This window comes from Schistocerca cancellata, chromosome 5 (genome assembly GCF_023864275.1).
Source record: "Schistocerca cancellata isolate TAMUIC-IGC-003103 chromosome 5, iqSchCanc2.1, whole genome shotgun sequence".
In the NCBI taxonomy this organism is placed as follows: domain Eukaryota; kingdom Metazoa; phylum Arthropoda; class Insecta; order Orthoptera; family Acrididae; genus Schistocerca; species Schistocerca cancellata.
The window spans coordinates 283,430,805-283,502,893 of record NC_064630.1 but is presented as its reverse complement, the minus strand read 5'-3'; positions in this window follow the sequence as shown (position 1 = coordinate 283,502,893).

The following is a 72,089-nucleotide window of genomic DNA, read 5'->3' as shown; positions in this document are numbered from 1 at the left end:
AACCGACTGGCGAGCTCATAGTGCCCGTTAAATGCACGTGAACTGGCAACCTTTCCATTTTCCCACCAGAGGGAGACACCAAAGCTGTGATTGCCACAGCGGTGCCACCGCCAGAAACAGAGGGCGACTGCTTCACACTACGCGCTGCGGCGCGCTGTTCAAAACAGTAATTTTTACCACGGCTCAGGTATATTGGAATCTTGAATAAAACCGACCTGCTTTCAGAAAAAAAAGGTGTTGCGTTAGTAACTGAACGCGCGTCGTAGATGTGTGCGAATACGAGAAAACGCCTGCCACAACTCCTTTACCGTGCTCATTAAATGTCTAACTAGGACTATACGTTTCATTCGTGGATGTATTTTAATGAAATCTGCATTTCTACGTTTGGCAGTCATAAGCTTCTCATGATCACCTCGGGAAAGTTAAGTGGGATGAGTAAGTTTTTGCTTTTGAGATGTGGCGGTGGTTGTGTGATCGCTCTTGCTGGCTAAGCTATCTCTGACGACTGCCGATTGGCGGACAGCTACTTTTTAAAGAGGAAGTTGACACTTACGCGCAGCTAATTTTCGGAGATAATCACGTGGCGAGCCGTCTACTTGTGCTATCCGCGAGAAGACTGTGTCACTGAGGCCTGGTTAGGAAGTCAGTGATGCGTAGAGCTGGGGAGGGGGACAGGCAGCTGCGACGCGATCGCAGCAGTATAGCCACGAGCTCCGCTGTATGGACGGCGGACGTAAGGGGCCTGCCTCTTATTGCGGAACTGGCTGTAACAGTGGCCGCGGTAAAAGCTGTGTTGTCCATGGGCCTTCGGTGCTGGTACGCACCGATACGTCGCCTACGATCGTACACCATGTCTGACGCCCTCTCAATAGCTGCGGCCATTGGGATTAATCGAACGGTGAGCATCTACTGACTGTAATATAACGCTAAGACTGCAAAATCGTGTTACGCGTCAGTTACTGCTTGTTGATGGCGTCAATATTTGCAACTTATGCGGCATTTGGGTCAAGTGTGTTCAAACCTGAACCGTCATACTAATGTCTCTCCGTGGGTCTGCGTGTATGTTCCTTTAGGATAATTCTGTTATCCGACAAAGAGTTTATTGAAAATGTTCAGAAACTTTATCAGTAACTTCACTACTGTATATTAAATGTTATTTTTTATGAAACTTAAAATTCACAGTGCCATATTACGAATCATAATATTTCACAGTCATCGACGCACTAACTTTCAGATAAATGTGTATACACTCCTGGAAATGGAAAAAAGAACACATTGACACTGGTGTGTCAGACCCACCATACTTGCTCCAGACACAGCGAGAGGGCTGTACAAGCAATGATAACACGCACGGCACAGCGGACACACCAGGAACCGCGGTGTTGGCCGTCGAATGGCGCTAGCTGCGCAGCATTTGTGCACCGCCGCCGTCAGTGTCAGCCAGTTTGCCGTGGCATACGGAGCTCCATCGCAGTCTTTAACACTGGTAGCATGCCGCGACAGCGTGGACGTGAACCGTATGTGCAGTTGACGGACTTTGAGCGAGGGCGTATAGTGGGTATGCGGGAGGCCGGGTGGACGTACCGCCGAATTGCTCAACACGTGGGGCGTGAGGTCTCCACAGTACATCGATGTTGTCGCCAGTGGTCGGCGGAAGGTGCACGTGCCCGTCGACCTGGGACCGGACCGCAGCGACGCACGGATGCACGCCAAGACCGTAGGATCCTACGCAGTGCCGTAGGGGACCGCACCGCCACTTCCCAGCAAATTAGGGACACTGTTGCTCCTGGGGTATCGGCGAGGACCATTCGCAACCGTTTCCATGAAGCTGGGCTACGGTCCCGCACACGGTTAAGCCGTCTTCCGCTCACGTCCCAACATCGTGCAGCCCGCCTCCAGTGGTGTCGCGACAGGCGTGAATGGAGGGACGAATGGGGACGTGTCGTCTTCAGCGATGAGACTCGCTTCTGCCTTGGTGCCAGTGATGGTCGTATGCGTGTTTTGCGCCGTGCAGCTGAGCGCCACAATCAGGACTGCATACGACCGAGGCACACAGGGCCAACACCCGGCATCATGGTGTGGGGAGCGATCTCCTACACTGGCCGTACACCACTGGTGATCGTCGAGGGGACACTGAATAGTGCACGGTACATCCAAACCGTCATCGAACCCATCGTTCTACCATTCCTAGACCGGCAAGGGAACTTGCTGTTCCAACAGGACAATGCACGTCCGCATGTATCCCGTGCCACCCAACGTGCTCTAGAAGGTGTAAGTCAACTACCCTGGCCAGCAAGATCTCCGGATCTGTCCACCATTGAGCATGTTTGGGACTGGATGAAGTGTCGTCTCACGCGGTCTGCACGTCCAGCACGAATGCTGGTCCAACTGAGGCGCCAGGTGGAAATGGCATGGCAAGCCGTTCCACAGGACTACATCCAGCATCTCTACGATCGTCTCCATGGGAGAATAGCAGCCTGCATTGCTGCGAAAGGTGGATATACACTGTACTAGTGCCGACATTGTGCATGCTCTGTTGCCTGTGTCTATGTGCCTGTGGTTCTGTCAGTGTGATCATGTGATGTATCTGACCCCAGGAATGTGTCAATAAAGTTTCCCCTTCCTGGGACAATGAATTCACGGTGTTCTTATTTCAATTTCCAGGAGTGTATGTGCTTAGATATGTAGAACCACTGGTTCCGTTTATGAATTTAGATATCCTTTTTTAATATCATGAGTAGTTACTGGTTTGCGATTCAGTGTAACCTCGCTTGCACAGTCTTGCTGTCAACTAAGGTAACAATCTCTGTTAAAGAGGTAAAGAAAGAGGTACAGTTGCATTCCACTTCAGTAATCCGGTATAATATTATTTCCTTTCCATTCGTAGCTCTAACGGCTTAACAGAGTAACCTTTTTTGGCTTGTAATTAATACCTATTCTTTATATTACAGAGTACAGCTAATTTGATTCGTGTGTATGATACTATGGCTGCTGTTGTTTTCACGAGAATAGTTGTGAGGGCCTCCTTGCTATCCGAAAGAGCATTGTAAGGCTTGTACCACCATAAAACTTTTTTTATTTTATTAGTGTTACTTTTTTCAGTTTTTTAAAATAATTCTTAAATGTTGGCTTCTCTTAGAAATAATTAAAGGTTTTTTATTCGCCCTTCAGGCCGAATTGGGTGCAATGGATAAAATTTTATAGGAAGTTGCAAACCCTTGACTTTCTTTAATGATAAATATACGTCTGTGTGACGCTGTTATTATTTTTACAGAAAGAAATGTATAACCTTCTCAAAAACCTTCAAATCGTGAGCTACGCCCTTAATTTTTACAGATGAATTAGTGAATTTACTCATGGTACCTTTACTATCCATGGCTGCGGTCACTTTCAGAACTCAAATTAATAATCTAATTAGTTAATTTAATAAGACTGAACCCCAAATTTCTGGTGTACCCATGTACCATCATAATAAAACAGAAACAGTGAACACTTGAGAGAGTAAGAATCAGGTCAGTGCCGTATTTAAGTTCACAAACCAATGACAAGTTTTATTAATCCTTTTGTAACTACATCCAGCTGATAAATCCTACAAAAAAATGAGAAACCACAAATGAGAAAAGGAATGGTGTTTGATTGGCAAAGCATACATTGGGGTGCAAGCTATACAAATTCACCACTGAATTAATCCCTTTTACAACGCAATCTGACTTAGCTTACATGAACTGACTGTTTGGCCCAATTCTGTTCAAATGGAATCAACTATGACCAAGTATACCGCAAAGTGTGGTTCACCTGAGAACATGGAGCTGTGAATATCATTTAACAACACTACCCTGCTACAGTAGTATTTTACCCTTTCACCTTCATTCAGTCAGTAGCAATAAGCGGTGTGCTGTGGGCGTGGGGTGGTGCGCTTCGGCAGCTGTAATGTTCTGCCGCATGCAGAAAAATTTGCAAAGTACGCGGTCTGGCGTACTGATTATCAGAACGTAGGAAGCTTCCCTACCAGAGCCCTGAAATTCCGGCAGATCTGAGTGTGAGGTGCTACCGTTCACTGAGCTGGCCAGACCAATTTGACTCACAGGCACGTTGGTGCGTGCTGGAAAGCCAGTCGTCAGACGGCCGACTCAGGACGAATAAGGTCATCCTCACCACACATGATAAGTCCGAGATGATATACTGTAGCACTGTCGGTACAGTTGGAAACTGCTACAAGTCCACCGCAAGGTACAGACCACAAATCTCACCCACTGCGGAAAGACCTAACGTTCACCATCAGGGGAGGACCAGAAGACGAAGAAGGCAAAGAAACACAACCACTTTCTACCAAGCCTCGGTAACGATGCCGAATTAGCAGGAACGAAACCGCTCGCACGTTGCACAAACCAATCGATCTACCCTCATTGAATCTCCCGTCTTGAATGTTGCCGGCCGGAGTGGCCGAGCGGTTCTAGGCGCTACAGTCTGGAACGCTACGGTCGCAGGTTAGAATCCTGCCTCGGGCATGGATGTGTGTGATGTCCTTAGGTTAGCTGGGTTTAAGTAGTTCTAAGTGCTAGGGGACTGATGACCGCAGCAGTTAAGTCCCATTGTGCTCAGAGCTATTTGAACCATTTTGAATTTGACTGTCCTGTTGGCTTGTTAGCCTATCCAGACACCGCACCACGATTCCCATACTGCGGTGAAGGGAGAGGGGAGGAGGGACAAGCTCCCACTTTGCATATCCTGAGAGGAGGTAATCAGCGACTCAAAATCTTTGTTGTCTGAAATAAAGAAGAGTTTAGACTAGGGAAGCGTCGTTTTCACGATAAGCACGGCCATGTTTTGCCAAAAAAATCTACCTAGATGGAACCACAGTCCCTCATTTATGGAGAAATGTAATCTTTCTGGGACAATCATTTCCAATTACAGAAAGAAGGCTGTTAAGCTTCCCAGACAGTCGTGCTTGTTAAATATATGCTTCTGCCGCTCGCTAAAATATCTGGTGACTTCCTGGTGTCAGGGAGGTAACAGTCTTGCCTCCAATAAACACGTACACCAGCTGTCTGTATCGTTCCAGCTTCTAACATGAGAATGAACGTAGTTTCATGACCTTCCTACTGTCTGCACAAAAGCTCAGTTTACAGCAGTCTCTCTTAAATGGCTTCCACCACTCGGTTTCAACCGACTGGCAGCCTTTGAGAAGGACTGAAGCATGGGTCACATAAAATGTTTTGTGAATCGGCGGCCTTCTTTCCGATTGTAACCGGGAGGAGGAGAGGGCTTTAGCCAGAAGTACTTCTGCTGGTATGATCCACTGGGCGCTGCTTCCCAGAATCGCTCACACAGTCTGGTCGCTGCACTTAGAATTTGTGGCCCCCAGATCATCTCTCATCTTTTCCCCATCACCTCCACTATGGCCCCTTAAGTAGAAGTTCAAAAAATGTTCAGGGGTGTGTGAAACCTTATGGGACTTAACTGCTAAGGTCATCAGGCCCTAAGCTTACACACTACTTAAACTAAATGATCCTAAGGACAAACACGCACACCCATGCCCGAGGGAGGACTCGAACCTCCACCGGGACCAACCGCACAATCCATGACCGCTCGGATAATCCCGCGCGGCTAAGTTCCCTATAGGTTACACATGCAGTTATAAGAACATTCTGCCCACGATTACCCCATGTAAAAAAGTCGTAAACCAGATGTACCAAATGTAGCACTGGGGACACCGATCATGACCTAAAATATGAACGTGAATGTGACTAACCATGTCGTTAAAGTGACAGAGTGGCGTGCCACTTGTCAAAGGGTTCTCGCAATTAAATTAAACCTGGTGACTTATTAAGCTGATCTAAATTCTTGCGATAAATCTCTCTCGTTTGTTTATATATTTGAAGCATATTAGTGAGTGGCGGCCTTTACGACAGGCTCTTGTAATTAAATCAGCGATTTGCTTATTGATTACTTTGCTGCAATTAATTTGAGTCTATGCTTCATTTGTAAAGGATTTTGGTGCAGCAACTTACTGTCAGTTTTGGTGACATACTTAGAACAATTATGCAACATTTTGCCATATTGTACATTTTCGGTATATTTATCTTAATGTTAAATGTGTTGAGGGCACAATCGTTGAATAAGTGCGGGTTATAATAAATTTATCGTAATGAAATTAATGCATGTTGTCACTAGTGTATGTGTTCAGGGCTGTGATTTTAAAAATAAAGTTTTAAATAGATTTTTTATCCTAAATTGTGCTTACTCCTACCACTCCATTAGCCTGCGTGCCCTACAGTCACCTTTCAGTTCGATTGTAGTTAGGTGTCTGCATTCAAGGTACACATAGGAGCTCTTGGGTGACAGCAGCGTAGGGTCGGCGCTAGATGATCCAAAACAAAATGACACAGCCGTCTGATTGGCTGTAGGTTGTTTTGGATCATCTAGCAGCAAACATACGCTAATGTAACGCAAGAATTTCTGTATGGACCTGGTGTGCAGATACGTACATATAATGAATGATAATGAAAACATTGACTGCCCCTCGTTTTTATACAGCGGGAAACGAATATTTACAGAGCATCTAATAAGGTTCACTTCCCTTTCATCCTGCTCCTTGTATTACGAGAGCAACGCTAATATTACAGCATTCTTGAAACAAGAATTCTTGTGGTAACCACTTCTTGGGGCAAAAACTCGTTGAAGCACCTGTTAACGAGGCGCGAGGCCATGGTGCGGGGGTGATTTAGGGAGCCGCAAACGACCTGCGTCGGCTCGTCGCTGGCCGACCGGCGCGTCGCGGTCGTTACGCGGCCGGCGAGGGTGTCATTACGCATTCACGCTCCCCCATAAACACCTATAACTACTTCATCTGCAGGCGCCGCCGTGTATCGGCAGGCGGCTGCCCTCCCCTCTCCAACAGTGACGTACTGCCGAACGCTCGCTACGTCAGCAGTGCCGCGGCGATGACGCTAGGGCTGCAGTAATGTGAGCCACGGCGAGAAAAACGATGCAGCGCCGCTCCACTGGGCTTTGGCCTTTAAACCAAGTTCCCATGAGGGGATAACGCAGGCGGTCATTGCCCTTCTTTGGAATTAGTCCAGTCCTTACGATGTACCAGTTCCACCTGCAACGCTCAAACTTTCGCACTAACATTTTCATCACGATTCCCCTATGCGACATCATTTCGTAATTAATTATCGGTTACTGAAGTCGGTCGAACCACCTAGAAACACACATTTTGATATTAACTTATGCCGCGTGGGAGTAGCCGAGCGGTCTAAGGGGCTGCAGTCATGGACTTTGCGGCTGGTCCTGGAGGAGGTTCGAATCCCCCCTCAGGCATGGTGTGTGCGTTTGTTATTAGGATGATTTAGGTTAAGTAGTGTGTAAGCTTAGGGACTGATGACCTTAGCAGTTAAGTCCCATAAGATTTCACACACATACATTTGATATTTACTTAAGTCGATACTGCGTAAGGAAGAGTGTGAAGAATGTTGTATCTTGGGACGTTTTTCACATATCCGCCCCAAATTAGCTCTGTAATAGAAAAGTTTAATATAATTGTTGGATCTAAGCTCCGACAGTTATGCAAAACCATGTTTTTCCAAGTTCCCAAACATGTTTCAGCACCTCTGTGACATCATCAATGGGTTTCTGTTTTATTTAATCCTTATAACCGGTTTGCATGGTTTTTCAGGAACACTTGTGTAATTTTTATTACGGTTAGCTTGTCATGTTTTTGTGTGGCAGGCCGTTTTTTCTCAGCATCCTGATGAGGTGTTGTGAAGCACATGTAAATATAACACATATTTTCACAAGTAAGGTCGTAAACAAACTTTTCTTTTCACCAAACACCCAATAATTGTTTAATATATTTTCTAATTCCATTTTTAAATGATGGTATTCACTACTTGCGTGCTCCTGCCTTTTTCTGAAATTACAAAAAATTCTCCAGCAAAATAAAATTTTCTAAATGTAATAACATACTGCTAGATCCAGCACGGTCATGTAACAAGGAACCATTATTCTATTGAACTTTAAAAGTGTTGCAATCGAGAAAATGATGTGAATACTGTATTTAGTCTTCTGCTGTTGCATCATCACTACATTACTGTGCTGCATACCAGTAATCAGTGAGTAAAATGAAGTGAGGAAAAAGTATTATCATATCAAACACCAATTACACTTTAAATAAATTCAGAAACTGAAGCTACAGAAGTGTAAACGTAGGCTTCTGCGGCCGTTGTCATAGTCCATAAAATTTCTTTTGGGTTTGGAACCGCATTGTCAACTATAAACTGAGGAAGGTATCTTGCAATAGTCGAAGAAAAGTCCGAATTTTATTGTTGACAATGCGCTCCCAAACCCACAACAATTTTATTGGCTGAAGCTACCGAAAACTAACATAAATTTCCTTTTTGAAGACAAGTAACATTGTTAAGACCTTAACGAAACATATAATTCACAAAAAAAACATGTTCCATTATAAAATATCTTCTTTTATCTCTAAATACAAGATGTTGCACGAGCGACTAAGTATTGCTACACCGTGCCCACGTTATATTATAACTAGTTATAAAAGTATGTAGCGTTTGACTCGTCGCAAAATTCTGTAACTCGAGACTTAGCAACGTATTACAGATAGCTTTAATATGTTATACAGCACTTAGTTGTGTACGACTCGAAATATTTACAAATGCTGCGTAAAACATAGCCTCATGTCTAGCAAAAACAGTACAAAATGGCGAAAACTGCTTATAGCGGTCTCTAGTGCACATTGCTTCATGTGGCACAAAAATTACGACTAGACTGAAGTACAGACCAAATTACATCGTGTGGGTGAAGGTACATTACCTTCTAGTTACAATACCCTCCTTTCAGTTAATAAAAAAGTCACATTTATAACAGCAGTGCTATATTGCTTGGTGATCCCAAAGCCAGTTTGAAATATGTTAAATTCCTTCAACAAATCCATATTTGCAATGTTGAAACTTGTTAAAATCTTTAAAAATTAAAGATCGTAATAGTTTTCACGGGGACGTACTGTTGTTGTTGTTATTGTTGTTGTGGTCTTCAGTCCTGAGACTGGTTTGATGCAGCTCTCCATGCTACTCTATCCCGTGCAAGCTTCTTCATCTCCCAGTACCTACTGCAACCTACATCCCTTTGAATCTGCTTAGTGTATTCATCTCTTCGTCTCCCCCTACGATTTTTACCCTCCACGTTGCCCTCCAATACTAAATTGGTGATCCCTTGATGCCTCAGAACATGTCCTACCAACCAATCCCTTCTTCTGGTCAAGTTGTGCCACAAACTTCTCTTCTCCCCAATCCTATTCAATACTTCCTCATTAGTTATGTGATCTACCCATCTAATCTTCAGCATTCTTCTGTAGCACCACATTTCAAAAGCTTCTATTCTCTTCTTGTCCAAACTATTCACCGTCCATTTTTCACTTCCATACATGGATAACACTCCATACAAATACTTTCAGAAATGACTTCCTGACACTTAAATCTATACTCGATGTTAACAAATTTCTCTTCTTGAGAAACGCTTTCCTTGCCATTGCCAGTCTACATTAGATATCCTCTCTACTTCGACCATCATCAGTTATTTTGCTCCCCAAATAGCAAAACTCCTTTAATACTTTAAGTGTCTCATTTCCTAATCTAATTCCCTCAGCATCACCCGACTTAATTCGACTACATTCCATTATCCTCGTTTTGCTTTTGTTGATGTTCATCTTATACCCTCCCTTCAAGACACCATCCATTCCGTTCAACTGCTCTTCCAAGTCCTTTGCTGTCTCTGACAGAATTACAATATCATCGGCGAACCTCAAAGTTTTTATTTCTTCTCCATGGATTTTAATACCTACTCCAAATTTTTCTTTTGTTTCCTTTACTGCTTGCTCAATATACAGATTGAATAACATCGGGGAGAGGCTACAACCCTGTCTTACTCCCTTCCCAACCACTGCTTCCCTTTCATGTCCCTCGACTCTTATAACTGCCATCTGGTTTCTGTACAAATTGTAAATAGCCTTTCGCTCCTTGTATTTTACCCCTGCCACCTTTAGAATATGAAAGAGAGTATTCCAGTCAACATTGTCAAAAGCTTTCTCTAAGTCTACAAATGCTAGAAACGTAGGTTTGCCTTTCCTTAATCTTTCTTCTAAGATAAGTCGTAAGGTCAGTATTGCCTCACGTGTTCCAGTATTTCTACGGAATCCAAACTGATCTTCCCCGAGGTCGGCTTCTACTAGTTTTTCCATTCGTCTGTAAAGAATTCGTGTTAGTACTTTGCAGCTGTGGCTTATTAAAACTGATTGTTCGGTAATTTTCACATCTGTCAACACCTGCTTTCTTTGGGATTGGAATTATTATATTCTTCTTGAAGTCTGAGGGTATTTCGCCTGTTTCATACATCTTGCTCACCAGATGGTAGAGTTTTGTCAGGACTGGCTCTCCCAAGGCCGTCAGTAGTTCCAATGGAATGTTGTCTACTCCGGGGGCTTTGTTTCGACTCAGGTCTTTCAGTGCTCTGTCAAACTCTTCACGCAGTATCGTATCTCCCATTTCATCTTCATCTACGTCCTCTTCCATTTCCATAATATTGTCCTCAAGTGCATCGCCCTTGTATAGACCCTCTATATACTACTTCCACCTTTCTGCTTTCCCTTCTTTGCTTAGAACTGGGTTTCTATCTGAGCTCTCGATTTTCATACAAGTGGTTCTCTTTTCTCCAAAGCTCTCTTTAATTTTCCTGTAGGCAGTATCTATCTTCCCCCTAGTGAGATAAGCCTCTACATCCTTACATTTATCCTCTAGCCATCCCTGCTTAGCCATTTTGCACTTCCTGTCGATCTCATTTTTGAGACGTTTGTTTTCCTTTTTGCCTCCTTCATTTACTGCATTTTTATATTTTCTCCTTTCATCAATTAAATTCAATATTTCTTCTGTTACCCAAGGATTTCTACTAGCCCTCTTCTTTTTACCTACTTGATCCTCTGCTGCCTTCACTACTTCATCCCTCAAAGCTACCCATTCTTCTTCTACTGTATTTCTTTCCCCAATTCCTGTCAATTGTTCCCTTACGCTCTCCCTGAAACTCTGTACAACCTCTGGTTCTTTCAGTTTATCCGGGTTCCATCTCCTTAAATTCCCACCTTTTTGCAGTTTCTTTAGTTTTAATCTACAGGACCACTAGATTGTGGTCAGAGTCCACATCTGCCCCTGGAAATGTCTTACAATTTAAAACCTGGTTCCTAAATCTCTGTCTTACCATTATATAATCTATCTGGTACCGTTTAGTATCTCCAGGGTTCTTGCATGTATACAGCCTTCTATCATGATTCTTAAACCAGGTGTTAGCTATGATTTAAGTTGTGCTCTGTGCAAAATTCTACCAGGCAGCTTCCTCTTTCATTTCTTAGCCCCAATCCATATTCACCTACTATGTTTCCTTCTCTCCCTTTTCCTACACTCGAATTCCAGTCACCCATGACTATTAAATTTTCGTCTCCCTCCACTATCTGAATAATTTCTTTTATTTCATCATACATTTCTTTAATTTCTTCGTCATCTGCAGAGCTAGTGGGCATATAAACTTGTACTACTGTAGTAGGTGTGGGCTTCGTATCTATCTTGGCCACAATAATGCGTTCACTATGCTGTTCGTAGTAGCTTACCCGCATTCCTATTTTCCTATTCATTATTAAACCTACTCCTGCATTACCCCTATTTGACTTTGTGTTTATAACCCTGTAGTCACCTGACCAGAAGTCTTGTTCCTCCTGCCACCGAACTTCCCTAATTCCCACTATATCTAACTTTAACCTATCCACTTCCCTTTTTAAATTTTCTAACCTACCTGCCCAATTCGGGATCTGACATTCCACGCTCCGTTCCGTAGAACGCGAGTTTTCTTTCTCCTGATAACGACATCCTCTTGAGCAGTCCCCGCCCGGAGATCCGAATGGGGGACTATTTTACCTCCGGAACATTTTACCCAAGAGGACGCCATCATCATTTAATCATACAGTAAAGCTGCATGCCCTCGGGAAAAATTACGGCCGTAGTTTCCCCTTGCTTTCAGCCGTTCGCAGTACCAGCACAGCAAGGCCGTTTCGGTTATTGTTACAAGGCCAGATTAGTCAATCATCCAGACTGTTGCCCTTGCAACTACTGAAAAGGCTGCTGCCCCTCTTTAGGAACCACACGTTTGTCTGGCCTCTCAACAGATACCCCTCCGTTGTGGTTGTACCTACGGTACGGCTATCTGTATCGCTGAGGCACGCAAGCCTCCCCACCAACGGCAAGGTCCATGGTTCATGGGAGGGACGTACTAAGTTCGCTAATTCCAGAAATGTATCACGTATTAACAAAAAAAGTTTATGACGCTTTATTGAAATTGAACTACATGAGTGTTTTGAACACTAATATAAATTCAATTAACGCTAGAAAACTAAGGATTGCGTTTCACAAATACAACTGCAACGAAAATACCTCAGATTAATTCATATTAATAAAATGTTTATCATAATATTAAAATCTCCATAAATTTGGAAATATTGCAGACTCACCAAATCAAGGACGAGTTTTGGAATCAGGACTGACGTCCCTTTAAGATGAAACGTTTTACACATCTTTTCACAGTTGTTTCAATTTTCGTAAACCTTACATTTATTTTATTTTGCTGTGGCCAGAACTGGATGCAGGAAGGAAAACTGATTCAAATACGTTTGCTACTACTGTAATATACATTATGATTAATTTAATATACAAAGGAACTATTCTTTTCAGTTACAACTAAGATGACGTAAAATAGCGCCCGCCATCAGGAAGCTTAATTCTACCATAAGGTACATGTTTATACTTTACTTCATTTGATCTATGGATCCCTTAAACTTGTGGGGATAGGTATGTTTCTACATAGATTTCTGGGATGTGTGAGAATGCAGTGGTGAGTGAGGATGTTGTAGTAGGTCCCTGAGGCCCTCCAATATTTTATTTTTGTGAACGTCTCTCAAAAGTAGGTTGGTAACAGTGATAGCACGTGGTCATAGGCTGTTGATCCTACTAACTGGTATTATGAACTGAATGTAATAAACATAATTCAACACAGACATATTTTGACTTGCTGGATGGTACATGGAACAAAATGCGTAACTCGGGTGGACCCTGAGACCAAACTCGTCGAATGGACAGCAGCCACCTCAGTTAATCGTAGGTAAAAAATGAAATATGTAACTTGGATTTGTGGCATCATTTGAACAGGAGCGCGGAATTAAATTTTTTTTGACTTCAAACATAGAAAATGTTACATGATGAAAAATGAAACGATATATCAATTACAACTTTAAAATTTGTTATGATTCGTTCAGGGTTACATTTTTAATATCCTAATCTGGTAGCCGAGGGGTTTCCCTAAAAGGAGCGCTTCTTTTCCTTATATGTGTTAACGACGTGCCTTCATAATGTAACAAATAACACTAAACTCCGACGCCATGGAAGGGAATCAATAATGGAGAAGAGAATGAGACACCCAGTATCACTCAGTTTGTCTACTGAGCTGGTAGTTTAGGAGAGTAAGGAGAAACTTGCAGAAATATTTAAAGTTCAGGCAGAATAAACAAAGATCTTGCGATTCCCCGATATTTTGTAAGCGGCTGTCGTAATTACTAGTGAACTGGTTACGTTCTTTTACGTTAATATTTGACTGCGTAAAATGCAAATGTACATGCACACTACGAAGTACATCGTCGGTGGCGAATCTGTATGTTCACCTTTTGAAGGTACATAGGCTACAAATGCTAGTTGTGCACACTGCTATAGACCGTACATGAAAGTGTCAACGGCGTAGGTAGCTGGACGATTTCCCAATGACGTACCACATACTCAAATTTATGCAAGCATATATCCTGAAAATCCTTCAATAAAGCTGCACTGTACATTTGACAATGGTTAACCACACTTCTGTGGTCAGAATTCATTCTTGATTGATCATTACTGTAAGAGTATACTTTGCGACCTGTTAACGCAGTAAAGAAGCACAGTTCGGGTTAGTAATGCTACCGATGTTTCTCACTGGTACAATCACAATCACAAATAACTCGATAACGACATTGATGGTTGCGTGCACAGGCGTCGACAGCACAAATATAATTGTGTGTGTGTGGGGGGGGGGGGGGGGAGGCACTCAATAGACAGGATCGCAAAGGTTATATACGGGAGATCCCCTTGAAAAAAGAAGAAAACAATTAGGACCCTAAAACATCTTTTGGAATATTCTGGATGCCTCAGACTATATATTTTCATGGCACTGAAGAATCCTAAAGCACAACAGGCTAAATGCTATATTAAGATCGGTTTAAAAAACAGTTCATTAATTTCTATATCTATATAACTATGTAAGTGTTCTACAAAATTGTAGTGTAAAACTGAGTAAATTGGAAACATTTTGAAAGCAAGATATACTTACCACATCCCTTCCCCTTTAAAATGAGTACTACACTACTGGCCATTAAAATTGCTACACCAAGAAGAAATGCAGATGATAAACGACTATTCATTGGACAAATATATTATACTAGAACTGATATGTAATAACATTTTCACGCAATTTGGATGCATAGATCCTGAGAAGTAAGTACCGACTTCTGGCCGTAATAACGGCCTTGATACGCCTGGGCATTGAGTCAAACAGGCGTGTACAGGAACAGCTGCCCATGCAGCTTTAACGCGATACCACAGTTCATCAAGAGTAGTGACTGGCGTATTGTGACGAGCCAGTTGCTCGACCACCATTGACCAGACGTTTTTAATTGGTGAGAGGTCTGGAGAATGTGCTGGCCAGGGCAGCAGTCGAACATTTTCTGTATCCAGAAAGGCCCGTACAGGACCTGCAACATGCGCTCGTGCATTATCCTGCTGAAATGTAGGGTTTTGGGTGCAGGAATCGAATGAAGGGTAGAGCCACAGGTCGTAACACGTCTGAAATGTAACGTCCACTGTTCAAAGTCCGTCAATGCGAACAAGAGGTGACCGAGATGTGTAACCAATGGCACCCCATACCATCACGCCGGGTGATACGCCAGTATGGCGATGAAGAATACACGCTTCCAATGTGCGTTCACCGCGATGTCGCCAAACACGAATGCGACCATCATGATACTGTAAACATAACCTGGATTCATCCGAAAAAATGACATTTTGCCATTCGTGCACCTAGGTTGGTCGTTGAGTACACCATCGCAGGCGCTTCTGTCTGTGATGCACGTCAAGGGTAACCGCAGCCATGGTCTCTGAGCTGATAGTCCATGCTGCTGTAAAAGCCGACGAACTGTCCGTGCAGATGGTTGTTGTCTTGCAAACGTTCCCATCTGTTGACTCAGGGATCGAGACGTGGCTCCACTATCCGTTACAACCATGCGGATAAGATGCCTGTCATCTCGACTGCCAGTCATACGAGGCCGTTGGGATCCAGCAAGATGTTCCGTATTACCCTCCTGAACCCACTGATTCAGTATTCTGCTGACAGTCATTGGATCTCGACCAAAGCGAGCAGCAATGTCGCGATACGATAAACCGCAATTGTGATAAGCTACAATCCGACCTTTGTCAAAGTCGGAAACGTGATGGTAAGCATTCCTCCTCCTTACACGAAGCATCACAACAATGTTTCACCAGGCAACGCCGGTCAACTACTGTTTGTGTATGAGAAATCGGTTGGAAACTTTCCCTATGTCAGCAAGTTGTAGATGTCGCCACCGGCGCCAATCTTGTGTGAATGCTCTGAAGAGCTAATTATTTGCGAATCACAGCATCTTTTTCCGGTCGATTAAATTTCGCGTCTGTAGCACGTCATCTTCTTTAATGGCCAGTAGTGTATATTGATGAATTGCCTCGAACTGACTACACAACAATTCATCTTCACACATATACTCACTAACTCACTACAACTTAATTCTTATACCAACACCGAACTGTAAGTGACCGTCGCGTGGCGTTCGGTTGTTAGCCGTCTGTCATCCCTGGCCCTACCAACTTACAGCAAAATCAAAGTAATCAAGGAGATTCGCCCTTATCTACATCACTCCTTCATCACTCGTAGTCTTACCAGCACAAAACATTACTACTTGGAAAACTTTCTTTTTAGTGAAAATATAAGTGCCCTCGATTTACTCTCACAAGACTTTTAGTGCGTGTTATTAGTTATGCATAGATATATTAGTTCTACGGTGTCATTTTTTGTCAAGTAAGACAAAAAATTGAATCTGCACGCCCATGGTGGCGCGTACGTAAACAATGCAAGCAACAGAACTTTTAATCTCTTAGTAAATTTGCTACATGCCTATAAAACTGCTTTCGTCTGATTCTTCACAATATTCAAACCACACTGAAACAAATCATTACTAAAAGCATTCCCTCGCGACCTATACTGGGAAGCTGTACTGTCTAGCTGCGTACGCGAGTGCCTACACGAGCCGACTCCATGTCTCTGCTGTAAGCAATGACCAATTCTGGCGACAATGACTCATATCAAATTTCTACAAGTACGGTGCGCTACTGATATGTTCCAATAATGCATAAGGTGTGTTAACTGTGCGCCCACATTCTAAAGCAAACAGGTGTTCACAACTTATATGAAATTATGAAAATACAACAAAATGTGTCGTAGGGTGTGACAGTGGGTCTCTAGGTTTGTGGAAAATCAGACGGCCACAGATTAGAGAAAAGAGCTGAAATATCGTTAAATGTACTGAAAAGAGATTAAAATTGTAACGGAGAAAAATTATTACAAGAAGCTTCAAGAGAAGCTTGTCGTAAAACAGATGCAACATTCTAGAAGCATTATTTTAGCTTATGTGCAGCTCGCCGCATGCTAACGCACGAAAGATTAAATGCATAAAAGTTTCAATAGAGCTGTGAAACATTCAGATAAATAACCTTGTCATACTGAAAATTATTGTACTGCGTGTTTTCTGTCTTTGAATACCACAAATCAATCTATACGAGCGAAAAGATGATATAAACAGAGAAAAATAAAGAAAGCACAAAAATCTGCCATTATCTCTTGCTGCTTGCTGCATGCTTAACATTTTAGGCATACTTACGCCTCAGAGGCATGAATTCACTGCTCTGTGGATAGTGTGTGGTCACTCTGCCGGCAGGTTAGTTGTCCGATCCCAGATGTATCTTTCCACATCGTCGGTTTAATTTTGGTTATCACGTACATGGTAAGTAAATGAAAGTACGAATGTATAATTCAATATTTTCTAACCAATGTTATGAACGAAGCATACGAACGGCCTTGGTAGTTGCTACAGAGCACACTTAAATACTTGACACAGAATGCAAGAATCAAAAAACACAAGGTTGTCCTCAGCAATCGCCATGCATCCTCATGAAGAAACATGAGGAGAAGAAATAAACATCTTGGGAGAAACGACATCTACATCTACATGTATGCTCTGCAAGTTATCTTATGTTGTCTGGGGGAGGGTTTTTGCTTATCACCGTCACTTCATCCTTTTTTTTGCTGTTGCAGTCGCGAATGCTTCCTGGGAAGAACAGTTGTTCGCTAGCCGACGTGTGATCCAGATTCGCCAGCGCCTATGTGATCTAGAATGTATCTCATTTTACCAGCATGACCTTTTCGAGCGATATTCGACGAAGGAAGCAATATAAAGGTTGACTCTTCATGGAATGTGCGCTTTCGGAACTGCAACAGTAAACTCCCAACCCGCCCTCCCCCTCCCCCCGGATTGCAGAACGCTTATGGAATTGGGTTAGAGTCTCCGTGACGCTTTCGCGTTTACGAAATAAGCCTGTAACGAAACACATTGCTCATTTTGAATACCCTGTCTGTATTCTCTATAAATTCTATCTGATACGTATCACAAAATCACGAGTAATATCCAAGTACTAGCTGAGAAAGACTCGCATCGTTTGGTCTTTATTTTCATTCCTTTTTCTGAAACCATTGTAGATCATTTGACAACTTTGCGGTTTATTGAAGGACAAGATTTCCAAAACCGGCTGTAACCTCATTGATTTCCCATTACTCATATGAGGATACCAAATCCTTATAAATCATTATTTCTCTTCTCCAGTGATCGAAAATCTAAGTAGTACCGTTTAATTCTGTACGGTGACGGATCGTTGTCGTACGTTTCTACAACTTGGGATTGCTAGCAAACTGTGGTTCAAAATGGTTCAAATGGCTCTGAGCACTATGGGACTCAACTGCTGAGCAAACTGTGAGAATGCTCAAGAGCTCCGAGGCAAGTACAGCATGCAGGCCATAAAAACATTTCCGGCGAGACCCAGGATTCCGTCGGTTACATGTGGGGAGTCAAGAGCTGTTTTACGTCAGATGTAAGCATCCAGGGTAGTCACCGTGGGAGTGACAGACCAAGAATGCATGCCTAGCACGTGAGCAACTTTTTGTGTGTGCAAGGAACTTAAAGAATGTCGAGGAGAGGAGAGGAGAGGAGAGGAGAGGAGAGGAGAGGAGAGGAGAAAAAGATACGATGCACTCAGCAAGGGACATAGCTGTTGGTGGCGAACGGAGACCGCAGGTGTAGCTTTCTAGTTCTTTGTTCAAAAGGCTCATGGTTGGCTCACGGCAATTTCGTAGCATTGATCACGAGTGCAGACGAAACGCGAAAAAAAATGGAACTGAGCGGTGTTAATCATGTCAGTTGCGTTAGAAGGAGGGAAATTGTAGATTTTGTTACAAGCGTATTACTGTTCGATTATCGAGATTGTGGTGCGGGCAGAAGCAGCTAGATATAGTGGAGGAGAGGAGAAAGCGACTTCGTCTCACTGTCAGAGCATGGAACAGGAGGCGAAAGACTTCCCAGCAAGCCGCATGTAAGGCTTCCCCTGTTAATCTGACAAACAGGTTCCAGGTTCTGTCTATAGCTGACACTGTCCCTCAGCCAATTGCAGTCACTTGTCCTCTTTCAGAGAAAACCTCTCAGCCTCCAAGATCCGGCCAGTCACAGGGGGTGGGATTACTGGTAGGTGGGAGTTCCAATGTTAAGCGCTTTATGGGTCCCCCTAGGGAAACGGTTCCTTCCGGATGCCATGAAGAGCACAGGCTGCAGCCAGTTGTAGATGGAGGCTCACGTTGGTACCAATAATGGTTTCGAGCGGCTAACAGAAGTAGTAAAGGCTGCCAGTCTCTCTTGTGAGATATAAGCAGAGCTCATCATTTGCAGCATAGTCGATTTCAGGCCTCTGATCCAGGGCCGAGTGGAGGGTCTTACTCAGAGGCTCAAAAACTTCTGCGACTATGTAGGCTGCCGATCCCTCGACTTGCGAGATGGGGTGGTTGGGTTTCGGTGTCCGTTGAATAGGTCAGGAGTCCACTACACGCTGGACTCTGCTATGTTGATAGCAGGGGCTGTGTGGCGTGGATTGCGAGTTTTTAATGCTAGAGGGTCTTGGCGTACCATAAAAAGGGCTTCAGTCTCAAAGCGTGCATGTCCAAAACGGGGGGGGGGGGGAGGTAGATCCAGGAACCATCGATATAACAGCTATAAATTGTCGCAGCTGTATTGGGAAAGTGAGAGAACTACAAGCGCTAATAGAAACCACTGATGGTCAAATAGATAAACACCGAAAGCTGGCTAAATATGGAGATCAATTCAGCCGAAATTTTTGCGAAGGACCTAACGGTCTTCAGAAAGGATAGGCTAAACACATTTGCGTTGGCGTCTTTGTTGCTTTTAGGTAGTAATTTATCTTGAAGCAAAATTGAAGTGGATAGTTCTTGCGAGACAGTATGAGCATAGGTCATATTTGGCAACCGGAATAAATTAGTAATTGAATCCGTTTACCGACATTCCAACGCATATGATACAACTGCTGAAAGATTCAAAGAAAATTCAGTTTAATTTGGAACCAGTACCAAACTCATACAATTGTAGTTTAATTTGCCCTCGATATGCTGGCGAAAATACATGTTTAAATCCGGAGGTACGCATAAAACATCATCAGAAATTGTACTACACGCGTTCTGCGAAAATGATTTCGAGAAGTTAGTTCACGAGCTTACAGGAATAGTAAACGGTTGCGAAAACACTCTTGACCTCTTGGCAGTAAATAATTATAAGCTAACAGCGAGCATCAAAACGGATACAGGGATTAGTGAACACGGGGTTTTCATAGCGAGATTGCATATTGTGACCGCTAAATCTCCAAAAATAAACGAAAAAACACCTAATCAAAAAAACAGATAAAAATTTATTTGACGCCTTCCTGAGAGGCAATCTCCACTTCTTCCAAATTAACAATGAAGTGTAGACCAGATATGGCTGGAATTCAAAGAAATAGTTTTGACAGAATTTGAGATATTTGTACCAAATAAATTAACAACCTACGGCGCTGATCCCCCTTGGCACACAAAACGGGTCAGAACACTGTTGCAGCAACAACGAAAAAAGTGTGCCAAGTTTAATAGAATGTAAAACCTCCAACATTGGCGATGTCTTACAGAAGCTCGAAATCTAGTGCGGACTTCAATGCGAGATGCTTATAATAGTTTCCCAACGAAACTTTGTCTCGAAACCTGGCAGAAAACCTAAAGAGATTCTGATCGTAAGTAAAGAATGCTAGTGGCAAGATACAATCTATGACTTCTTTGCGCGATAGCCGTGGAAATCCTTTCGACGACAGTGATGCTAAACCAGAGTTGCTTAAGACAGCCTCCCGAAATTCCTTCACCTAAGAGGACGAAGTAAATATTCCAGAATTCGATTCAAGAGCAGCTGCCAACATGAGTAATTTAGAAGCAGATATCCTCGGAGTAGTGAAGCAACTTAAATCTCGTAATAAAAGAAGTCTTCCGGTCCAGACTGTGTACCAATTAGGTTCCTTACAGAACGTACTGGCACAGTAGCTCTATGCTTTATAATTACATGCAACCGCTCGCTTGACAAAATATCCGTACCCGAAGACTGGAAAATTGCATAGGTCACACCAGAATTCAAGAAAAGTAGTAGTAGTAATCCGTTAAGCTACAGGCCCTTATCATTAACACCAGAATGCAGCAGGATTTTGGAACATATATTATGGTCAAACATTATGAATTACCTCGAGGAAAACGGTCTATTGACACACAGTGAACACGGATTTAGAAAACGACGTCCTTGTGCAGCACAAGTAGCTCTTTACTCACACGAAGTGTTGGGTGCTGCTGACAAGGGATTTCAAAATTGTTCCATATTTTTTTTCCAGAAGGCTTTTGACACTGTACCGCAGAAGCGGCTTGTAGCTAAATTGCTTTCTGATGGAATATCGTTTCAGTTATGTGACTGGATTCTTGATTTCCTGTCAAAGAGTTCACATCTCGTACTAACTGACGGAAAGTCATCGAGTGAAACAGAGTGATTTCTGGCGTTCCCCAATGTAGTGTTATAGGCTCTCTGCTGTTTCTTATCTATATAAACGATTTAGGAGACAATCTGAGCAGCCGCCGTAGGTTATTTGCACATGAAGTTGTCGTTTATCGTCCAGTAAGATCATCAGGAGATCAAAATAATTGCAAAACGAATTAGAAAAGCTATCTATATGGTGCGAAACTTGGCAGTTGACCCTAAATAATGAAAAGTGTAAGATCACCACATGAGTGCTAAAAGGAATCCATTAAACTTCGGTTATACGATAAATCAGTCAAGCCTAAGAGCCGTAAATTCAACTTAATACCTAAGAATTACAATTGAGAACAACTAAACTTGGAAAGAACACATAGAAAATGTTGTGGTGAAGGTAAAACGAAGACTGTTTTTTATTGGCAGAACACTTAGAGAATGCAACAGATCAACTAAAGAGACTGTCTACACTGGGCTTTTCCGTTCTGTTTTGGAGTACTGCTGCGCGGTCTAGGATTCTTACCAGGTAGGATTAACTGAGTACACCGGAAAAGTTCCAAGAAGAGCAGGACGTTTTGCGTTACCGAGAAATAGAGAAGAGAGGGTCACTGATATGATACAGGATTTGGAGTGAACATCAGTAACAAAATATTTTGTTAACGCCCACCTACATAGGGAGAAACGATCATCATAATAAAATAAGGGAAATCATGTACATGCTTTTTCCGCACGCTGTCGGAGACAGGAATAATAGACAATTATTGTGCAGGTGGTTCGATGAACTCTTTGCCAGGCGGTTAATTTTGACTTACAGAGTGTCCACCTAGATGTATATGTACAATACGTGTTAAAACAAGTTACTCGTTCTGTTACGGTAGACACATGTTTCGACATATCAGATGAAGGCAGAGGGAGGAACAATCTGCAGTCTTGGTGTTTTGTCTTCTATAAATAGAAAGAAAAGGTGATAGTTCTTTAATGTATGGTAATGACGCAGAGTAGAGAAAGGAAAAGCATCCGCTACTGTGAAAGAAGTTGTAACATTTCAGTGAATTTACTCGCATTCTCGTTTTAGCTAGGTCGTACACGTGTGCGACAACGTAAATTATATCCACGTGCTAGACGCATAAATACAGTCGGCTTTTGACGATAAAAAACATATTTACTGCATGAAATAATGGACGGGATTGACACTTATAGAGAGGAGGAACGTTACTGACTCCTGTGGCATTCATTAAAATGCTCTGTAGAAGTGTATATTCGATTGCACTATCACTGGTAATGAAAGCGTGACGGATATTTCTCTTCTCGAGAAAAATTTTTTAAGTGTGTCTTCATAGCAAATAAGTGTCGTCTAGTGAACTTTTTTACCTTTACATATGTTGGTAATGCTGTCAAGTGGTCATACTCTGCATGATTTATCTTCTTTGACATACGAACACTAGTCACTGCGAGCGAATTCTGCGGTCTCCAGTGGTACAGAAAGTGTTTTCCCCTTACATTTTGCCGCAGGCATTTATAACGGCCTCTTTCAAAGCAGTCGGGTAACCTGTGGACGGTTCACTTGAGTTCCACTGTCAAAAAACTTAAAAGCGAGTGCTCTATTACGTACTGCGAAAAGCAAAAACTGTGGATGGAGCTAACGGAGAGAATGAGGACCGGCGAACAAAAGACAAAGGCACACGAGGGTGTTACGTGGGGGCGAAAACACAACCACGCCAACTTCTGCCGGGAGCTGTTTGTACGCCTCTGCGCCGTCCGCCGTAATCTGTGGGTTGTGACGTCACGTCGGCGGCGTGACGTGTGCGCGCTATCTCGACGTAATCTGTCGGGCCACGGACTGCAACAACGACCCGCAAGTTTACCCAAGTTAAACTTCTTCCACGAGCCACATCTTACGTACGGGAGATGAATTCGTAATTTTCCCTTAAGCCCTGTGTGCACAGCTCCCGGGCGGGCGCCACAGCGCTTTTCTTAAACACTACGACGCAAGAGAGACTCAGATAAGGTTCGGCGGAGAGCTCTTTCTCTAAACTTTTCCGGGACGGTAATTCTCTTATGATATACTGTCGTCTTAAGGCGTATAGGATATTGTTAGTTCCAAATATATTGACATTTTTCATTGCTGGTTAGGATCTAAGAATCCAACAGATACCTTTAGGTACATTTCTTGTCCTCGATTAGTGAATAGCTAGAGCGCAGCGTACCGAACATACGAAATTACGTCAGATATAAATGTAGAAGGCAGTCTGCCATAAGGCTGATAATGATACGGTAAAATTTCTTTTAGTCTTATTGGAACATCTTTACCCAAAAAGAGAGACTTTTGGAGAAGAAATTGTATAGGTGTTGGTCGTTGCTGATGTTATGGAGTAGTAAATGGCAAGATACCCTGTGTTTATTTTAATTAATATAAATTATTTTGGCCATGAAGTGCGACACAGTGCCAATAGTGCCTTACGGTCGCTGATGTATATGAAACTTGTTTAAATACGAAAAATGTTTGCTATCTCTGGAAACATGTCTCGAGTGGGCTGAATTATCTGTCTCAGATGTTTCGCTGAAACTTTTGCTGAATAAATAGTAGTATGAACCTAACCAAACCATGGTTTGCTTTTCTGTTACGAAATATTTTCAGCTATGCTGGACCTACTTTGAAAGAATCTGTTTCGTGCACAAAAATGTTGCTGTCGAGAGAAATGTGTGTCCATCACTCCATGTTAGATACAATAATAGCAACAAAGCAGTAAGTAAGATTATGTAAGCATACACCAAAAACTGCAAGGTCTATTTCTTCTGAAACTTTAATTTCTGGTAGTCTCTGGCAAGCAAAAGGGTACTGTCAACTGATCACCTATAAATAATGAAATTGTCGCTGGCGAATAACATAAAAGGCCGTACGACAACGAGTTTGAAAAAACTGGTGCCACTAATGCTGGATCTAAATAAAAGTTAATCGCCAAACGAAACTCATCTTGAAAAATAAATATGACGAATGAGTTCCTTCGTTATGAAAAATTATGATAGGCGCAGCTGATTTCAGTGCGACCGTACTTTCTTCGAGATGAACTTTGCGAAGCATGTTCGACAACGCAGTCAGTGGTGAGGACATAGACTTTTGCAACAAGGACAGCTGTGTTGAAATATCAGTATTCTTAAAGTTGCTCAGCGACACTTTCTCCTTTGAGTTTGCCCACTCACGTTTCAGTTTTCACTACATTATAACGAAGCGTTTTTTCAACAAATATCTCATCAATTGACATTTGACATTAATAGTCTTATCACAGATATGTATGTACTTCTTGGTATACACAATTTACTGCCTCAAAAGTTATTGCTGTAATAAAACGCTACATCTATGATTACTGGAAAGAAGTTGCTGCTGCTCCCCTTTCTTTGTATTCAATTACTATCCACGTTTTCTCAAATTGCAAGTGTGAAGATAAGCCTTTTAGCGTGAGGTACAGATGTTTGTGTGTTTCGTTATTCACTTTATATAAATCAAAAATTGGTTTTTCACGTAAAAAACCATTATTTTCGTGTTGTTACATCAACAGTATCCGAGAATTATTTTTAATTTCTTCCTGGCAGTTTAAAACCGTGTGCCACACTGAACCTGAAACCCTACCGCTGCAGACAATTCTCCTACCAGCAGAGCTACCCAGACTTGACTCAACTGGAGGGTGAATAATTTGACATGGAAAAATCATCTACATTGCTGCTAAGCCTGTCTTTCGTCCGGATGTCCTAGTCCAGCTTCTGTGAGGTTTAGAATGTAGGAGACAGGTACCGCAAAATTGAAGCTGTGAGGACGCGTCGTGAGCGGTGTCTGGATAGCTCAGTGTGTAAGAGCACCGAATGCAAAGGAAATGTGCGGGATTCGAGTCGCAGTCAGACGCACTGATTTGAAATCTCAGAAAATTTGGAAAAGCGCACCGTCCGTTGCAGAGTGGAATACTTACTCTGGACGTTTTACTGAATTTAATAATGGCAGTGCAGTTTTACCTTTTAAGTTATTCAACTTTCTAAATTCCAGAGACATCAGTGCAAGCTCAAATTTAGTAAAGCAGAATAGTATGTAATATGGATTTATTCAAGCTATTCTGAATAGAACCATATTACACTATACCAAAATATGTTCTACCAATATCTCAGCAATGTTTTACAAATTTTAAGGACTATCTATTGTTGGTGCGCCTGAATGCTACTTATGCCAGAAAAAAATAGCAACGAAGTAACAACTGGAGGACTGTGACCTCGGGCAGACAAAGTGATTGATATCCAGTGTTTTCTGAGAAAATATTCTTCCTACTGGTAATTACTGTTAGCTTACAGGACATAAAAGCATAACTGGCAGATAATCCTCGAGTCCTTTGGAGACGTAGGGCGAGCATTAGCGGCAGGAGGGAATAACACAATGGATTCATACTATCCTGAATGTTCCCGTCTTACCATTTTGATTGTGATTTTCGGTAAGTCCTCTAAATTATTCCAAACCAATTACAGCTTATCTCCTCTGCTTGAGGTGAGTACGATTCTTCGCTGAACCCCACTTTGACTCAGATACAGCCCATTAAATAAGCTCCCCCTGACAACGATAAGCTCTATTATGGTCCGCATTTCTCTTTCAGTCAGCCATCAGTAAATGTTTTCTACAGTCCATCCTCTGCAGCTTGTATGAAACTTAATTCTTTATGTCGAAAAGCTCAGTGTCGAATATCGATTGCATGAGATTTACTTTTAAGACTTTATTACACCTGACAGATATTAGTATCATTATGTGTCGTTATGTCGTATGAACGGTGTTTAAGACACTAAGTTCCTCAGTCATCATTAATTTTATTACAGTGAGCCATTTCTCCTTTCTCGCTGAAACATCATCTTCCTCTTATACCAAAGTTCATACCGACTTCACCTTCTGTTTCTTCCCATCTATCATTTGCTTTACGTCGAAGTGTGTAAGTAATGGGACACTTTATTCTAGTCCGTTCCCTTCTGCTGACAGGATTTCCGCATCCTAATTCGAGGAAATTTCAAAGATTTTATTGAAATTAATTTTCTGGCTCTACACTCATTTCAGTAACATTATTTCCTGTTAAAAATATAGACTATACGTCGACGAACATTCTGTTTGACACAGTGCCATGTGTCTATAAATTATATGGTTTGTGCCTTTCGTACGTTAATGATAACACTTTCATATCTCAGCAAATACAACTGCGCTATATGGTCGCCTTTTTCGGATACAAGTCTCAGTCCGCGTTTCTCAAATCGTTTTGAGATGAGTGTCTAGGAGCAAATAACAAATCACGACATTGTTCTTCCCTGTTGAGTGAAAACTGATTCTACTGATAGAAAAATTAGAAACGATCTAACTATATTCGCATGCCTTAGTCTACGCCAGCCGCACTGTAGGACCACATGGTATTCAAGAAATGAAGGGCCCTGTAACAATCGTAGTTCTGTTATAAAACGCAGAGTTCTTTCGGTAGTCTTAATTATCTCGCTCTGTTTACTATACAGCCTACACATGGCAATATCACGTTTCTTATGTTTATGATAACTGAGCAACATTTATTCTTTGATGGATATCATAACTCCAGTATTTATGGAAATGTATGCTACCACCAACTATATTCTGTATCTAAATGAATAGTCTGTCCCTAAGTAAATTATCTAAAAATTTGACACTATTATGAAAAGAATGGTTGCTACCGTACATCGATAGTGGAGAAGCTGAGTCGTATATAGGCATAACGAAAAGACTGTCAACAAGTAAGCTTTCTGCCAAAAGGAGTTATCAGCAATAAACAAAACACAAACACGCACACACACACACACACACACACACACACACACACACACACACACACACATACACCAAAATCTCCAACGACTGTGGTTATGTGTGTGTCAGTAGCGTTTGCGTGAGTGTGTGTGTGTTGATGTCTCTGAAGAAGACCTTTTTCTCCGAAAGATTGCTTGCTGACAGTCTCTTTGTTGTGCCTATCTGCACATCAGCATCGCCGCCATATGATGAATTTTAAACTTAAAGTTTCATTTGCGCAGAAGGTCGTGCTATTACAAAAAGGGGAAGCAATTTAATGATCGAAGCCTTATCCTTCCATATACGAAGACCACATTCAGAGAGTGGCAGAGCAGATTAATTTGGAAGATATGTCACTGAATTCTGTAGACTCATCGACTGATTGTCGACTGGAGCACGGACGTAAAACTTAACTTCTTGTTTTAGTTTTTCGTCTTATCCTTCCTAATCATGTGCCACTGAACTACTACATATCAAAACACGAATTGGCTCTACTGGACAAATGTACGTGCTGGACTTACTCAGAACTGTAGACAGTAGTTATAGTAACAACAATAACAGATTTCGGTAAGTACTGTACCCAGAACAATAACAGATGAATGTGTTCTCAGTGTGCACTGCATTATTTCAGTCCATTCGTAATAGCAAAATGCTTACAGCAGAGGAAATGTGTTTACTGGTAGCGAAGGTGAACAAGTGCCCATAGCTCTTAAGGTATACGTTTTAGAGCCCATTTTAATGAACATTTTAGTCTTCTTTCGGTTCAGTCTACCACCATTCGTAATATGGAATAAATTATTTAATACCCTGTACGAGCGAAGCAGAGGCGATTGGGGAAACATTCTATCGACTATACAGGCTCGAAAGGGGAATTCCACTGACATGAGCGACACTGAAAAATGGAAAATTGTTATGGCCCGGAGCCAGGGTACAAGTACATCAGGAACAAACGAAGTGTCCCAGTGGTTAGCGCACTGGACTCGTATTCGGAAGGACGACAGATCAAACCCGCGTCCGGCCATCCTGATTTAAGTTTTCTCTGATTCCCTAAATCATTTAAGGCAAATGCTAGGATCGTTCCTTTGAAAGGGCACAGCCGACTTTCTTCCCCGTCCTTCCCTAATCCGGTGGGACCGATGACCGCGTTGTTTCGTTCCGTCCCACATATCAACCAACCGAGCATATTGGAAACAGAATATTGTCACTTGATAAATGCAAATATTTTCACCCCACATGTTGCCACTCTCCAATTACTCAGCAAAAGATTGAAATTTAATGGCCTACCCTTACATTTGGAGTTACTATTTTAGCGATAAAAGAAAAGGATGTAGCTGAAACGTTACAAACAGTATGCAGTATTTGACTTCTCAAGGTTGCAGGAATGTTATATTCTAAAATTGGTTTTAGTCATTGCGTCAGAAGTTTTTATCTTGCGGAACGAATCAGTAGTATGACATGTTTTTTCTTTATTTATTTAGAATGGGGCCCCTCCATATCCACACCAACGTGGTCACCACACCAAAAGTTCTATTGTCACCTGTGTATAACGTGTTAGTTTTTGAATCCGAAGTCACAGGATGCGGGCTGTGATGTTATCCATACGTCTGGGTAAGATTATTCATTTACATGGTCCGTGAGGAGATATAGAGAGGACGAAAGTGATCGAAGGGTAGCGGTTGTAAGGGCAGAGGAAAAAAAAGTGCCAAGGCAAGCGCCAAGGGAAAAAAAACCTCTGCGACAGTAGGTCGGGTAGTAATGGCAGTAGCGGCTTGCAATCTACGACAGTGCATGCAAGGTGAGGTAAAGTTAGTGCGAGGTATCGTGAATCGTTACCTATGTCACTGAGTGTTCGTTATAGCTGGGTCAGTCTGGGTACTGCAGCTGGGCTCGTGCGGATACCCCTGGCCTGCTGCAGTGGCTTCATCCCTGTAACAAAGGAATCCAGTGCGGCAACGCATGTGTTGCCATTACGCCCTCTACTGCGCCGTGTCGTCAGTGACTTGGCACAGCTTCATCAGGCTGGGGCTGAACAGCGGCAGCCCGCCACCGTTCGGCGTCCTCCTCTACTGCATGTCGCAGCTCTTCGGCATCTGAGCCTCGAGCAGCTCCACTTGATCGGTGAACTGCGCCGCTTCAGGGTCGGAGAAATGCAGGTAGTTTGCTCGCGCCTGCGCGAAAAAGGCTGCTTCTGTAATCATCCTTACTAATTAGGAGTAACGACCACGACAGAATATCGGGCTTAGCGTCCTACAGCACAGCATTATTTTATAACATTAACAATAAGAATGCATTCATACACTATTCACAAAATTTACACTGTAATTAAAGCAATATTAAAATTTTTGTGCAGTTAGTAAGACCCTTGACGTGATCGTAACTGCTTTTAAAACCAAAATTAGTTTATAATGTGATTACTGAAGCATGTCGATCCACGTTAAGCCGTAGTGGAACGGTGTCACTGATTTAACTCATGCCGCATAGCCGTTGTTGATGCCTATCGAGAAGTCCTGATTTTGCACCTTGCGAATTCCATCTTTTCGGAAAGCGGAATGGCCCTCTGGCGTCCGCAACTCGTGGTCGTGCGGTAGCGTTCTCGCTTCCCTCGCCCGGGTTCCCAGGTTCGATTCCCGGCGAGGTCAGGGATTTTCTCTGCCTCGTGATGACTGGGTGTTGTGTGATGTCCTTCGGTTGGTTAGGTTTAAGTAGTTACAAGTTCTAGGGGACTGATGACCATAGATGTTAAGTCCCATAGTGCTCAGAGCCATATGAACCATTTTTTGACCCTCTGGCAAAGAGGGGCGAGGAAGATTTTCCAGTCGTTTTCGAATGGCTCCATGACCAAGGAGAAGGTATCTATCGTAGAGGGATGGAACGATAGGTACAATGCTCCGACCGTAGCTTAGAGATACTTGGTGAATACGTACAAACGTAGTGCCATGTATCTGTGACGCCTTGGAGAGTGCTGCGACATTGAAACTCAATTTTTGAGGTTCTCTCGCACGTTTTCGTCACTTTCCAAATATTTGTGGATACATTTTGCAATGATGGGTTAAACAAAAATGATTAAGAAAATGTAGTTTTGCCGAAATCACATTTAACTGAAGAAACTCAGAAAATACAAAAAGTTTGTGGCAGCAGCATTTTACAAAATTAATTCAAAAAATGGTTCAAATGGCTCTGAGCACTATGGGACTCAACATCTTAGGTCATAAGTCCCCTAGAACTTAGAACTACTTAAACCTAACTAACCTAAGGACACCACACACACCCATGCCCGAGGCAGGATTCGAACCTGCGACCGTAGCAGTCCCGCGGTCCCGGACTGCAGCGCCAGAACCGCTAGACCACCGCGGACGGCACACAATTAATTGGTTGACTTATCTGTGGATGCATGTCGTGACTTGGTTCAAATGGCTCTGAGCACTATGGGACTTAAAATCTCAGGTCATCAGTCCCCTAGAACTTAGGACTACTTAAATCTAACTAACCTAAGGACATCACACACATCCCTGCCCGAGGCAGGATTCGAACCTGCGACCGTAGCGGTCGCGCGGTTCCGGACTAAAGCGCCTAGAACCGCTTGGCCACTCCGGCCGGCTATCGTGACTTCCATGGCCGGCTCTGTCTGTCTCCTTCACTCTCGTTCTGTAAATGTCTCTGTGGCGATTGTACAATCAACAATCTATGGCGATGAATATCGATCTCCGTCATCTAAATAAACAGCCACCACCCACATGCCCACCTACACGTCTTCCTCCGGACAGCACAAACGCACACAGCCATATACAAAGCGCATTGACCCACTCTACCAGCAAGAGACTGCATAATTTTTGACGATTTCAACAACAAATATTGTCCTTGGCCTATCCAGTGCAATTTTCTTTCAAACGTTAGCAAAACAGTCACGTGTACATTTTGTTTTGTACTACACATTCTACAGTTTCCGCATTTCATACGCCTTAAGGAAATCGTGTAATTAAAATACAAATGCATAAAGTTACGGCGTTGCATAGAGAAAATGAAAGCATTTACATAAATAGTATCCCACGCTACTGACAGGTGGCATTACTTGTTACGTTTACAGTATTTTCGTTTATATATTGGGAGACTTCAGAATGAATTATTGAAGAAAAGAAAATTCTGTTCTGTAACTATATCGAATTTACTGTATCGTTACGCAGGCTATGTTGTATTAAAATGTGGTTACGACTGGCGTCTACTTCTTTAGTGAGTGAAATGTAAATAATGAGGTCCGATAATAGAAGACGGAAATTTATATCAGAGGCAGGCCTACCTACTGTCGTTTTCTTCATTTACATTAGTATACAGTCTACAGGGCCTTTAGTAGTCACAGGACACGCACCATCTGTCACCTATTCCCAAAGACCGAGAGCGGACTCACTTGACCTTATGAGATGACGTGGGCAGAAGTATGTGCACACGTCGCTTTAGTCGAAAGTGCAAGGTGTTATGAATTAAAATATTAGGCCCAACGAAAACTGGAATACCCAGCCGGAGGTGAGTAAGATGTTTCTCAGAGTTAGTTCCTTTTTTGGGTGTAATTTGGCGAGGAGCGAGCGGTAACATTTCCCAGCGACAACTGTGCGGTCTGTGCGCTGCCGGAGGGAGACGTCGCCATGTGTTGCGGGCAGCAGCGCGGAGTGCGGGCAGGGGCGACACCTGCGACGGACCGCAACAGGGCGGGCTGGCGCGCCAGTTGCCACCGAGTCCAGCTGCGTCCTGGCCAGTGGGACGCCAGCTCGCTCCTGCGTCTACATCTGTGTTCCGCAGGGCACCTCGTGGCTTGTGGTGTAGAGTACTTTGTGAACCACTGTCGCTTCCCTGCTCTCCTGGTCTGATCGCGAATGGTGTGCTGCAAGGTCGACTGTCGATAAACCTCCAAAACCTCTCGAATGTCACTTCCAAGATCTTTTCACGACATATTTTTCAGATGAAACAGTATGTCGGCTGACTACGGCTATAGAAGCTCGATGAGCAACTCCGTGACATTATCGCACTTTTAGAACGAACATAGGACGAAACGCGCACCTCTTCTGTTTATCTTCCTTTGTTTCTCTATCAGTCCTGGAATGATGAGCTTTACACAAGTTTGGTCGAACAAGGATTTTACAACCTATATATTTCGTGGTTGGAAAAAGTTCCGTAGATCAGTCTAAGTCGCAGTTACTTAGCTTATCTCCAGTATACATAATTCCTCTGCTTTGTTTTTGGCTTAATTTCAGTCACTTGCAAAATGTACAACTTTGGTTGTGAGAACTTATGCTGTTTTGTCAAAACTATGGATCGGCTCTGACCAGCTTTCTTTTCGCTGCTAGATCTTAATGCATTTCTTGATAAGTTCATGTCCATCTCGAAAACGTTTGTTTTCGTTTAAATTCTTGGCAATAGTTGTCGAAAAACGTAATCTGTAAAGACAGTGAGAAAAATCTGTATCGATAGATGGGAAATATGAGACAGTTAGAACTAACATAGTACGAGAGTTTAACGCCTCATGGACGATGAAGTCGTGAGAAACACAGCAAGCAACACGTTTGGATTGGGAAAAGGGTGAGGAAAAAAAGTCCTGTCTTTTTTAAGGACTGAATATTTTTTGCAGGCGATTTCCTACAATAGTTACGTCTTGTTATAAACAACTGTTATAAGCTCTTATTAAAACCGGAATAGGTATTGTACCGTCTTCTCGGCACGAAAAACTATTCGTATATGAGAATCAATCGCGGTATTTACCTTAGTCATTCAGAGAAGCCATTGGGCACCAAAATCAGCATGGACAAAAGGGGGTTTGAACCGCTGTCTTCCCGAATTCGAGTTCAGTGTTTTACCTTGGCTTTCAGCGCGACCTCGCTTGGTCCAAACAGCTTGTTGGACTAAGATATAGGTAGATAGATAGATAGAGAGAGAGAGAACAAGAGGGAGAGAGAGAGAGAACTTCTTATTGGTTGACTTCTTTCATGCATTACAGACTACGTTCTCGGAAACTCTTAAACCTGGTGTTATACGTTATGTTACAATTAAAGTTATTATTTTAATGAAATGACATAACACGTTAAGACATTTCATTATACTCCACTCAAACAAAATATACACTCGGAGATGCAATTCACGAAACCTCTCGCCTCTTCGTAATGAGCAGTTTAAATGCTTCCCTGTTGGTTAATCAGTATAACACGCCACAAATCACGGTGTTCTCAATATACTGTTTAACAGACTAGTCCATTTTCTTCTACCACAAAAAGTGGGAGGAAAGTAGCCAACTACTATCATCGCACCCAGTGACAACAATATTCATATATATGAGTACTTTTTTGCATTACATGATGTTACTAACTGATATGTAATTTTATATTTCCCATGGCATTTTAAGCTACAGACGCTAACACATGCTTTTATGCAACCTATCATAAAACTTCTGCGAATGCAGATAAGAGTTTGGACATTTTAGTCATATTTCCGAAACGTTACAATGAACTGGTGCATATATTATTTGGAATTCGGTAAAAAACACGATTGGCAATAAGCTACTGACAGCTGCTGTTACTACATTTTTCTTTCCTCTGGCTCACAACAGACTGAAGAGATGGTCATTCAGTGTGTCTGCAAGGTGACAACAGTGGTAACTTCATAGAAGTATGAGAGGAGCGTATAAGATGTCTAGAGGTGGTCTTCATAGTTGCAATTAGATCCAGGGCTCCTGTCATTCCTCACTGTCAAAGGTTTAACTACAGTGAAAGCCGCTAACCAACCCAAGTATGCCTCTATGAGTCTAAGGTAACTACTAAAACGCGCACTCAGGCTGGCCTCATAATCAAACGAAACTACCAATAAACAGTAATAAGCCAATGGACCCACATTTAAACGAAGTGCCTATGTCAGCAGGTATCCATATACATAAGACTTGTCTCAGAAGAACCAGTTAATTAATATGTGCTGAAATGGCACACTTTTTGGACCAGTACTAATAGCAATTATTCATTTGTGGGACAGAAACGAGGGATCTTGCTTTTTCACCATCTGTTACAAGACAGTTTCTGTCCACCAGATCTGACAAACGCTAGAAGTAGTAAGTGGGCAGGTTGAGTGCGCTAGGGGATAACATATAAAAAATTAAATCAATAAAAATTTATTCAAGCAATGAACAATAGATTATAAAATTCGTTATCATTATTTTCAGTTCTTTTCATTTCTTTATACTTTAATATTACCAACTTAAAAAATTGAAACTCCCAGTTATTTATTATTTTATTAAACCTCTCTGTCAAAATAATTTTAAATTTGTTATCAAACTCCATCCAAATTTTCTCCCCATATCTAGCTTTTAAATGTTCACAGCCAGTAATGTAACACAGTTTATTTACTTCTAGCTCACTAATCTTTTTTGAAGAAATTAGAATTGCTTGCATTATTTAGCTTCCTCAATATAGTATCCATTTATATAGAACAAAAAATAAAAATATTGAAAATTTTCACTCAAAGTTCTATGCTGAGCATCATATGTTAAATTTTTCTTACCGTACATGACAATGTAGGCAACTGTAGCTTTCAGAATATTATCATTAGAAGTGGCAGCTAATTTCTATGAAGTTTTCTGTATGGCTAACACATTCATTATCCTAGACATATTTATAACAAAAATAGAATAGTTTTCAATAAAACTGGAGGGATTTAATTGACATCATCATTAAATTGAGTGACACTCTGAAAATCGATGAAAGCATCATATGCTTTCAGATAATTATTTGTAGATGAAGATTCCAAAGTTCTTGAGGAAAAACATCATTTCTTCCATTTTTCTCATAGATATTTTAGTATGATCAAATAAAAAAGAATCAATGAGTTGATTATTTTTCGATTAATTTGGAAAACAACGGAAGTAAAGTAAGGCATATCAAATTCTACATCTACATCCATACTCGACAAGTACTTTGAGTACCTCTATCGTTTCTCTCTACTACTCCAGTCTCGTATTGTTTGTGGAAAGAAAGATTGCCGGCATGCCTCTGTGTGGGCTCTTATCTCTCTGATTTTATGCTCATGATCTCTTTGTGAGATATACCTAGGAGAGAGCAATATACTGCTTGACTCATCAGTGAAGGGCTGTTCTCGAAACTTCAACAAAAGCCCGTACCGAGCTACTGAGCGTCTCTCCTGCAGAGTCTTCCATTAGAGTTTATCTATCATCTCCGTAATGGTTTCGCAATTACTAAATGATCCTGTAATGAAGCACGCTGCTCTCTGTTGGATCTTCTCAATCTCTTCTATCAACCCTACCAGGTATGGATCCCACATTGCTGAGCAATATTCAAACAGTGGGCGAAAAAATGAACTGTAACCTACATCCTTTGTTTTTGGATTGCATTTCCGTAGGATTCTTCCAATGAATCTCAGTCTTGCATCTGTTTCACTGATGGTCAACTGTATATGGTCTTTCCATTTAAAATCACTCCTAATGCATCTCCCACATAATTTATGGAATTAACTGCTTCCAGTTGCTGACCTGCTATATTGTATCTGAATATTTCTCAAGAATTATATATTAATAAATAATATCCAGTTTAATTTTTTTCCTTCTAATCCAGTTATTTCAACTTCTTGTGATTCAAAGAAAGAAACTGGTATTTGTGGATCTTATTCTTTCTTTCTCTAGCTCTAGTGAATATTCTGGTTTATACTTTATGACAGGAACACAAATTTCCTTAGATTCTACACTAAAAATTAACCTCCTTTTGGAAGTGCATCTTTTATTTCAATTCCATCATCGTTTTTATCAGACCATCTAAGAACAGTATCTCCAGCACTTGAACTCCAAGAAAAAAAATATTGTTTCCTTTCTGAATAGTGATAACCTCAAACAACTTTGCCACATTGTTATAAACTAATTTTTATTGGATTTTCAGTCATATGATAGATAACCCATAACATCACCTCCAGTTACCCTAAAACTGATATATAACTATCAATTGTATGGATGCACCCATTCATCACCACAATTTATATTAATCACTGTGTTCTTATTGGGGAGATTTAGATTATTTTTTGTCTTCTCATTCACAGGGAATGATTAAAAGTGATAACTTTCAGTTTTATTCATGATTTATTAAGGAAAAATGTTATTCAAACATTTCTAAAATTACTGTTACATAAGATCCATTAAGGACGATCAAATTTTCACTTTCATTAGTTACAGTAATTTTTAAATCTTGAATATGTTCAAAAATTGGAATATGTACAGGATAAGGTGGTTCATGAACTATTGGTCCACTTAATTCTGCATTAGGCTTGAATGAAGCAATAATATTAGTTTCTCTTTGAAAATAATCAGTGCGCTGTCTGCCCCTGATAGCTGAGTAGTCAGTGTGACAGAATGGCAATCCTCAGGACCTGGGTTCGATTCCTGAAAGGGTTGGAGATATTCTCTGCTCAAAGGGCTTGTCCTAATAATCATTGTTTCATCCCCATCGTCGCACAGCCATGTCTGTCAATTAATTGATAGATCAGCTGTAATACATAGGGAAGAATTAGCTAGAAATTAAAACTATCATGAGGAAAAAGTGGATATAATGCAAATGTTGACAAATAAATTCAGCAATTTCATCATCAACAAACTAAAAGCAATTCCATATTGGATCCGAATTTTGGATAATTTTAATCACACATTTTGGGAAAACATCTACCAGGAGAGAGATTTTGTGTACATTTCACTAAGGTAGAATAAAGATTAGCATGTGGTGATCAAGGAATAAATCCATTAGATAAAGCTTCCAAACAACAAGATATTGCATATAGTGATCATAAAGATTTAGAATATAGACATGAAGCTGGTAAAGAAATTCAGTTAGCTGCAAAAGAAAGAAGGCATGCAACTGATGCTTCATTAGCAGAAAAATTAGCAGTGACAGCAGTTTGAGGAATTATGTATGGAAAGAGAAAATTAGGAATGAGATTACATGGATGACAATGGTCATATGTCAATCGTTACAAATTTTCTATCTACATCAATGAGGCACTTTACAATTGATTATACTTTACTACCTAGGGACAAAACTAAACCAAAATCAATTAAAATTGAATAAAATAATGAACTATTACATAGTACTGAATCATTTTTAACTATTGCAAAAAAAAAGACAAAATACTAGTGGAAATTTACTTATTACACTAGGTATTCCTGTTGTGAAAAAGATTATTGAATATCTAAAAAAAACATGTGTGGATTTTTACCATTACTGTAGGTTGCATTATCATTTCAGCCACAATTGGTTCACTTGCCGGTGGAACTACAGCTATTGCAAATGCAGTAATAAACAAGAAAAAAGCTGTAGCGGAATTGGAAGAACAGAAAAGATACCTACCACATTAAGTAATTTCGATATAGGCAAATTAGTTAAACAATTAAAAATTAAATATTTTTTCCTGTTTTTATGACTGATGAATTAACGACTCAGTGCACAGAGTACGAACCTGAAATAGTTAATTTAGATACATCTGATCTCTGTTGGTTGTCATTGGATTTATTATTATAAGAATAAAGATATAAAATTTGTTTTTGATTCATTTGGCGGTAATATACGAATTGAACTAGTCAAATATTTGGGAAAAAAATATCTTTACTACAATGACGAGAGAATACAAAATCTTAATGAGGAAATTTATGGTCATTTATTGGTATTTTCGTTAAAATTATTGGCCTATAATTACAAATACAATATTTTGACTCTAAGAAATGGACATTTTTCGAAATAAGATCAATAACGATTTAGATTTTCAACCAAAAATTAATAATGAATTATTGCAAAATAAAAGATTTTCAAACAAAAATAAAAGATTTCCAATCATCAATACACTCAGAAATTGTAAATTTATTTAAACAGTTTTGAGAATGTATTAAATAGAATATTTAAAATATCTAAATTATTATATTGACTTTAAAAACAGAAGAATTGTTAATATCAATGATCCACTTGATGATTTCAATGAAGTTAGCAAAAGTTATTTGGAAAACAATATGTAAATTTGCTAGCTATGTTTCAAAGTTATTATTCCAAGAGCGATATTGAGAAGGTTCTATCTAATTATTTTAAAGAAACAGATTTAACTCCACACTTGAATGATTTAAGTAATGTTCAAGAGAAAGTATGTGATAACTAAATAATAGAAATCTCATTTGTGACTGGAGGTGCACAAAAAATGCACAGTTTTGAATATGCTTTCAGGCTTAAAAGATTTATTGTTGTTGGTAATATTATCAAGAGAGATTTAATGATGACTTTGACATGACTGTAAGTGTAGCTGATAAACAATACCAAACAAACAAATCAAATTTTCTCTCTATAAGATTAAAAGATTCTGTTAAAACACTTGAAGTTGTTGTAAAGTTAGTAATAATTGATGAAATAAACTAAAAGTTTAGTAAATTTTCTCTCTATATAAATAGATAACTGTAATCACATCTACTGCTTGAAGTGAAAAAAGTTTACTGAAACACATAATCCTCACACATTAACAACTAAAAATGGAAGACAAAGAATTGTAGTTCTTTGTACAGTATGTAAAAGAAAGAGAGTCAATTCGTTAAAAAATTATGAAGAAATTATTAATGAACTACATAAAACAATGAGTAAAAAAATTTAAAAGGAGAAATAGTGCTTTATTCGCTATTGATGATTTGTGACAAACTGATCTAATTAATGGACTCATGTAATCTGAAAGGATTATTTAAAATAAATAAAGGATATAAATATTTATTAACTGTTATAGAGGTCTTCTCAAAATTTACTTGGTCTATTACAGTTAAAGATAAAACAGGTAAGAATGTAACAGGGACATTTGAACAACTATTTAGAGAGAGAACTCCAAAAAATTTACAGACAGATCGTTGCAAAGAATTTTATAATAAAGAATTTCAATGATGAAAAATACAACAATAATCATTATTCAACTTTTACAGAATTAAAAGCATCTGTTGTTGAACAATTCAACAGAACACTTAAAGAAAAGATATGGAAATAGTTTTGTTTGGAAGGAAATTGTAAACTGACTGATCCCCTCTCGAAACTAGTTGATGAAGACATCATCATCATCATCATCATCATCATCATCATTTAAGAGTGATTATGCCTTTCAGCGTTCAGTCTGGAGCATAGCCCCCCTTATACAGTTCCTCCATGATCCCCTATTCAGTGCTAACATTGATGCCTCTTCTGATGTTAAACCTATTACTTCAAAATCATTCTTAACCGAATCCAGGTACCTTCTCCTCGGTCTGCCCCGACTCCTCCTACCCTCTACTGCTGAATCCATGAGTCTCTTGGGTAACCTTGCTTCTCCCATGCGTGTAACATGACCCCACCATCTAAGCCTGTTCGCCCTGACTGCTACATCTACAGAGTTCATTCCCAGTTTTTCTTTGATTTCCTCATTGTGGACACCCTCCTGCCATTGTTCCCATCTACTAGTACCTGCAATCATCCTAGCTACTTTCATACCCGTAACCTCAACCTTGTTGATAAGGTAACCTGAATCCACCCAGCTTTCGCTCCCATACAACAAAGTAGGTCGAAAGATTGAACGGTGAACAGATACCTTAGTCTTGGTACTGACTTCCTTCTTGAAGAAGAGAGTAGATCGTAGCTGAGCGCTCACTACATTAGCTTTGCTACACCTCGCTTCCAGTTCTTTCATTATGTTGCCATCCTGTGAGAATATGCATCCTAAGTACTTGAAACCGTCCACCTGTTCTAACTTTGTTCCTCCTATTTGGCACTCAATCCGTTTATATTTCTTTCCCACTGACATTACTTTCGTTTTGGAGATGCTAATCTTCATACCATAGTCCTTACATTTCTGATCTAGCTCTGAAATATTACTTTGCAAACTTTCAATTGAATCTGCCATCACATCTAAGTCATCTGCATATGCAAGACTGCTTATTTTGTTTTCACATATCTTAATCTCACCCAGCCAGTCTGTTGTTTTCAACATATGATCCATGAATAATTTGAACAACAGTGGAGACAGGTTGCAGCCTTGTCTTCCCCCTGAAACTACTCTGAACCATGAACTCAATTTACCGTCAACTCTAACTGCTGCCTGACTATCCATGTAAAGACCTTTAATTGCTTGCAAAAGTTTGCCTCCTATTCCATAATCTTGTAGAACAGACAATAACTTCCTCCTAGGAACCCGGTCATATGCCTTTTCTAGATCTATAAAGCATAGATACAATTCCCTGTTCCACTCATAACACTTCTCCATTATTTGCCGTAAGCTAAAGATCTGGTCCTGACAACCTCTAAGAGGCCTAAACCCACACTGATTTTCATCCAATTGGTCCTCAACTAATACTCGCACTTTCCTTTCAACAATACCTGAGAAGATTTTACCCACAATGCTGAATAAAGAGATACCTCTGTAGTTGTTACAATCTTTTCTGTTTCCATGTTTAAAGATTGGTGTGATTACTGCTTTTGTCCAGTCTGATGGAACCTGTCCCGACTCCCAGGCCATTTCAATTATCCTGTGTAGCCATTTAAGACCTGACATTCCACTGTATTTGATGAGTTCCGACTTATTTTCATCCACCCCAGCCGCTTTATTGCACTGCAATCTATTGACCATTTTTCCACTTCCTCAAATGTGATCCTATTTCCATCATCATTCCTATCCCATTCTACCTCGAAATCTGAAACATTACTGATCGCATTTTCACCTACATTGAGCAACTCTTCAAAATATTCCCTCCATCTTCCCAAGGCATCCACAGGATTCACCAGCAGTTTTCCTGACCTGTCCAAAATACTTGTCATTTCCTTCTTACCTCCCTTTCGAAGACTGCTAATTACACTCCAGAATGGTTTTCCAGCAGCTTGACCCATAGTCTCCAACCTGTTTCCAAAGTCATCCCACGATTTCTTCTTGGATGCTGCAATTATCTGTTTGGCTTTGTTTCTTTCTTCAACATAAATTTCTCTGTCTACCTGGGTTTTGGTATGTAGCCATTTTTGATACGCCTTCTTTTTCCTTTTACAGGCTGCCTTGACTGTATCATTCCACCAAGCTGTTTGCTTCTTCCTACTTTTACACACTACTGATCCAAGACATTCTTTAGCCACTTCTAGTACTGTGTCCCTGTACCTTGTCCATTCCTTTTCCAATGATTGTAATTGGCTACATTCAACTAACTGGTACCTTTCTGAGATCGCTGTTATGTACTTGTGCCTGATTTCCTTATCCTCAAGTTTCTCCACTCTTATCCTCCCACATATGGACCTGACCTCCTGCACTTTCAGCCTCACAATCCCAATTTCACTGCAGATTAAATAATGATCAGTGTCATCAAAGAATCCCCTGAATACACGTGTGTCCCTCACAGCCTTCCTGAATTCCTGATCTGTTACTATATAGTCAATGACAGATCTGGTTCCCCTGCCTTCCCAAGTATACCGGTGAATGTTCTTATGTTTAAAAAAGGAGTTTGTGATTACTAAGCCCAAACTGGCACAGAAATCCAAGAGTTGTTTCCCGTTCCTGTTGGCCTCCATATCCTCTCCAAATTTACCCATAACCTTTTCATACCCTTCTGTTCGATTTCCAATCCTGGCGTTAAAATCACCCATGAGCAGAACACTGTCCTTGTCCTTTACTCTAACAACTACATCACTGAGTGCCTCATAAAAACTATCCATCTTATCTTGATCTGTCCCTTCACAATGCGAATATACTGACACAATCCTAATTTTCTTGCTAGACACTGTCAAATCTATCCACATCAGTCGTTCGTTTACATACCTTATTGCAACAACGCTGGGTTCCATTTCTTTCCTGATGTAAAGCCCTACACCCCATTGTGCTATTCCTGCTTTGACTCCTGACAGGTAGACCTTGTATTCTCCCACTTCCTCTTCTTTCTCACCCCTTACCCGAATGTCACTAACAGCTAAAACGTCCAGCCCCATCTTACTTGCAGCCTCTGCCAGCTCTACCTTCTTCCCAGAGTAGCCCCCATTGATATTAATAGCTCCCCATCTCATTACCATTTGTTTGCCAAGTCGTATCTTGATGAAGACAATAACACAAAATATTCAGCAATAAAAATGAAACCTTTGGAAGTTAATGTTATGAATTATAAACCCTCTACATTTGTGTCTAATGAGTAAGCGAAATTAAAAAGAAAAGGAGTTAAAGTTAGAATTAGTAAAGTCCACGGACTGTTTGAAAAAGGATGTACAGGAAATTGATCAACAGAATTTTTCAAATTGAAGATGTTATTCTTTCTAATCAACTCACATACAACTTGAAAGACATTGAAGAATTACAGAAAACAATATATCCAGATGCATATCTTGTTGAAACAGTTTTGGGAGAGAGGTAATAAAGTTTACGTCAAATTGTTAGGTTTTGATAATTCACATAACAGTTGTGTAAATGAAAGAAAAGTAATTTTATAAATGTGAGGCCCCCACTGGACCTCCCTCCCCTCCCCAGGAAACGTCTCACACCAGACAAGTGGAACCCCTATTTTTGAGTGGTAGAGTAATGGTCATGTGTGCATATGTGGAGAACTTGTTAGTGCTGCAATCGCTGATATAGTGTAGCTGAGGCGGAAGAAGGGGAGCTGGCTCACATTCGCTGAGGCAAATGGAAAACCGCCTAAAAACCATTCACAGACTTGCCAGCTCACCGGAAACTGCTAGTTACAGTTTAATTCTATATAAATTTTATACTCAGTAATTCACCAGGGTTAGCAGGAAAAAGTATTTCCATTAATAAAATGTTTTCTATATCAATATCTACTCTAAGAAAGAAAAAAATCGCGTTTTCATTCTTTCTACCTGTATGTTACCCAAATGAAAGGACCTCTACATTCATAAATCAATTAACTAATGGATTCGAAATTGGTATAGTTTATTAATAAATTAAAGAAATCACTTATGTTAATGAGCCTGATGAAGATTCATTATGTCATTGATCATTTCTTCTAGTGTATAGGCATCCAAAATAGTAAAATATCTGTGTCATCAAACAATCATCAAATTTTCTTTCATTCTTTGGTATAAATTTATTAAGCTAGGATCTTACTCAAGATGCGAAACTTCTTCACAGTCTGGATGTCTATCTGTAATTCCATATAACTGTCTTCCTAAATTTCTTCTTTGTATTCTAATGACATAATAATCATGTTCACACTCGTCATTGAGTAATTTTAAAAGAACAAATAATATCTTTAATACCTGGAACTACATTTGGTTGTATTTCTTTAATGATTTCCTCTTTTGCATTAATTAGTTTTTGTAGTTGTTGATTTTGTTGTTCCAAATTCAGTTGCTAGTTATTTAGCTTGAGAAGTTTCATATTCGTTTGTATATTTGAAACAATCAAAAAATATTTCCTCAAGACTGATGTAATATTCTCCAATTTCCTTAGCTACTTTACTTCTTAAACTAATTACAAGACTTTTGAAGTTTTAACAGCTAATAAAATGCATGCCATGTTACGTATATTATTTGGTGTTAATTTCTAGAGTTCGTTTTGAATATTTCATATTATAAAGCTAAAGGATTATCATGTTTGTGTTCAGTATATTCTAGGTTATAATTTATCAAATATGTAATTAAATCTCGTTTGATACTTTTAAAATAATCTCTGGTGCTACTCCACACCCCTGAAATTCTGTAATGAATAAAGTACAAAATATCATTAGTTATTAAAAACATGTATTTTATTAAATAGTGGAACACAAATATTTTTAAACCAAGAACCTAAATTTAACTGACAATTCTTTTCCCAAATAAATTCAAAAATATGCATTGCTCTATTAGACATTGATGAAATTGACGCTGTTTATAAATAATAAAATTATATTAGATAAATTAAATTTCTGTAGTGGCGACAGCCAAAATTTCATCATAAAAATTTTTTTTCCTCATTTATTTCATCAACAGTATTGTTGGATTGCCACCTGATTTCTCTACAAAGATAGACTGTTGAAGTGCATGTTGTATATTTCATTTCTTTTGTCTTCTCTGTGTACACCTAAATAAATGTTAAGCATATGCTCTACTAATATGTAATCTATATGTTTGTATTTTCTGACATAAAATATTTTATCATCATTAGGTCTTCAGCTATTATAACTGGATAATCTTCCTAAAAGATGATTTTCAGAAAACACACAACCAACTTTAAAATAAATTTTCTTGGCATACTGCATTGATATGGCATTGTAATTGGTACTTTCCTCATCTCTACTATATCACATATTACACCATTTAAATGAAGACATTCTTGTTTTTTTTATTCCACCTTTCTCTCTTTTATTTCTAATTGCCTTTTGAAGTGGTGTGCGAGTTGTTCTTTTACAGATGATGCATCTTTTATGAAATCAATAATTATTTTCAACAGTTAAGTAGTATTTTCTCACCTGCTTGCATTGTTTTGTGCTAAGCATCATTACAGATTCTTTAAAAATTTCACCTACTAATAAAATCCATTTCTTTTGAACAAGATTGTCTGGTTTTCATGTTTTTATTTCTTTTCCAATATATTCATACGCTAAAGCTAGGGAATCATTGCGCTGTATTTCTTTGTATGGGATCTGGTTGTCTTATAGAAATTAAAAAAAAATGTTTTTTAAATCCTTTAAAATCTTTACAGGAGTAATCAGATTCCTTTTGAATTTCATACAAAAATTTCAGAATGTCGTTTATAATATTCTTCTCATCCAGCAATGGCACCCAAATGTGTCTGCACCAACTAATTACTGAAAACTTTTTTTGTTAATAAGCTCAAAAATGTTCATCATAGATGAATCTGAAGTACTGACAGCTACATTAGATGACTCTGTTTATATAGAATTAAAATACATTAGTTAGCCAAAATTTTTGTGGAGGGGACCAACAATCACAATTGAGCAGTATGATATTTTTCTTAAGAGGATATCAATATGGATAACAATTTCTTTTTCACGAAATTTGTATTGTACAGCAATCTCATAATTGAGATAAAATTACTCAGTAACAATACTAGTGATAGGAAGAAAATTAAAGAATGTAAATGCCTTAACTACATAACTATCTATACCACAGCAACAAGAAAGTGGCTTCATTTATTAACAAATATTTATAATTAAATGAATAAAACCTGTCTCAATAAATGGAAGTGTTGAAGAAGTGTAAAAATCAGAAGAAGGAAACCACTTGATAATTTTTACTCACACATGCATACAAAGGATAAACATTAACATACATGTAAAGAATTAGAAAAAAAAATTAGAAGAGAGCTATATGATATTACAAAAGTTCCTTTTAAACAGTTTACATCATCACTATATTTTGAAAATCTTATTTTTCGTAAAGCTAATGTGTTTGTATGCTTAATAACTGACTAAGGCTTTTATAGAGTTTACAGTCACTTAACTTCATGTTTACTGCCAAAGGAATAACTTATGAGTTTATAGCAGATTTATAAAAGATGATTTAATGAATTTATTCATTTCAAATAATTTTCCTCCTCCTACAAGACCTCTCGATAATTTGCAAGTAAATGAACTCAAAGCTAGAGCTAAAAATCTTCGTATTTGTGGACATAGTGAATTTAAGAAGTCAGAGTTGGTTAAAGCTATCAGGTTACAGGAGTGTAGATTTCCTCCAGCATTGTTCAAAAAACTAGATCAAGGCAAAAATGAGTACCTATTATAAATTATTTTTACATATTTGATGATGTTATAGAAAATGCTCGACCACCAAGACAACAAAAGATAGTGAGACTAGATCAAATTCATCCATTCAGTAACTACCTATTTGAGATCCATTCAGTAACTACCTATTTGAGCAAGAAAAAGAGATTGAGCTATCTAAAAAGCATTTATTTGAGATAAAATAAATAAGATCAAGATTGAAAGAAACATTTCAGAGTTGGTCTGTTGACTATAAAATTGTCTTTAATGATACTTATATTACTAAACTCAATACCATTAGTGAGAAAACAGATTATATAACGAAAGCACTCAATTCTATGGTTGACATAGCGAAAAAAGAAAAGAACTACTGTTAGAAAAGGAGATAACGTGAATATAATATTCAAAATTCCTAGAATGTTATATCCAGTTTCTACAGGATATAAAGCATCAGATAATGCTCAAGAATCTGTTCAAGTTTTGTGCAATAAAATCAGAGTTATTAACATCTTATGAGACTACTGAGGAGCAGGTACCTAATTTAATATTGAGATGATAGCAGTTCCTAGAGACCAAGGTGGTCGAGGTAAAAAAATACTAAATTACTGCTTGCTCAATATATGCATTGAATAACATCAGGAATGGGCTACAACCCTGTCTCACTGCCTTCCTAACAACTGCTTCCCTTTCATGCCCCTCGACTCTTATAACTACTATCTGGTTTCCATAAAATATGTAAATAGCCATTCTGTGCCCTGTATTTTGCTCCTGCCACCTTCAGAATTTGAAAGAAAGTATGCCAGTAAACATTGTCAAAAGCTCTCTCGAAGCCTGCAAATGCTAGAAACGTAGGTTTGCCTTTCCTTAATCAATTTTCTAAGATACGTCGCAAGGTCAGGATTGCCTCACGTGTTCCAACATTTCTATGGAATCCAAACTAGTCTTCCCCAAGGTCAGCTTCTACTAGTTTTTCCATTTGTCTGTAAAGAATTCGTGTTAGTATTTTGCAGCCATGACTTATTAATCTGATAGTTCGGTAATTGTGACAGGTCAACACATGCTTTGTTTCGGATTGGAATTATTATATTCTCCTTGAAGTCTGAGGGTATTTCGCCTCTCTCATACATCTTGTTCACCAGAGGGTAGAGTTTTGTCAGGGATGGCTCATCTAAGGATATCAGTGGTTCTAATGGAATGTTGTCTGCTTCCAGAGTCTTGTTTCAACTTAGGTCTTTCAGTGCTCTGTCAAACTCTTCACACAATATCGCATCACCCATTTCATCTTTATCTACATCCTCTTTAATTTCCATAATATTGTCCTCAAGTACATCGCCCTTGTATGGACCCTCTGTATACTCCTTCCACCTTTCTCCATTTCCTTCTCTGCTTATAACTGGGTTTCTATCTGAGGTCCTGATAATCATACAAGTGGTTCTCTTTGTGTTGAAAACACAATAAAGCCATACACTATCTACACAGGAACTAAAGTGATATTATTGCAGATCAAACAGTGAAACAATAGATTGCAGTAACTTTGTTCAAGTGACACTTTGTAGTTTTCCAAAAACGTTTGATGTGAAAGAATTTAAAAAAGGCTACTGCCCACATTTATTCAATAAACCAGAAAAGGATAACTATGTAGGACCATTTCCTGGTACTCAATATTACTGTTTTAACACTATGAATCCGAAAGATAGAGAAGCATTTCTCAAGTGGCAAGTTCCAGAATTAAAGAAAAATATGAGTTCAATTTATAGAAAGACATTAATGAGTACTGCTTTCTGATGACGTTTTGAGAAGAAGTTGTTTGGAATTAAGAAAACAATTACTAGAAATTTCTATCACAGATTCATTCCGTTATTTAACAAACGCTGTGGTTTGTGTGGTTATATACAGACCTAAATATTTGCCTGAAAATACATTGCTGTATCGGATAAAGAACAGAAAGAGGATTATAGTAAAGAATCCACAGCTTGGTTAAACATTTTAAACAATAACAACATTCAACAGGCTCTTAATAGTGGAAAATTAAGAATTACAGGTACATAAATAGATTGTTTTGATAAAGAAACTAATACTGTTTATCAGCATCATGGTTGCTTGTGGCATGGTTGTAAAAATGTTTCTAAAGTGAAACAATTGTGATTGGCTTAACTCTGCAGAGTATAAAAAGCTTATGAAATTAAAACAGTCACCTGAAATTGTGGAATCATTAAAGCCAAGAGATGCTTTTTATGGTGGCCTAACAAATACAAGAAATTAAGAGCTAAAGCTGATGGAGTTTGTACAAAAATAAGACTTGATGATGTATGTAATCTTTATCCAAATGTGCAATATTATGAATATTATCCTGAGTGACACTACACAAAATTTTTTAAACCAAGATATTATTCTAAAAATGGTATGGCTTAATAAAATGTAAAATGATGGGAAATAGAGGTCTGTATCATCCTATTTTATCAGTTAAAATAAAGATAGATAAAAATGAGTAAATTTGTTTCCTATGTGTGACAAATGTGCTGAAGAACAAATAAGTAAATGCTGTGATTGAGAAAGACGTTTTATTGAAACTTGGGTAACAGATGAAGAAAATTTGGCAGTAGAAATGGGATACAAAATTTTAGATGTCAATGTAGTATGGGAATTTAGAAGTAAGAGCAGCAAGTTGTTTAAAAATTATAAAAAAGACTTTCTTAAAATAAAACTCGAAACCGGTCCACATAATTTCGAATCTGATAAAGAGTGTATCAAAACATTTAAGGAGAAATTGGATATTGACTTGGGTTGTCACAGAATAAAGGAAAATTCTGGAAAGCGAGCTGTTGCGAAGTAATGTCTTAAATTATTACGTAGAAAATTTGTACAAAGACAAAATATGAGTAAAACTGAGTATGTCATAGATTTACAGCAGTTTTATGAGATGTTACTGGATGATCGACTAGGTAATTTCAACCTAAGTTTTATAACTTAGCACATGGTACAGGTGAGGTACTATTCCAAGGATTATTAAGTTGAAAACAATGCAGGTACAAATGTCTTCATAGCTGCAATCACTACATCAAATTCGAGACTTTGATTATATTATAGATTACATAAACTAGGAAGGAATGTTATATATTTTGATACTGATATTGTAGTATGTATTGATGATGGCAAAGTTAGTATAGAGAAACGCTGTATGTTGGGTGAATGGATAGAGGAATAAGGAGACAATAAATGGATTACAAATTGGGCTTCAACTGGACCAAAGAGTTATTATTATGAGAAAAACGATGAAAGTTCTGTGTTCAGAGTAAAAGGATTCACATTAAATTACCAGAATATTCAAAAGTTGAATGGCGAATCAATGATAAGGCTAATAGAGAGTGAAGTGACAGAAAAGATGCAGTTAGAGTACAATCAGATAACTAGACATGTTGGTACTAAAAATTTAGTCAGCAAACAGGTTAGGAAATAATTCTCACTTCAGTATGATAAGAGAGTTGTTTAGACTTAGAGAAAGCTTTTGACAATGTTGGCTGGAATACTCTTTCAGGAATTTAACACAATAAAAACAATAGCCATAAATAATTAATTTGACACCAACACCACTGACAAAATTTTAGGTAAAAAGATGAAGAAGCAAGCCAGGTCTATGTTGACCCCAATGAAAAATACAGACTAACAGGAGAAGAAATGTTGCAGATTACCTCTTAGAAGGAAAACACCAAATAGCATAAGTAACATTTTGAAGGCAAAAGGTTGTTCTCTTTATAACATCACATGCCATGAGTGTCATTCTTGCTACATTGGACAGATGAGGAGGTCAATCTGCACCAGTTTTAGATATCACCACAGATGCTGCAGCATGATGAAACCTGATTCAGCCTTTGCAGAACATTGCCTGAACAACAATCACAAATACACAATAGATGTACAAGTCCTACACATAAAGGAAAAGGGGACCACTGTCAACCAATTAGAAATTTTAGAAATTAATAAACCAATTTTTATATCCTCACACATTATCAAAAGAGCAAACTCAATTAAATTATTCACCTCTCTTAGATGAGATCACAGCCCCAGGATAGAAGCAAAACTTTTGGCCCCAATCCTTCATAGTTATAAATATCTTGGCTGATGCATAACTTTTGTCTGGTCATTGTAGTATAATTTGTGAACGTGTAATAATGTATGTAATTTGTTAAAAATGTTTTTTGATGTAATTGTACATTAAGCTATGTATAGATACCTTATGAATTTGAGATGACTATCTTTGCCTTGTCATCATGCTTGTTTGTGTATTATCATCTTTGCACCTCAGTTCTGTACTTGAAAATTGGATTATAACCCGAAACCTAGGTTGTGCAATACCATTAATAATAATTTGTGAAACAACACTAAAAACAGTGTCTCTTTAGCTAATTTACAATGTTTCACCCAGAACCAACAACTGAGTCAATTAAAAGTAGAGAACTTAAATATTACTAAGTCAAATATCAATGGTACTTATTTTACAAAATATGGCTTACTAAAAAAAATAAGTCCATCAATTCTGCAGAGATAGTTCCTCTCCTCTTTCATGTTTTCTTTGAAATTCCTTTTATTAATCTATTTATATTTCTTCTTTAAGTGAGAAGAAGAAAATGATTTTTTTATGCACTGAAGCACCAAAGAAACCGGAATGAGCATGCATATTCAAATACGGACAAATACCTGTTCTCATGGGTAGGAAAAGGAAGTATTTTTAGGATAGATATAGAGAACAGGTTCGCCTGCCTAAACAGTATCGCTAGCAGTTTAAAAAACACTGAAACAATCACTTACAAGACAGATTTTAACACTCCAAATATCACACATACCAAAAGTCACAAAGAGAAAGAAACCGTTGGTAGGAGCAAGATGGGGCATTTCACAGACTTAACAATCCTCCATCAAAACATTCAATCAGTAAAAAACAAAACACAGCAATTAGAATTTGAGCTTCAATCATTGAAGTGCACAGTAGTTTGTGTTACTGAGAACTGGTGTAGAGACAAGGAAATCCAAAATGCAGTATTATCATTGTATGAAACGTCAAACTTTTACTGCAGAACTGCTTCAAGGGGTGGAGGATCATGCATTTATATTAAAAAAGGAACACAGTTTAAATCTAGACATGACCTCATGAGTACAGTAAGTGAAGACAAACACTTTGAAATATCAGCTATTCAATTAACTGGGCTTGATATCACCAAGAAATAAATCATCTTGTATGTGTATAAAGCTCTCAGTCGTAGTGTGTACACAAAAAATGGTTCAAATGGCTCTGAGCACTATGGGACTTCACAGCTATGATCATCAGTCCCCTAGAACTTAGAACTACTTAAACCTAACTAACCTAAGGACATCACACAACACCCAGTAGTGTGTACACATTGTTCAATAAATTAACAGAATTTTTAGAGAAAGTTTTGAGTACAAAAGTCAACATAATTCTCTCTGAGGACATTAACATTGACTCTAATATTGTTATTGAATCCACCAACACCCTCATAAATATCCTTCAAAGTTCTGGCATGTCATTATTCGTCAATAGTGCAACAAGGGTTACTACAATGACTGCATCAGTAATCGACCATGTGACCACAAATATTGGCAGAAGAAATGTGATATAGCTGTAAAACATCTTGGACCATCAGAACATCTCTGTCAAATGAGAAAAGTAAAATCAGACATCGAATCATTCCCTAAACTACAAGCCTACGAACGAGATCTACCAGAAGTCAAAAGAACTAGCAACACAAAGCTGGGATGAGGTGTATAAGGAAACCAATGTGAATATGAAAGCCTCTAAATTCTCCACATTATATAAATTGAACTTTGAAAAGGCATTTCCAGCAGTATGCATGTCTGTATCAACAGTGCACAAAAACAGATGGTTATCAGCAGGTGGTAAGAAGTCCTCCCAACCACTTAAACACCTCACTTCCATAAAAAAGAGTTGCAATGATCGAGAATTCTTAAATTTCTATCATAGATACAAAAGATCTATAGGAAAGTGTTGATTGCTGCAAAAAAAATATTTCATGACTAAATAATATATGATGCAGAAAATATAAGCAAAGCAGTCTGGGATTTTATAAAAAAGGAATTGGGGAGAGGCAAACAAACTCAGAACAGCATACTGCTAAGGGTGGGGGATCAGAATAAAATGATCCACAATACTTAGCAAACTATGTAGACAAGCATTTACGAGGTATTGCACAGAACTTACAGCAAAAATTTCACAAAATAAATATAACAACCTTAAATAATATTGCATTAAATACAATGATTTGACTTACAATCACATAGAATGAAGTCAATAAAACTGTTCGAAAACTAAAAAATAAAAAACCAGTAGGCTTAGATGAAATAACAATGTGTGTACTGGAACAACGCATAGAGATTATACAAGGCCCCTTAGCAAATATAAGAAATGAATCTTTCATGTCAAGGACGTTTCCAGAGAAGTTAAAACAAGCAAGAGATGTACCACTTTGCTTAAGAAAGGTAATGCAGAAGATATAGAAAATTGCCAGCCCATATTCCTGCTGTCCCCATTCTCAAAAAATAATAGATTTAATTATGAGTGACAAATTAATGAATTAACTGAGTAAATACTATCTTTTAAACATACTGTAGTTGGGTTTCCAAAGTGGCAAAAATATGGATTGAGCCATACTAGAATTCACAAAAGTTGTATTTGATGCTCTTGACAATGGTAAGTGTGTCACAGGCATGTTTTTGGATCTCTCTAAGGCCTTTGATACAGTCAACCACAAGATTCAATTCCATAACTTAGAAGCATTGGAAATGAAAGAGGTAGCTAATGACTGATTTTGATCATGGCTAGTAAATGGGGTAAAAACAGTAGAGATAACACATGCTTCAAATACATGTAAACATATACTAAAACACTTATCAGAACCAAAATACAATAATATAACGGTTCCACAAGGTAGCATATTAGGACCAATACTAACCCAGTATACATCAGTGACTTTCGCAGTAGTGTTACTCATGGTGAAAAAATTCTCTTCGCTGATAACAGCAATATTATAGTCACTGACAAATTTAAGAGCAGTCCTTCTAAAGAAAACAAATGAAACTCTCAAGAAACTTTATGAATGGTCAATAAGCAATAAAATGACATTGAACTAATGCTATGAATTTCAGTTTGAGGAGGGAAAATGACAATGTTAAATTAAATGTAGATGGCACCTCTACTGACTGTGTAACAAGTGCAGAATTTGTAGGAATGGATATTGATTCTCAGTTGAAGTGGTGTGAATACACAAAGGTACTTGCAAACAGAATGTCATCAGCATGCTATGCCCTTAGAATCGTATAATCAGTCTGTGATATGCACTGTCTATTAGCTACATTCTATTCATATGTACACTCAGTTCTTAGTTATGCCATTCTTTTTTGGAGAAGAAATACACAAAATGTGCACACAATTTTCAAACTCCAGAATAGAGTCATAAGAATAATAACCAAAAATAGCAGTCCAGCTCGTTGTAAAGATCTGTTCAAAACACTGGGGATTTTAACTGCTCCATGTGAGTACATTTACCAGTTAGTTGTACACATAAAAAACTGCACAAACAGCTCTGCCCATTACCATGGAACAAAAGCTAGACTCAACTTACATTTACCAAAAAAAATAGACAGAAACTCAAAACAGCGTTTTCTACCAAGGAATAAAACTGTACAATAAATTGCCAAAAGAGATTAAAGGAATTGCGAAAATACACTTATTTAAAGAGGCAGGTAAAAAGTACCCGTTATGCAATACATTTTATACATTGAAGGATTACTTAGATAAAGCAGGGTAGGGGGTTAGCGGTAAAGAAATAAATCTTATACAAATAAATGATAATAATGATTATAAAACATCCAACATTCCACATTACACATTTTTTTCGTTTCCTAGAAAAACTTATCGCCGAACTATTCATAGCACAACACTAAAAACTCTTCCTCTTTCTGAGCTCAACATCTCACCCATTATTGAGGGATGCCGACTCAGTTTTTCAGGATAGCAAATGGATGGTTGCGGTACAGAAAATGGCCCAGACATCACCAGCGCGTTTATTTTTGTGTGTGTAATAAGTGAGTGTTATAAACAATGTGTGTATAGTGCGGGCAGTGACTGATAGTGAGATATGAGTAAATATTGTGGCATTACATTATTTAAGAAATTTTTTGTAAACGAAGTATTGTATACCAGGATTAAATTTAATGACTGTCTCTAGAAGTCTGTTAACGTATGTGAATACGAATTACCTTATTTTCAAATTTGTCTCTACTTGCAAATACTTTGACATGGCCTATATCCTTGTACAAAGAGATCTACAGATGAATAAAGCTACTACTACTACTACTACGACAGAATACGGCGCTGCGGGTGGCATCGCCTATGTAAGCAAGTTTCTGGCACAGATATTTGATCGGTTACTGCTGCTACAATGGGAGGTAATCAAGATTTAAGTGAGTTTGAACATGGTGCCCGAGCAATATGACATACGAGTAGAATCTCCGAGGTAGGAATGAAGTGGCAATTTTCCCGTACGACCAGTTGATGAGAGTACCGGGGATATTAGGAATCCGGTAAAACATCAAATGTCCGACATCACTGCGTTCGGAAAAAGATCCTGCAAGAACGGGGCCAGCGACGACCGAAGAGAATCGTTCAACGTGACAGAAGTGCAACCCTTCCGCAAGTTGCCGCAGATTTCAGTGCTTGGCCAGCCATAATTGTCAGCGTGCGAACCATTCAACGAAATATCATTGTTATGGGCTTACGAGCCGAAGGCTCACGCGTGTACCCTTGATGACAGCACGACACAAAGCTTTACGCCTCGCCTCCACTCGTCAACACCACACTGGACTGTTGATGACAGGAAACATGTTGCCTGGTTGCACGAGTCTTGTTTCCGACTGTATCGAGCGGGTGGACGTGTACGGGTTGGGAGACAACTTAATGAATCCATGGATCGTGCATGTCAGCAATGAACTGCTAAGGCTGGTGGCGGCCCTGTAATGACGTGGGGTGTGTGCAGTTGGAATGATATGGGACACCTGATACTTCTAGATACGACTCTGATAGGTCACACGCACATAAGGAACCTGTCTGATGACCTGCATCCATTCATGTCAATTGTACATTCCAACGAACTTGAGAATTTTCAGCAGGACACTATGAAACCCCACAGAGTGGCTCCAGAAACACTCTTCTGAGTTTAAACACTTTCGGTGGCCATCATACTCCACAAAAACCAACGTTAGTGAGCATACCTGGGAAGTCCTGCAACGTTATGTTCAGAAGAGATCACCACCCCTTAGTACTCTCACGGATTTATGGACAGTCTTGCAGGATTCATGGCGTCAATTCCCTTCAGCACTACTCATTAGTCGAGTCCATGCCACGTCGTGTTGCGCGACTTCTGCGTATTCACGGGGGCCCTACACAATCTTAGGCAGGTGTACCAGCTTCTTTGGCTCTTCAGTGTATGTTCCGCATTTATGTATTCATACAGTTTTAATGTTACGTCACGAAGAGAAGCAAATTACCTTAAGCAAAAAACGAAAAAAAATTAAAATAAAAAAGAAAAATTTGGTAGAGCCTGTGAAAGCCAACTTTCCGAATTCGAGTCTCAGCCTGACAACAATTTTCATCTGGCAGAAAGTTTCAAACCAGCGCACACTTCGACGGAGTGGGAGTGTTCATTCTGGTTTGAATATTTGTTTAATACGCTGTGTTCAGCTTATATGGGGAAATTATGTACCTGATAAATGGTTCAAGTGGCTCTGAGGGCTAGGGGGCTTAACATTTGATGTCATCAGTCACTTAGAACTTAGAAATACTTAAACCTAACTAACCTAAGGACATCACACACATCGAAGCCCGAGGCAGGATTCGAACCTACGACGCTAGCAATCGAGCGGTTTCGGACTGCAGCCCCTAGATCCGCTCGGCAAACCGCGGCCGGCTACATGATAAAAAAAGGTCAACTCTGTCGCCGGTATAATTTGATTCTTTAATTGTTGTACAGTGAGCATGTGTGGTATAAAGACTTTTCACTCTGTATCAGTATAGTGTCAGGTTGTATTGTAATATTCTGTACTTTGGGTAACAGATTACTATCACGACTATTACTACATAAATCAATTCCCCAACAAAAATTACAGAAAAAAATTGCCACACCAAGAAGGAGTTGTGTGACATAAGTGAAAATTGTTAGGCGTGTTTCTACATCTGAAACATATCGCAGTCGCATAACAGTGGCGGCGACATATCGAGGATACGAATGAAGCTTATTTTGAACACACGCTCTAACGGTCGTGAGCGCTAGATAGCTTAGAAATTGAACGTGGTAAGTTGATGTTAGTCAAGAATGCCTTTGCGGCGAAAGAGACGCCATTATCACCATCTCACTGTGTCTGAACAAGGTCGTGTAATAGTGCTAGGAGAAACTGAATGTTCGTTCCCCAACATTTTTTAATGTTTGTTAGGAATGTAGCCACTGTACATGATTCTTGGTAGAGGTGGTCACGAGAATGTACAGTAGGAAGTAAACGGGGCTCCGGAAAGCCACGTGGCACCATCGGAAAGGAAGACGATCGTGTTCCGCGTGCTTCCTCTGCAGCAGAGATTTCAGCAGCAGTTGGCACCACACTGACACATCTAACTGTTACAAATCTGTTACTTCAAGAACAGATGCGTATCAAACGCCCTCTAGCGGGTATTCCAGTGACCCAAAACCACCGCTATTTGCTACTTCGGTGCTGTAACGCGAGAGCTCATTGGATGATGATGATGATGATGATGATGATGATATGTGGCTTGTGGAGCGCTCAACTGCGCGGTCATCTGCGCCATCACAGAGTCCCAGCTTTTACAGTGTCATATCGAGCCACTGTCACGAATGATGATGATGATAATGATGAAATGATGAGGACCACACGAACACCCAGTCCCAGGCAGAGAAAATCTCCGAAGCGGCCGGGAATCGAACCCTGGAACCCGTGATCCAGAAGCAGCAACGCTAGCCACTAGACCACGAGCTGAGCACAGCTCATTGGAGGGTAGGTTGGAGGTCTGTTGTGTTTTCTGATGAAAGCCGGTTCTGCGTCAGTGCCAGTGACGGCCGCTGTTGGTCAGAAGGAGACCAGTTGAGTTCCTGCAGTGTACGTATGTGTGTGCTAGACGCACTGAACCTACACCTGGAGTTATGATCTGGGGTATGCTTTCGTATGACAGAATGAGCATTCTAGTGGTAGTCCCACGAACCCTGACTGCAAATTAGTAGGTCAACCTGGTGATTCGATCTGCTGTGCTGCCATTCATTAACAGCATTCAAGGGGGCGCTCTCGCCCACATACCGCTGATGCAAACCAACATGCTATTCAGAACGTCTACATGTTGCCCTGGTCTGCTCGATCATCAGATATGTCTCCAAACGAGGGCGTATAGCAAATCATCGTAGAACTTCAGTGTCACCCACAAGGAGCAATAATCGCCCTGTATTGAATGACCAAGTGCTACAGGCATGGAACACATCCCACCACCTGACATCCGGCACGTGTACGACATAAAACATGCATGGTTTGCGTGCTTAAATCCAACATACTCGCTGTTACACCGGTTATTGATGTACCAGTGCTTCACATTTGCAATGGCTATCTCGCGCTTACATTAACCTATGCTCTTGCATTGATAATCACTTAAATTTTACCTAGACAAATTTATTTCGGAAATAGCATTACTGTACATTAATATTTTTTGGTACTATGATTTTTTTTTCCTATTGGTGTATTTCGATCAGATACGTATTGTAATTTAGAGCCACAGTGGGCACACATGACTTATTAATTAATTAATTAAAATTATTTCTGCCGAATTTGCTACCGTAGTTGCGTATTCCCACATGACCCATTTTCTTTTCATTAGCTGTAGGAATAAAGAAGTTAGCAAAATATATCAATAGATTTGTAAAGCGATGTATGGAAAACTGACTCGTAAGTCAAGGCCACTGAACAAATAAATCTTTTTCTGAGCATAGAGTATAAAAATATTAATGGTTGATACTGCCACTTCAGTAAAGACAAAAGAAGTGTTACTCCAGAGTTTAGATTTCGGTTGCTGGAACTGTTAAGTGCATTAATATGGCGCAGTGGGGATGATAAGAAAAACGAAAGAGGACACTAGCAACTATGTGTACGAATATGCGAGAAAATGGTTTGAACATTAAGAACTAATGGCATACTCTATACTTCCAAATATGTCCTAGAGTGGCACTTGAGCAATGAACGTATTTGGTTACAAGTACGCAGCAGGTATAGTACTAATTTCCTAGCACTTCGAGAATGGCATTACTTCTGCAACATCTGACAGATACTATAAGTGAAGTATAAATACCTGAACTACCTTAGGGTAAAATCATGGACACTTGTGTTTGTAGAACTGGGGGTAGGATTTAATGTCATTTGAAATTCTAATCTGACTATTTTACAGGACATATTTTCAACGTGTTTCGGTAATTAAAAAGTGTTACATAATGTGCCAACAGTAGCAAAACATAAATATTACTAGGAGCATCAGTTCCATTTGTGAGAATGAACATATGTGAGGTACATTACAGTCCTATCGGCTACATGATATGCTTGCCTTTCTTCCGGTGTTGTCTTTAACCCGCTGACATTCGCGAGGCCGCCGGCAGACGTCACAGAGATGGGCGCCAGCTGCTTTCCTCACCCTCCACTATGTTTGGCACCGTATATCAGTAGATCGTGTGTAAAGTTGCAACGTTAAGGGGAGCCGGAGGTGGTCAAATCCAAAAAATTACGATTGTTTTTTTGCTACCGAAAATTAATTGGAACATTCGTCTTTAATGTAAACTTTGAATTATTGTTCTACTCGCCCTGGAAGTGGACTTATTACCATTTTCCCCCACGCCTGCAGAGGAAATGGGCGGGCGCTGAATGCATCTAACACCCTGTCGTGACTTCCTGGCAAACTGCTTGGGATTTTCTCGGCGTGTTACGCATACAGCGCCTTATGTTACGCATAAAGTGAGTGAACAACGGTTCTCTACATTGTTTTATGTGACAAACGAAGCGCTAAGAGCGCGGAACATCGTCTCTTTGCTGTTTACCTTTTCGAATTAGTTCAGTGTAGCGCCTGTTGTCGGTATTATTATACTACTTGTGTAAATCGTTGTTCTGGTTACGATGCCACGTTTTATTAACCGTGTATATAAGAAGAGGAAGAACGTAGGGAAAAGAAAATTAACACTAATACCAAGTTGCGATACTACAATTACACATGGCCGGCCATAGCCCTGTGACATCTTCTAGCAAGAAGCTGAGTGGTGGAAGTGACAGATTTCGTGAATATGTTGGTGGTTCAAGTGGTTCAAATGGCTCTGAGCACTATGGGACTTAACATCAGAGGTCATCAGTCCCCTAGAACTTAGAACTACTTAAACCTAACTAACCTAAGAACATCACACACATCCATGCCCGAGGCAGGATTCGAACCTGCGACTGTAGCAGTCGCGGATATGTTACTGACAGTGATGATATTTTTCATGACTTAGCACAGCCAGAATTGTTACACAAATGTCTACACGGAAAGACGCAGAATCCTAATGAGAGCATAAACAATTTGATTTGGAAAGTGATTCCTAAAAGGGTGTTTGTAAGCATAAAAACACTGCACTTTGGCATTTATGATGCAACAGCAACCTACAACCAAGTGAACAGTGTGAAGTGTGAAGTTCTGAAGGCATTAGGATTTACAGCTGGGGTGAACACTGTACGAGCACTAAGAAATATTGACAGAGAAAGGATAAGAGGAGCAGAAAGAAGAGAAAGGCATATGAAGTATGATGGAACAACAGGCCAGAAAAGAAGACAGAAGAGGAAGCTTTTGGAGGATGAAGAAGACCCTGATAATCCATCCTATAGCGCAGGAATGTATTGAGAAACTTTGGTAGCCATTTCCCGTGTATTAGAATTTTTCGAATATAAGGAACATTTTCTCAAAATCCACTCAAGCTAGAGAGATGAAATTTTTATACAGCACTCCTAGTGGTCAAACTTACATTGTACCACAGCCATTTGGCAATATGTTCAGTAGCTTCATTTCAGTTTAATTATAAAGCAATTATTTGTAAAAAAATTTGGGTCATTAATAAAAAAAATAATTGGAAGGAAAATAGAAAAGATACTCCAAAATCCCTCTATCGTAACTGGAATACTAAACCGCTCTATATGTAAAAAATCAAATTTTTCTATTTGGTAGTTTATTCATAAATGTTCCTCAAACTTAGTGATTTTAAAGTGGGCAGCATATGCACCTCCGGCTCCCCTTAAAAACGTTGAATAAGATAGTGTATTAGACTTCCTGAACATCGGCGTCGACTCCGCCTAGGTATGCAAATCAATTCACAGCACTGCATTACACACTAATCCATGATAGTTTTATATCAACCATTTATTTCTAAATTCACAACATCGAAAACAAAATATGGCTCTGAGATGTGTATATATATTCATCTGAAATGTGTCCAGATGACAAAAAAATGATCAACGATAGAATTTTCTGTCTCCCATAAGGGTTTTGTCGCAGCAGTCCTGAGCAACGTAAATACATGGTGGAACGTCCCTTTGCTGGGATGCAGTATTGAATCTGTTGTGACCTATAGCCGATGAGATTAGCCCGACAGTCCCGGTCTTTCTTATCCTGCTCTTCAATGGCAGTTCTACGTAAGTCGCGCAGGGTACATAGTCTGTGTCGATGTAGGAAGCAGCTCGTTTCAGTCGATCGCACACACGTTCGACTAGTTTCACGCCCAGATAACAGGCACACCACTCCATTTTGGTGATTCTAGCATGCTGAAGGAACGTTTTCACGAGTACGGCCCGATGAACAAGCGGTTTATCAGCCATGTAGGTGGAATTGTCTCCAAAAAGTTGGCGATACGGTCCCAATATTGGTATCTGGATCTCTTACCTGTACTACATAGAGCAGTAGATTGCCCTCAGTAACTTTATAGAGATTTGGATAGGCCACATCTAATGCCACCCTAGAACGTCACTGCAACACCACTTTGTTAAGCATATGGGACACAGCGTTGGAGGCGTTCGGTATGACCGGGTTGTCTACAAACACATTGTCTGCGATTATGAGGGTACAAAGAGATCCGAGTTTCGTCCACAAAAACACCCGTCGCCACTCCTGAGACGTCCATTCTGCACGATTTCTTTCCTATCTGTAGTCGAATCGATGTTGTGGTGTACGACGAGGTGTTCGCCGTGGTCGTCAGGAATCGAGATTCGCACCGTGCAAATGTGTCGTTACGGTTTAGTGCAGAACGTGACGCCTCGTTGCCTCTTCGAACGCCGAATTCATTGCTGGAGCACTCATCCGACGGTTCCTTCGACTGAAAACTCGTCTTGTGCGCCTGTCGTACTTGGACGTCCTGAGCTGTGGAAGTCCTCAACACTTCCCCTCAACTGCGACTGATTCCATGTCCGTACCACACTATTTTCACTCCGGTGCGCACGTCGAGTGACTTTCCAAGCTGATATGCCCTCTATGCATAACGTGATGATGCGGTCCCGATTATGGTTTGTGATTGTTCTTCGTGGCGTGATGTTCACTCTAATTTTCCGCTAACGTCTCCCATGCATCCCTCCTGATGCTTTACTTTCAACGGAAATGCTGCAGTCATTCGTTTTCGTCGTTCTGTAGGTACAAACAACATCAGGGATTACCTTTCTATCGGTACAGGAAGAATCACAATAGTAACACACTTGCACAGCATATCGAGGTGATGCATTTTCTGTATTTATTTCTTTATTTTTTATTCGTGCAAGATGTGCTAAACGTAGTGGACGCTAGTTTGTAGAAAATTTGCATGCTGAGACCATGGCTGTAATACTGCAAGGTTTATAATCGAAACAACAATCAGCCACAAGTATGGTTTAACAATGTTTATTTTTATCAGGGTTTACTGAGAGCCTGTGATCTCGGACGGACGAACGATATCAGGCCCGTATCTCTGCTGTGTTCGCCTGCTGTCTCGTGACAGTGAGCACCTTCATCAGTAGGCCATAAGCCTTAAATTACAAAGTTATCTAGAGTGGGCGTTTCGTAGACTACATTTGTTACCCGAATTACATAGGTAACAAAAGCTGTTGAAGAATCTCTGCTGTGTTCGCCTGCTGTCTCGTGTGAGTCAGCACCTTAATGAGTGGGCCTCAAGCCTTAAATTACAAAGTTATCTAGAGTGGGCGTTTCGTAGACTACATTTGTTACCCGAATTACATAGGTAACAAAAGCTGTTGAAGAATCTCTGCTGTGTTCGCATGCTGTCTCGTGACAGCGAGCACCTTAATGAGTGGGCCTCAGGCCTTAAATTACAAAGTTATCTAGAGTGGGCGTTTTGTAGACTACATTCGTTACCCGAATTACATGGGTAACAAAAGCTGTTGAAGAACTTACGCAAAATACGGGCACCTACATTTCAGTTAACAATGGCTTCAGAGCGCCCAGTGATGCAGCTTCTTCAGAATCACAATACAGCCCCATTTAACAATGTGATACTCAAGTAAATTGAAAGAATTATTGGTGTTTTATATGCTATCGATTTCGAGGATATTAGAGACACAAAACAGAAATGAGAGGCAGAGAATCTTCCCTGCGATAGAGGACTAAAGAAATCTCTGAAATACTGTGACGTTGTAACTTAATTTTCTGTACAGATTTGGGCGATACTTTCCGTCATATGCACAGTAGCGATTGTACTTTGGATTATGAACAAATATGAAAAACATGTTTTTGTACCTCGAAGTATTTTTACTACAAAACGCAGTGACTAAATGCTGAGGGCCGGTTAGTCTCATAAGATGGTGGTTTTGACGCTGGAAGGCGTCCTTCGGAGTCCCAGTGCGCCGGCTCTCCGTGCCTCTCGGTCTGGCCGTCCATCTTGTGCTGACGCCGGGCGCTTTTTCACAATTTCCGTGACCACCCCTCTCCCCGGCAGCTCGCGACGTCCGCCCCCACGCCGTCACCGTTCCCTGCGGACGAGAACTCCACCTCCCTTCCCTCCTCCCCCTCCCCCATGCCATCCCTCTGCGGCCCCGACTCCTGTGGTGACAGCGAACGCCGCGGCGAGAAAAATTAATTGCGACATTATCTGGCGCCGAGTTTACCCCGGAGTGCCACTTAGTGCCACGGCGCGCCATCAGCGAGATGAGCCCTCGGCCCCGGCGGGGCGGCGCAACGAGACACGCCTAGACCACTTTGCAGGGGCCGTCTCCCGCCGCAGAGCTGTCCCAGCTCTGTCAATGACACAAGGCGTGCGTTAAAACGGCACCACATGCAAGGGCACGGTATTTCGAGCAAACGATAGCACTTTACTCACGGTAGTATTGTCAGAACTGTATCATATTCATGATTCGAAAGAAAAACACATTTGTCTGTTATATGAAGGAGTGTATACTCTCTACGAGCTATGTTCTATCGATTCCCGTTTTTATAATCCGTACATATTATAAAGCAGCAGAAAAAATGCTTCTATCGGAGCACACAAAAGGATAATATACTCCTGTTTAAAAGTCTCTGACTGGAGAATAGGGTACCAGCTGCTCCATTCTACCTTCCTCAGCACCTTTAAAATTTTCCCCAAAAGAGTGACATGCTAACAAATTCGCGGTTTTAACATGCAACTCACTTATCACTATTATAACCTCCCTTAACTGCACCTCCATCACTCCCACTAGCCCATCGTTATAAGTTTCTCATTCCCATCCTCTTTCACTTGCCCACTATCGCTCATTCATTCAGCCAAACCCATTTTCATTATCTCTTTGTGTCTCTCTAACTGTCACTGTCTCTTGTCTCACAGCGACAGTCTCTTTTGTTCTGTTCAACCACTACTGTCTCCTGTCACTCTTACTGTTTCCCTCTAGCCCTCTCTTACTACTACTGTTTCATTCATTCCTTCCTGCTGCTTCTCTCTCTTCTCACTGCAACTGTCTCTCTTTCCCACCTGTAATTGCCATGCGTGTTGTCTTTCATTATCATTGGCTCTTGCCCACTTCCACTTCCTTATTCGTTTTATTCCTCTCCACAGTCACTGTGCATAACTCTTTTTTTTTAGCACTGTTCTGTCACTGTGTCACTGTCTTTCTCTCACACTGCCATTGTCCCCTCCACTCTGTCTGTACCACAACCAGTGTCTATTATCTTCCAATATTGATTACTTTGCCTCTCTTACCCACTGCTAGTGTCTCCTTCTCTCTCAGCATAAACAAGCACAAATATGTTCACATGTTAAAGTTTTTAAACGTGCTGAGGAAAGCCGACTGAAAAGGCTGTACCACACTTTTTAGTCAGTATTTCAAAAAAGAACATATTGACCTTTTTTGTGCTCCCATAGAAGCATTTTTCCACTGTTTTCTTTCTTTTCCTGCCACAGCTAGGAATGCCACTCATATGAAAGGAAATTCAATGGTTAGTAAAATTTTGATAATATACTTATATGAAACTGAAATAATGCAGAACAGATTTTGCACCTCTGGCCTAAGTTACAGTTCTGCTAATAAGGCGAGTACACTGTTCGTTTGTTATATATTTTTACGAGCTTCAAACAGGAGCGGCTTATTTACAGATACCTGTGTATTTACTTGATTATTAATTTTTTATTTCTTGCATGTTCGAGTGCTTACTACGCACAAACTTTTTTTTAAATTAACAGAGTAGTGTACAGTACAGCAGTTGTAATCAACCCTCATATTGTATAGGATTTTATATGTTTTGGTTAGTGTAGCTCAGTGTTGTTTGGACTGTTAGTGCGAGAACCTTCAATTCCTGCTGCTAATGACCTAAGTATGCTGTTCATTTGTTACATATTTTTACGAGTTTCAAACAGGAGCGACTGCAGTAATGGATAGGAACTGTGATTGCTGTGTACATATGCGAGCTGAGTTGGCGACCTTTCACTCACAGCTCCAGGCTGTATTGGCTTCCGTCACACAGCTTAAGGCTGCTGCTAATGGGAGTCGCTGTGGCTTTCAGACGTGGGGATGTGAGAGACGTCGAACATTTCCCACGTGTCCCCCTATCGGTCCACCGCTGTGGCCGCCTGGGGTACTACCTGCACTGAGGTTGACCTCTCACTCCTGGTCGAGTGGGAGATCATTCCAAGGTCTGTCAGGCAGTGAAAAACTTCCCTAGGGGCCTATGGTCGGGCCTCTCCAGTTCGTTTGATGAACAGGTTGCGAGCGTTATCTGTGGCTGACGATGTCACTAAGATGGATGCAGTGGTCCATCCTGTTCCAGAGGAAGCTTCTCAGCGTGCATGGTCTGGGAATTCACAGAGGGTGAGTTATCTGGTAGTTGGGAACTCCCGGATTAGGTGCATGAAGTGGCCCCTTAGGAACATGGCTGCCAAGGAGGGGAAGGAAGCCAGTGTGCGCTCCATGTGCATAACGCGGGGAGTCATTCTGGATGTGAAAAGGGTGCTTCCGGACGCCATGAAAAGTACATGGTGGAGCCAACTGCAGGTGGTTCCTCATTTCGGTACCAATGACGTGCGTTGCACGCTTGGGATCGGAGGAGATTCTCTCTGGTTTCGTACGGCAAGTGGAAATGGTAGAGACTGCCATTCTTGCTTGCAAAATTAAGGCGGGGCTCACCATCTGCAGCATCGTCAATAGAACCGACTGTGGTTCTCTGGTGCAGACCTAGTAAAGGGTCTGAATCAGAGGCTCAGGTGGTTCTGTGACCGTGTAGGCTGCAGATTCCTTGACTTGCGCCGTTGGGTGGTAGGTTTCGGGGTTCTACTTAATAGGTCAGGAGTCCACTACACACAGCCAGCAGCTACACGGGTAGCGGGGGCTATGGGGAACGAAATGGACGGTTTTTTAAGTTATAGGTTCTCAGGCAACCACAGAAACGGCGTCAGTCTGAAAGGAGGCAGGCAAAACGCAGTACTTTAAATGTAGAAAAGATCGGCATTTTAGTTGTAAATTGTTGTATCCGTGTTGGAAAAAAACCAGAGTTCCCAGCCCTAATAGAAAGCACTGAAGCTCAAATAGTTATAGGTACAGAGACCTGGCTAAAGCCGTAAATAAGTTCAGCTGAAAGGTTTTCAAACTATCTAACAGTGTTCAGAAAGGATAGATGAACTACAGTTGGTGGTGGTGTGTTTGTTGCTGTCAGAAGTATTTTCCTTTGTGGTGAAATTGGAGTATATAGTTTCTGATAATCGGACTAAACTATTAATTGGATCATTTTACCGAACCCTTACTCGCAAGATATTGTTGCTGAACAGTTCAAAGTAAACTTGAGTCTCATTTCAAATAGGTACCCCGCTCATACAACTACAGTCCGTGGTGACTTCAATCTGTCCCCGATATGCTGGAAAAAATATACGTTTAAAGCCGGCGGCAGGCATGAAACGTCGTCCGAAATTGTATTGAATGCCTTCTCAGAAAATTATTTTGAACAATTAGTTCAAGAGCCCACTTGAAGCGTAAATGTTTGCAAAAGCATACTTGACCTCTTAGCAACAAATAATCGTGGACAAATAGCGAGTATCGTGACGAATAGAAGGATTAGCGACGACAAGCCAGTTGCTGCTAGGCTGAATACCGTAACACCTACAACCAATAAAAAAGAAACGCAAATTATATCTATTTAAACAAACTGATAAAAATGCTCTTAAAGTCGTTTTGAGAGACTGTCTTCACTCCTTCCGATCTGATTACGAAGCCGTAGAAAAGTCGTGGTATGATTTCAAAGAGACAGTATCGACGGCAGTTGAGAGAGATACACAGGGTGGTCCATTGATCGTGACCGGACCAAATATCTCACGAAATAAGCGTCAAACGAAAAAACTACAAAGAACGAAACTTTTTTCGCTTTGTGATAGATGGCGCTGTGATAGTCACAAACATATGGCTCACAATTTTAGACGAACAGTTGGTAACAGATAGGTTTTTTAAATTAAAATACAGAACATAGGTATGTTTGGACGTTTTATTTCGGTTGTTCCCATGTGATACATGTACCTTTGTGAACTTATCATTTCTGAGACTGCATGCTGTTACAGCGTGATTACCTGTAAATACCACATTAATGCAATAAATGCTCAAAATGATGCCCGTCAACCTCAATGCATTTGGCAATACGTGTAACGACATTCCTCTCAAGACCGAGTAGCTCGCCTTCTGTAATGTTCGCACATGCATTGAAAATGCGCTTACGCATGTTGTCAGGCGTTGTCGGTGGATCACGATAGCAAATATCCTTCAACTATCCCCACAGAAAGAAATCCGGGGACGTCAGATCCGGTGAACGTGCAGGCTATGGTATGGTGCATCGACGACCAATCCACCTGTCATGAAATATTCTGTTCAATACCGGTTCAACCGCACGCGAGCTATGTGCCGGACATCCATCATGTTGGAAGTACATCGCCATTCTGTCATGCAGTGAAACATCTTGTAGTAACATTGGTAGAACATTACGTAGGAAATCAGCATACATTGCACCATTTAGATTGCCATCGATAAAATGGGAGCGAATTATCCTAAATCCCATAATGCCGCACCATACATTAACCTTCCTAGGTCGCTGATGTTCCACTTGTCGCAGCCATCCTCGATTTTCCGTTGCCCAATAGTGCATATTATGTCGGTTTACGTTACCGCTGTTGGTGAATGACGCTTCGTCGCTAAATAGAACGCGTGCAAAAAATCTTTCATCGTCCCGTAATTTTTCTTGTACCCAATGACAGAACTGTACACGACGTTCAAAGTCGTCGACATGCATAGAAATATGGTACGGGTGCAATCGATTTTGATGTAGCATTGACAACGACGGTTTTGAGATTCCCGATTCTCGCGCAATTTGTCTGCTACTGATGTACGGACAGCTAAAACATCTACTTGGGCATCATCATTTGTTGCAGGTCGTGGTTGACGTTTCACATGTGCTTGAACACTTCCTGTTTCCTTAAATAACGCAAGTATCCGGTGAACGGTCCGGACACTTGGATGATGTCATCCAGGATACCGAGCAGCATACATAGCACACGCCCGTTGGGCATTTTGATCACAACAGCCATACATCAACACGATATCGACCTTTTCCACAATAGGTAAACGGTCCATTTTAACATTGGTAATGCATCAAGAAGCAAATACCGTCCGCACTGGCGGAATGTTACGTGATACCACGTACTTTTACGTTTGTGACTATTACAGCGCCATCTATCACAAAGCGAAAAAAGTGTTACAACTAAAACATTCATATTTCTTTACGTGCTACGCGAATATGTAATAAAAATGGGGGTTCCTATTTTTAAAAAAACTCAGTTGATATCCGCTTGACCTATGCCAAGTCCATTTAGCGGGCCAACCGTAGCGTCATCTGGTTTCCCACTTCAAGCTAGACGAGTTTCGTTCTTTGTGGTTTTTTCGTTTGATGCTTATTTCGTGAGATATTTGGCCCGGTCTGTATGAACGCACCACCCTGTACCGCGTAAATTAATAAGTGATGTAACTGATGCCCCATGGTACACAAAACGGGTCAGATCGCTGCTGCAGAAGTTTCGAAAAAGCATGCCAAATTTAAAAGAACGCAAAGTCCCCAAAACTGACAAAGTTTTTCAGAAGTTCGAAATACATCTCTCGCTTCAATGCAAGATGCTTTTAATAATTTCCACAACTAAACTCTGTCTAGAAATCTGGCAGAGAGCCCAAAGAGATTCCGGTCATACATACAGCACACCAGTGGCAAGACGCAATCACTAACATCACTGCGCGATAACAATGGTGAAGTCACTGGTGATAGTGCAACTAAAGCACAGTTATTAAACAAGGTTTACCGAAACTCCTTCACAAAGGAAGACGAACTAAGCATCCCTGAATTCCAATGAAGAACAACTGCCTAGCTGAGAAGCATAGAAGTAAATGTCCTCGGGCAACCGCTATGGTCGCAGGTTCGAATCCTGCCTCGGGAATGGATGTGTGTGATGTCCTTAGGTTAGTTAGGTTTAACTAGTTCTAAGTTATAGGCGACTGATGACCTCAGAAATTAAGTCGCATAGTGCTCAGAGCCATTTTTGAAATATCCTCGGTGTCACAAAGCAGCTTAAATCACTTAATAAAGGCAAGGCTTCTGGTCCAGATTGTATACCACTCAGGTTCCTCTCAGAGTATGCTGATGCAATAGCTCCATAGCTAGCGATTAAATGCAACCTGTCTCTCACAGAAAGATCCGTACCTAAAAACCAGAAAATTGCTCAAGTCATACCAATACCCAAAAAGGGAAGTAGGAGTAGTCCGTTCAATTACAGGCCCATATCACTAACGTCGATTTCCAGTAGGGTTTGGAATATATACTATATTCGAACATTATAAAGTACCTCGAAGAAACCGATTTATTGACGCATAGTCAGCACGGATTCAGAAAATATCGTTCTTGTCAAACACAACTAGCTCTTTATACGCATGAAGTAACGAGTTCTATCGACAGGGAATGTCAAATTGATTCCAAATTTTTAGGTTTCCAGAATGCTTTCGACACCTTTCCTCACAAGCATCTTCTAACCAAACTGCGTACCTATGGAATATCGCCTCAGCTATGCGACTGGATTCGTGATTTCCTGTCAGAGTGGTCACAGTTCGTAGTAGAACGTCACTGAGTCAAACAGAAGTAATATCCGACGTTCCCCTAGGAAGTGTTATAGACCCTCTGTACTTCCTGATCTCCTCGTATATCAACGACATAGGAAACAATCTCAATAGCCGTCTTGGATGGTTTGCAGGTGATACTATCATTTACCGTCTTGTAAAGTCATGAGATAACCAAAACGAATAGCAAAATGGTTTAGATACGGTATCTGTATGATGTGAAAAGTGGCAATTGACCCTGAATAAACAAAACTGCGAAGTTATTCACATGAGTACTAAAAGAAATCCACTAAATTTCGATTACGCAGTAAGTCATACAAATCTGAAGGCTGTAAATTCAACTAAATACTTAGGGAATACAATTACAAATAACCTAAATTGGAACGATCACATAGATAATGTTGTGGATAGAGCAAACCAAAGACTGCTATTCATTGACAGAACACTTAGAAGATGCAAAAGGTCTACTAAAGAGACTGCTTTCACCACGCTTGTCCGCCCTATTCTGGAGTATTGCTGTGCGGTATGGGATCGGCATCAGGTGGGACTGACGGATGACATCGAGAAAGTACAAAGAACGGCAGCTGGTTTTGTATTATGGTGAAATAGGGGAGATAATGCCACAGACATGATACGTGAATTGAAGTGGCAATCATTAAGACAAAGGCGTTTCTCGTTGCGACGGCATCTTCTCATGAATTTTCTATTACCAGTTTAGTCCTCCGATTGCGAAAACATTCTGTTGGCAACCACCTACATAGGGAGAAATGATCATCGCGATAAAATAAGAGAAATTAGGGCTCGCACAGAAAAATTTATGTGTTCATTTTTCCCGATTGCCGTTCGAGAGCGGAACGGTAGAGAGACAGCTTGTAGGTGGTTTATTGAACCCTCTGCCAGGAACTTTATTGTGAATAGCAGAGTAATGACTTAAATGTAGTTGTAGACAGTACACGAAAATTTTCCTTCTGCTTAATACTACAACATGGTATTCCCTTATCCCCTCTGATGATAACAGAGACACTTTACAGCGTATTTTGCTTGGTGCGACAGTTTATATACTGCATTTTCACCCTATACCGGATTCAACGTTGATATTTTATGTGTAGAAGTAGGATAATAATTTTGAACCTCTGAATCTATGAAACGCCTAAAGATATCAAGAAAAGTTTCAAGCTTAATCGAGACCCGGATCTTAGGTATACATTGTAAACATTTCAGCCGGTTTACTGTGCATAGCCCTCTTGAAATATGCGGCTGGCAATGGTAGGAAAAATGGTAAATATCCCTTTTTTTTAATTGTCTAAGGAACTGTCCATGAACTAAGAATGTCTCCTTAACGCATTAAGGCTCACCGTACACCGCTTCAAATGTCCCGAAAAAATAAATTGTTATTTACAGATAGTTTAGAAAGCGCTGAGCGCATATTTTCTTAATTCAGAGGGTTATTAAAATTCTTACGGACGTCTGTTTTACCGAGTTCTGGGACGTGTTTTCCTTAACTCGAAACTGCCGGCCGGTGTGGCCGTGCGCTTAAAGGCGCTTCACTCTGGAACCGCGTGACCGCTACGGTCGCAGGTTCGAATCCTGCTTCGGGCACGGATGTGTGTGATGTCCTTAGGTTAGTTAGGTTTCAGTAGTTCTAAGTTCTAGGGGACTGATGACCGCAGAAGTTAAGTCCCATAGTGCTCAGAGCCATTTGAACCTTAACTGGAAACTGTTGGCTGTGTAATCAGCATTTCATTGAAGTATTTCATACAAGAAGATATTTACTAAATTGTGTCGATGCGCTCACTGGTTGCACTTATACAAATTAATTGTCATCACGCAAACTGTGAATGATGATGCTGTTGCTGGCCTACCCTCCCATTCCGCAGGTTAATGTGCTGATCCTTGTGACCTGTTTGTGTGACCGTCATTTCAGTGATAACAGAGTGTAGTAGTCTTGTTCTGGGTTCAGCATGTTAACAGTTTTACTAGTGTTTTATTGTTAAGTAAATATGTATATATTTCTTGCAAACTGGTCATTCATTATGTTACAGGATTCTGGAATTGGGCCCACAGAGTTACAAGGAACTTTGGGAGTAAATTATTTAAAGAAGCAACACCTAACGTATGAATTTAAAATAAGACGGCAATCTACTGAGTGAGCAGCGGTGGAGTTTGCCACGCGGTTATGCTGTGTGTCGGTCAGTCCGTTACAGCTGACTCCAGAGTGCATTGTGGAGGTAAGTCCAGCTTATGGTATTGTTCTACATCTCTTTCTGGTGTGCATGATAGTATGGAAATTTTGCAAGAAGTATACCTTCACATACCCATGTAAATAGAATTCTGGTCCTGATTAATCATTTGCTGAATTGGCTTCGTGATCTAAAACTACTAGAGATCAGTAAGGAACCTAAGCTCACCCTTGGTAAGCTCTTCAGTCGGGCCACGGCGTTACAACTGAATCCTAATGTCCTGAGATAGCAAGAAAAAGTTAT